Here is a 72,089-nt window from a genome sequence, read left to right as displayed (position 1 = left end):
ACCTCATTACAGTCACTGTCCATCAGGATATTAAGGTGCTATAGAGTCACTACTTGTCTTCTCTTTGCTATACTACCTTCCCCATGCCCCTCCTACATTATGTGTGCTAATGGTAATGCTCCTTATTCCCCTGCTTCCTCCCTTCCTACCCATTCCCCTCAGTCCCTTTCCCTTTGGCAACTGTTAGCCCATTCTTGGGTTTTGTGAGTCTGCTGCTGTTTTGTTCCTTCAGTTTTTGCTTTGTTCTTATGCTCCCCAGGTGGGTGATCATTTGGTACTTGTCTTTCTCTGCCTTGCTTATTTCACTGAGCATAATACCCTCTAGCTCCATCCATGTTGTTGCAAATGGTAGGATTTGTTTTCTTCTTATGGCTGAATAATATTCCATTGTGTATATGTACCACATCTTCTTTATCCATTCATCTACTGCTGGACACTTAGGTTGCTTCCATTTCTTGGCTATTATAAACAGAGCTGTGATAAACATAGGGGTACATATGTCTTTTTGACTTAGGTTGCTTCCATTTCTTGGCTATTATAAACAGAGCTGTGATAAACATAGGGGTACATATGTCTTTTTGAAACTTGGGTAGTACATTCTTAGGGAAAATTCCTAGAAGTAGAATTCCTGGGTCAAATGCTTTTTCTATTTTGAGTTTTTTTGGGAACCTCCATACTACTTTCCAAAATGGTTGAACTATTTTACATTCCACCAGCAGTGTAGGAGGGTTCCCCTTTCTATACATCCTCACCAGGATTTGTTGTTCCTATTCTTTTCTATGTTAGTCATCCTAACTGGTGTGAGGTGATATCTCGTTATGGTTTTTATTTGCATTTCCCTGATAATTAGTGATATGGAACATTTTTTCATTTGCCTGTTGGCCATCTGAATATCTTCTTTGGAGAACTATCTGTTCATATCCTCTGCCCATTTTTTTATAGGGTTATTTGCTTTTTGGGTGTTGAGGCATGTGAATTCTTTATATATTTTGTATGTTAACCCCTTGTTACATATGTCATTTACAAATACATCCTCCCATTCTGTAGCATGCCTTTTTGTTCTACTGATGGTGTCCTTTGCTGTACAGAAGCTTTTTAGCATGATGTGGTCCCATTTGTTCATTTTTGACTTTGTTTCCCTTGCCCAAGGAGATGTGTTCAGGAAAAAGTTACTCATTTTTATATTCAAGAGATTATTGTCTATGTTTTCTTCTAAGAGTTTTATGGCTTCATCACTTACATTCAGATCTTTGATCCATTTTGAGTTTACTTTTGTGTATGGGGTTAGATAATAATCCAGTTTCATTCTCTTGCATGTAGATGTCCAGTTTTGCCAACACCAGTTGTTGAAGAGGCTGTCATTTCCCCACTGTATGTCCGTGGTTCCTTTATTGTATATCAATTGACTATATATGCTTGGGTTTATATCTGGGCTCTCTAGTCTGTTCCACTGGTCTGTGGGTCTGTTCTTGTGCCAGTACCAAATTGTCTTGATTACTGTGGCTTTGTAGTAGAGTTTGAAGTCAGGGAGCATAATACCCCTGCTTTATTCTTCCTTCTCAGGATTGCTTTGGCTATTTAGGGTCTTTTGTTGTTCAGTATGAATTTTAGAACTATTTACTCTAGTTCATTGAAGAATGCTATTGGTATTTTGATAGGGATAGCATTGAATCTGTAGATTGCTTTAGGGAGGATGGCCATTTTGACAATATTAATTCTTCCTAGCCATGAGCATGGAATGTGTTTCCATTTACTGGTAACTTATTTATTTTCTCTCATGAGTGTCTTGTAGTTTTCAGAGTATAGGTCTTTTACTTCCTTGGTTAGGTTTATTCCTAGGTATTTTATTCTTTTTGATGCAATTTTGAATGGAATTGTTTTCCTAATTTCTCTTTCTGCTAGTTCATTGTTAGTGTATAAGAATGCAAGATTTCTGTGTATTTATTTTGTATCCTGCAACTTTGCTTAATTCAGATATTAAATCTAGTAGTTTTGGAGTGAATTCTTTAGGGTTTTTTATGTACAATATCATGTCATCTGCAAACAGGGACAGTTTAACTTCTTCCTTACCAATCTGGATTCCTTTTATTTCTTTGTGCTGTCTGATTGACGTGGCTAAGACCTCCAGAACTTTGTTGAATAAAAGTGGGGAGAGTGGGCATTCTTGTCTTGTTCCCAATCTTAATGGAAAAGCTTTCAGCTTCTCACTGGTAAGTATGATGCTGGCTGTGGGTTTATCATATATGGCCCTTATTGTGTTGAGTTATTTGTCCTCTGTACTCATTTTGTTGAGAGTTTTTATTATGAATGGATGTTGAATTTTGTCAAATGCTTTTTCAGCATCTATAGAGATGGTCGTGTGGTTTTCGTCCTTCTTTTTGTTAATGTGATGGATGATGTTGATGGATTTTCAAATGCTGTATCATCCTTGTATCCCTGTAATAAATCCTACTTGAGTGTCATGGATGATCTTTTTGATGTATTTTTGAATTTGGTTTGCTAGTATTTTGTTGAGTATTTTTGCATCTATGTTCATCAGGGATATTGGTCTGTAATTTTCTTTTTTTGTGGTGTCTTTGCCTGGTCTTGGTATTAGAGTGATGCTGGCCTTGTAGAATGAGTTTGGGAGTATTCTCTCCTCTTCTACTTTTTGGTAAACTTTAAGGAGGATGAGTATTAGCTCTTCACTAACAATTCTTGTTTTCTGATGCTCCTGTATGGCCTGGTCTTTCTGTGCAAAGGGCACTGAAAGAATGTTTGGATAACAGGTAGCTTTGGAAAGTGAGATAGTGTCACTAAGATATCTTCAAGATGATTACCCACAGACTGATTTGGAAATGCAAAATCCTGTCCTTCCCTTCCCTGGAAACATTTGCTTACATTCCAGGGTAATAAACCTAGCAATGTTTTCCCTTGGTCCATCACAGAATGTTTGCTTTATGAGGCATCTTTCACTTTGGAGGGGAGATTGGACACATGTCCTAGTCACCCTTATATGCTCTGTCGATATCATAATTTTGGGGATCTTCTCCTTTGGTGTAACTCATTGGTGAATATTTGGCTTTTACTGTGTTGTTCCTTGGGAAAAAGGGGAGTAGGGAACCTGGGCAAGCTGAGATAACATCTCAGATCCTTTGTAGTTTTGAAGTTAGTATTTAGGTCTCCTTCATTAGTCATAGATACTGTGTCTGCTGTGATTTCCTGCCATGTAATGACAATAGATGAGCACCCTCTTTCGATTACGTTGTTCCAAAGGGACTTTTTTATCCCTCAGAATTCCATATTTTTAACGGTGTATAGACATATATATGTAGAAAAACATGTTTTCAATGGTCATGAAGATAATAAAACAATCATAGTATAAGTTTCATGTAGTTGAAATAACTTCAGATGTTTTTTAACAGACCCTGAACTCCCAGAGTTTTCCATCTGTAACTAGAACTTTGTTTCTCAGAAAAGATTAAAAACCTCATGACATTTCTGGTTGATTGAAAAGCAGGTCAATCCGTTCTCTTCCTAGCCAGTTACTTAAAATTTGGAATAAATTTAAAGTGCCCCAGACATCATAAAATGTAAATATAAATTTTAAAAATTAATTTTCAGTGCACTTTGTGTGTGGGTGTGAATGTATATCTCTATTTCTCTATCTTCTTTTCTATAACTGAGTAGATCTTTTTAGCTCTCTTTCAAAATTACCACTAATTTTACTTGTTTTGATCATATTATGCATTTTGAAATGTCAAATAAAATTAGAGATTGATACTTTAATATTTTTAGAAGAGACGAGGTACAAAAAATTTTAATTTACTTTCATAACCACTTCTCACATTATCCCATTTCTCTACCTCTATTACTACTTTGTTTGTTCAAAACTCCATAGCATCTATCCTAATAAATGGCAACATTCTCCAGGTGGCATCCCTGCTTCTAGCCGTAACTCATGAAATTCATTACTCACCTAGATACCTGAATAATTTGTGAAGAAGCAAGTCTTACTATTTATTATCTTCACCAAAATAATTATAGATTCACAAGATAAAACCTGAGGTCTTTCCTTTGATACCCAAAAACTGTTGATATCTCAGTCTTAGCTGTTTCCCCTCACTGCTCTACTAACAGCAGCAAAATGGCTGCTTGAAAATTTTCTTTTATTGACTATGTTATCTCTCCTGTGCCCTTATTTGTGGTTTCCTGTGTAACTGGACCACATTCTCTTATTTTGTTTCTCAGAAGTGTATCCCAATCCAGTCACCATGTCTTCTCCACCACCACACGCATACATATATTACATCTCTGCCAATAGGTTCTAAACTCTTTGAAGGAGAGTTAATTATAACTTGTGTATTTATTATATACACACAAGTACATTTATGTTATATATATAATGCATATATATTTATATGCACAATATAAATACATACAATGGAAAAAGCAAGATCCATTATTCAGTCTATTGAAACTATACTTTTCCAAAATTTTTCCCATTTTCCTATGACAAAAACAATCATACTATGAGGATGAAATATTTTGTTAGTTATAAAGTATTATGTAATTTATACTGACTTAAACTTACTTTCTTTAAAACAGTGTCTATTTCTTGTCAGTTCTATGTAAAACCACAGGAAAATCAAATATGTAGTTGTTAAGTATTTTAAATATGCAAAATGAAGAAAAATTTTGAAACAGAAGATTTCAAACAATATAGTGGTATATTGTATAATTTAGTATAATGTACATCTGAATATCTACATTGATCATTTATTTAACAATTTAGTATTTTGTGTAAGCAAAGAATATATTTTTCTAGAAATATAAACCATTTATTTTGTTTTCAATTTGGTGTTGTATATGACTCTTAGACCTCCAAAATTAAAATAAATACGTTTGTTTTGTAATATGACTAATGCTTCCTGCCATTTACCTGCATCTGCCTTAAGTTCAATTGCTAACCTTAAGTTCAATTACAATGAGACCATAAAGTAACTGAAAATTACTGTGTTGTATATGATCCCCAAAGATCAGACTTACATATAGACAAATTTAAATCAGACTAATTGTAACATTTTTTTTTTAAAGAGAAATTGATTAACTCCTCTTTTTACATTGTCAGGTTTTCTTCCATCTGTGCAAAAAATGATTTGGTGTCATAAATCCAGATGCAGCCAAAAATACAAGCCCACATATAACATACTATTTATGCAAATAGTACATCTGCTGCTATATAAGCAGGCCAAAGACTAGTTCCAACTAGACTTACAAACCCACAATACTGTGAGGATTAAATCAATCAAAACCATATTCTACTAGAAATATTTAAAAAATCTTAATATAGTAATGCAATACAATTATGTACAATGGACTTATGAAGTGTTTTAATTACCTATTATATGTGAATGCCAGCTCATATTTTGACTACCAATAGCCAATTGTCCACAAAAAAAGAACTTTCCTTTTGCATTTCTAGTAGTATATATTTATAAAAATATAACATTTTTATATTTTTTGAAAATGGTTTAACATCAAATATATCTACATTTTTCCCTTCTAAGTATATTAAAATTCTTCTATATTTAACTAACAAATTTAGAAATTAAATCAAGATTAGCAAAATATGAGACTTTTCTTATATTTAAATATTTTATAGAACTAATTCATCCTCTTTGTACCAAAGAAAGTCTTGGTTATAGGTGTATTAAGATTTATTTTAATTTTTATGAATAATGGTATTGTTTAAGAACTAAGTGTAAATAATGCTACATTTTTTAATGTGTTTTTCATGTTATCAAAAGTGAATCTCATGCCCACTGTATGAAGAAAATATAGCAACATTTTTTTTTTTTACCAAATGGAAAATGGGAAATACACTTTTTTAGTAAATGATATAGTCTGAATTCAAAACGAGGTTTCTGAATTCAGAACCTATAACTTAAACTATGATGCATGAATTTTTTGTTTATTCTACATTCAGTGTTTGGAAATGTGCTTATGTTCTGACTTAACAATAAATCGTCTATTAGTTAATAATAAGGAATAATTAAATTATTCATAGTGTAAATCATTCATAGGAGAAACGGATTCTAGTGCTTACATTGGTCATGGACATTGTTCAGTAACAATACATGTTAATGATCACTAGATTATATAATTTATGGAAATCCCATTAATATTCACTTCTCTTTAGAAGCTGATTCTTATTTTATCTCTACAGATTTATCAGACTACCTACTACAACTGTTCTTTACCAAATATCATAATGCTTTTACATCAATACTGACAATAACTGATAAGAGACTCAGTAAAAGATAGTGCAATTTAAAATGTATCATCAACTATCCATCAATAAAAAGAACTAAACCAAATGGTATTTCTAATTTGAGTTTTTTGAGGAACTTTCATACTGCTTTCCACAATGGTTGAACTAGTTTACATTCACACCAGCAGTGTAGGAGGGTTCCCCTTTCTCCACAGCCTCGCCAACATTTGTTGTTGTTTGTCTTTTGCAAGGTGGCCATCCTAACTGGTGTGAGGTGATATCTCATTGTGGTTTTAATTTGCATTTCTCTGATGATTAGCAATGTGGAGCATCTTTTCATGTGCCTATTGGCCATATGAATTTCTTCTTTAGAGAAGTGTCTGTTCAGCTCCTCTGCCCATTTTTTAATTGGCTTGTTTGCTTTTTGTCAAGTTCCATGAGCTCTTTATATAATTTGGGTGTCAACCCATTTGATCCACGAATTCCACTCCTAGGAATTTGCCCTAAGAATGCAGCCGCCCAGTTTGAAAAAGACATATGCACCCCTATGTTTATCACGGCACTATTTACAATAGCCAAGAAATGGAAGCAACCTAAGTGTCCATCAGTAGATGAATGGATACAGAAGATGTGGTACATATACAGAATGAAGTATTATTTAGCCATAAGAAAAAAACAAATCCTACCATTTGCAACAACATGGATGGAGCTAGAGGGTATTATGCTCAGTGAAATAAGCCAGGTGGAGAAAGACAAGTACCAAATGATTTCACCCACCTGGGGAGCATAAGGACAAAGCAAAAACTGAAGGAACAAAACAGCAGCAGAATCACAGAACCCAAGAATGGACTAACAGTTACCAAAGAGAAAGGGACTGGGGAGGGTGGGTGGGAAGGGAGGGATAAGGGGGAAAAAGAGGTATTATGATTAGCTTACATAATGTAGTATGTGGGGGGGCACAGGGAAGGAAGTATATACAGAGAAGATAAGTAATGATTCTAGAGCATCTTACTACACTGATGGACAGTGACTGTAATGGAGTATGTGTGGGGGACTTGATAATAGGGGGAGTCTAGTAACCATAATGTTGTTCAAGTAATTGTACATTAATGATACCAAAATAAAAAACAATAAGTAAAACAACAAAAAAAACTAAGCCAAAAATTATATATATAACTTTATAATAAAAAATATGTTTTTTGAAAATATACAGAAAGAGGTGTGGTCTTCTCTTCCATCCTAACCTAAGATAAACAGCCATATATTGTCTCTACTGAAGTCACTTCTTTAAGCTACAACTAAATAGCAAGAACATGCCAACCACTTTAGTATTTTACTCAGGTTTATAATTTTTACATTTTAATTTTATGTGCTTATTTTTTTTTCATAGGTTAAACTTTTCAGGTTTTCAAAGTTCAAAAGTTGCACGATATTGTATCATATGTACTACAGAAAGTCTTACTCCTGAAAGAAAAAAAAGAGGATGTGAACTCCACAGTCCAAGCAGGTTTATTGCTGAGCCTGAGAGGGCCCCCTCTGTCCTGGCCAGCAGAACAAAGGAAAGGGGTGTCTAATAGGCCAAGAGGCTTTTCATGGCTAGGGCTTTGGCAGGTTCTTTGAGGGGGAGGGTCAGGGGAAAGGTGGCCTGTGGCTTGCTGACGTGCCCTTGGAGAGTGCTCGTAGCCTAGGGAAGATGACACCTAGGTCTCTCTGAATAGTGGGTGGGCCTATTCAAAAGGCAATACTCAGGCCCGGATTCTGTCAACTCCTACTTTTGTTGCCCAGACATCTCATTGTATATACATGCAAACAATTATATTAGGCTTTTTAAAAATAGAATTCTGCAAATACATTACACATATCCAAGCCACTTTTCATGCCTTTGGTCAGATGGGGAAAGATAGGAAATAACCTAAAAAGATATATATCAGGTGATAAAAAGTGCAAAAAATGAGAAGAAGGGATAAGGGGATAACACAGAGTGAGGAGCTGCAGTATTTCTTACAAGGTGGCAGGGAAAACTCAGGTCAGTGACTGGGGCCCAGCACTCTGGGCTGAGAAAAAAGCAGCAGCAAAGACTCTGAGGGGAGAGCGTGGATCATATCACAGAGATGTAAGGCCCATGAAGCTTGGAGAACAGACTGAACAGGCGTTGAGACAAGAAGGAAAGCAGGGACCACATTAGAAAACTACTATAGAAAAGAAATGAAGTTGATGGTGTCATGGTCAAGGATAAGCAATAAAGTGACTGAAAACTGGTTTAATTCAGAATACATTTCAAACTAGACGTATTAATGCATTGGATGTGAAAGGTGTTAGAATGAAGGGATCAATGATAACATGAATGTTTAGGCCTAAGCAAATATAAATTGTGGAAGTTGAAGCAATAGAGAAGTAGCAACGTTCCTGGTTTTATTTTTGGGAGGGAGGCTGAGTTCAACATTAGGCAGGTATTTGTCATTTAAATGGAGTCAAGCAGGAAGTTAGATGTGTGAGTATGAAAGTGATGTTGAGATCTGACTCCATGGTATTGGATGGATTGATGGTACTGACTGACTTGAAACTGAATGGGATTATCCAGCCAAACGCACGGATAAAGAGACAGCTAAAGACTAATTCCTGGGACTCTTACTTAGAAATCTAACAAATGGGACTGAGAAGACACAGCCAGTGAGGTTGTAGGATAGATTTAGGTAACCTGGAGGCCAAAAGAAGGCAATACTTTAAGAAGAAAATAATGTAGAGTTAGCATGGTTGATTGGCAAGAAAATGTAGGCAAAGAAATCACACTTTGATTAAGCTGTATGGAGGCCTATGATGCTGTTGAAAAGCATAGTTTGGGTGGAATGACAGGGATAGAAGCCTGAATAAATAGGTTCAGTAAAGAAATGGTGGGGAGGAACAAGTAGAAACAAAATATTCATAACTTATTCCAGGATTTTTCCCTGTAAAGTGAAAAATGGGGAAGTATTTTTGGAGAGAAAAGTGAGAATCTCCAAATCTGATTTCTATTTCCTTTTTTTAAAAATTAGTTTGTGCTTTATGAATCCCAAAGTGATTATATACCTTTACAAGGTATATAAATATTTATGACTTTATGTCTTCAGCTATTTATCCTTTTGAGACAGATCAGGGAAATGGGACAAGGGTCAGGCTATTGTAAAATCTACTTAGCCTTTGAAAAAGGCCCAGTTTATTCTTTAACTTAATCTATATGCTGTTCTTCCTCTTCTTTCAGCCCCTTAATTGATTAAGTTTGTTGCCAGGAGGAGAGATAGACCTACAGAGTGTAAATGGCCCTATGTGGGCAAAGAATGCTGAGCTTCAGATGAACACATCACCTAAATAGCCTGTTCTTAAAACAAAACATCAAAGGAATTGTTAAACACCTGTACACATCATGCTTTATGCCAACTTTACCTGTAAGGCCCAATAAAACCCCAAACCCTAAATCCGTAAGCATGCCTCCTCTCTGAGGTCACCTGCACTCACACCTGAGTGTGCACTGTCTTATATCAAATAAACTTTCTTGTTGCATAAGCTGAATTCAATTGTTTCTGAACTCTTTTCATGATAGACAAGAACTTTCCGACCTCCACCTCTGGGGGTAAATGTCTGTGTCACTTTGCTATTTCATTCAGCTTTCTAGTCTTAACAGAACCGTTTTCTCTCTTCCTGTTTAATTTCAGACCAGTGAGAAAGTGCAAGTTCTCAGAACATAAACTCACTCCATCCGATGCCCTGTGGTGTGGCTCCCACAAATCGTGATATGGAAGGGATATAATTCCCAAGTTGTGCAGATCAGATGGACTCTGGAAGCTAGGTGACCCTGGCTTTAGGAGTTGGCAAGCGATTTTCCCTGGGCCACCGAGCAGAAATTCAACAAATTTCTGTTTTCTCCCTCCATTCTTCCTTGCTCTCTACTGCCTGCAGAGCTGTTGACATTAGCTTCTACTCTTGCTTTGATGAATTCCTTTCTTGCTGGCACTTGTTTGACCTGATGGAGAATTCTTTCCCTTGTCAAGAGTCAAGAACCCTTCCCCGTTAGGGCTGAGGATTCACCTAGTGTGTAGTGAAAGACCTCCCCAGATGCAGCCACCTGGCAACACTTTTCTCATTCTAAAATGTGTTTTTTATATCTGTCTTGAAGTCTTCTGCATCTAATAAGGCCACCCTAAACCTTCTGATGCTTACTACTTGTGAGTATTTTAAGCAATGCTGAAAATATTTCCCTTTAGTTTAATTGTTTAATTCACTTATATTGAATGTTTATGTTTATGTATTATAAAGCTATTTATGACTACTTTCATACTACAATGGCAGAAGTGAAGAGTTACAATAAACACCATATGGTCCTGAAATATTTACTGTCTCTCCCTTTAAAGAATGAATTTGCTGACCTCTACTTTGAAGGATGCTGAATTTTGTTCTGTAGAGGAGTTAAATTATTAGTGGATCCTCTCAGTCTTGTCAAGCCTGGTTTTATTATACTTTATTAGAGGAGACAGATTAATTTCTTTTTTTGCACTTAATACTGGTGATGGCCCTTTTTCTTGGACATGTTTTGTCCTCTTAAAGTAAACATTTCCTGAAGCTTCAACTGAATAAGCTGAAGTCCTCAGTGAGGTTCCCTATCTCTGTCTGAGCTGGAACTTAAACATATCTGATACCGCATGACACCTGGTGTGTATGTTCATTTCTTGGCCCAACAGCAGCTACAGTATTGTGCTTTAGAAAGTCTTACCTGTGCACCTGCAGTTCTGGATGAGCAGTCCAGACCTCAGCTAAGGATTAAAGGGAAATGGGGTTATTGATGAAATAGGTGAAGGGAAATAAATAGTAAGAATGTTTGTCACCTTAATCTGGGCAATGGATACATGAATATATACACATGTCAAAATTCATCAAGCTGTAAACTAAGATTTGTGCATTTTATTGCATGTACCTCAGAATAATTATTTTTAATTTGCATAATAATGTTCTTTTTTTTTTTGGCTTAAAAATTTTACTTGATCGAAAAAATGTTCTATGGTGGTCTTTTGGGGAGTTGACAATTGTTAGCTCATGTGAAAACTCCTTCACCATGGTCAAGACTCTTGATAATGAAAACATTGACTTAGGATATTCTTTTTCCTCCAGCTTTATTGAGGCATATTGATAAATAAAAACTGTGTATTTATTTGTGAAACAATGTGATGTTTTGATATACTTACATATTGTAAAATGACTGCCATAGCCACGCTAATTAAATATCCATCATTTCACATATTAACCACATGTTTGTGTATGTGTTCTGTTTTGTGCTTAATACTGAGAACACTCAAGATGTACTCTTAGCAAATTTCAAGTACACAATACAGTATTATTAACCATAATCACCATGCTGTATATTAAGTTTCCAGAGCTTATTGATTCTAAAAGCCTGAAACTTTGTAACCTTTGGCCAACATTTCCCCATTTCCTCCACCTCACTGCCCCTAATGACTCTCTCTTACACTGTGCTTCTATGAGTTCAGCTTTTTTAGATTCCACATTTAAGTGAATCATGCAATGCTTGTTTTTCTGTGTCTGGCCTATTTCACTTAGTATAATGTGCTCCAGGTTCATCCATCTTGACACTAATGGCAGGATTTCATTCTTTTTAAAGACTGAATAATATTCCATTATATATTCCATTGTGTGTGTCTGTGTGTGTATAATATTGCAATTTCTTTATCCATTTATCCTCTGGCAGACACTTGTTTCCATATCTTGATTATTGTAAATAATGGAACAATGAACAGGGAAGTAAGGCTATCACTTCAAGATCCTGATTTCATTTTCTCTGGATATATACCCAGAAGTAAAATTGCTGGATCATATGAGTTCTATTTCTAATTTTTTGAGGGAACTTCATACTGTTTTACATAATGCCTATACCAGTTTACATTCCCATCTACAGTGTACAAGAATTCCTTTTTCACCACATGTTCATCAACACTTGTTTTATCTTATTTTTTGCTAATGTCCATCCTAAAGAGGTGTAGTGCCTCACTGTGGTTTTGATTTGCATTTCCCTGGTGGCTATTGATGTTGAGCATCTTTATTATGCCTGTGGGGCATTTGTATGTCTTCTTTAGAAATGTTTGTTTAGGTGGTTTGCCCATTTTTATTTTTTGCTATTGAGTGGTTTATATTCCTTATGTATTTTGAATATTAAATCCTTATCAAATGTATGGTTTGCAAGTATTTTCTCTCATTCCACAGGTTGTCTCTTCACTGTTATTTCCTTTGCTGTGCAGAAACTTTTCAGTTTTATGCAATCCAGCTTGTCTATTTTTGCTTTTGTTGCCTGTACTATTGGATTCATATCCAAAAAGTAATTGCCCAGACCAGTGCTAAGAAGCTTTTCCTTTATGTTTTATTCTAGTAATTTTACAGTTTCAAGTCTTGTGTTTAAGTCATTTTTTGAATTTATTTTAATATATGGTGTTAGAATAGAGTCCAAATTAATTATTCTGGTTGTGGATATCCGGTTTTCCCAACAGCATTTACTGGAGACTATCCTTTCCCCATTGTGTGTTCTTGGAAACTTTGTCAAATATTAGTTGACCAGAGATGTGTGGATTTATTTCTCAGCAGCCTAATCTGTTCTATTTGACTGTATGTCTGTTTCTAATGCCGATACCATATTGTTTTGATTACTATAGCTTTTAAATATATTCAGAATTCAAGAATTGTGATGCCTCCACATTTGTTCTTCTTGCACAAGTTTATTTTAGCTATCAGTGGTCTTTTGTGGTTTCATATGAATTTTAAGACTTTTTTTTAATTTCTGTGAAAAATGTCATTGGAATTTTGATAAGGATTTGCATTTAATCACTAAACTACTTTGAGAAGTATGGACATTTTAACACTATTAATTCTTTCAACTTCTTAGTCTCTTCTTAAACTTCTCAAACAGGTGTCTTCTTGACTTCAACAGTGAATAAGTCTTCTTTTGGGTCTGAGACATGATTTATTTTTGCGGAGCTCCCAAATGCTAAATTTACTTCACATACTTGCAAAAATGATCCTTTTTTATAAACATCCTTTTACTATTTGATTTAAAAACTCTCATTCTTGGTGGAATCTCATTCTTGGTACTGCAACACTACTCAGCTTCTGTCTTTCTTTCTTACAGTCTGTTAAGTTTGCCAAGGAAAATATACAAAGAGATAACTGACATGGGCCTTAAATGTCTGTATTTGACCTACCAAGAAGACTGATAGTTCTCACAAACCACATTCTGAAAACAGTTACCTTTATGTGCTCTTCTATTCACATTTACCTATGCAAATCCATTGCCTTTCAAACTTCTCCTGATCCACTACCTGTCTCATCTGTTTGTCCACAGTCCTCCAAAGCTCAATTGCTTTTTACAGTTAGATGTCTTTCAGAGTACAGTAACTCTTTTAGAATAGATTGTAAGCCTTGATCTTGGTTTGATCTGGAGCCATTCAGAAAATTTTTCCAAATCTTAGAAGTGAATCAGAAAATCACAGAAGCATTTGTAATAAATCCAAGGATTTTAGATCTATGTTATTTATTTATATGTTTACAGACTCTTCAGATAGAAAAAAAAAGGAAGGAAGAGAAAGGAAATCTGATGATAATGTAAGTGACTCCAAATATCATGGGGAACCAGAGGTGTTTAGAAAAGCTGAAGAACTTGGAGTTGGACAACATATAGAGGGTGTTAGGAAGGTCATCAAGATGTGATCTCCAGCTGACCTGTGTGCTGGACCTAGGTAACTGGAGAATCCTCACCTTCTCCCCTATCCTTGGAATGTGGATTCTGCCTGTCTTCCTCACTCCCAGCTTCTCCAGAGATACAGTCTTGAGATACTGATGTGGTTTTGAGACCATTAAGACAGTATTCATAAATGAATCCAGTTAAATCTTTCATATAAACTTTTAATATTTGGTAAGGAGATGCAGAGATATATTCATCTTGTAGCCATTCAAGTAAAGCCTTATATATAAATTCCCTTGCTTATTAAACCTGCCAACTACCAATCTGTAGTGGTCTACTTCTTTCTTTAGTTTCTCTGATGAAGTATGGGGGCTAGTTTCAGATTATACCCTGGAAGCCCCCCAAAAAGCTTGCAAACCAACTGAGGGCTTCCCACAAAGTCACTCCTATGAAAATAGCCAGATAATGTTGTCAGACTTCCAAGAGGATCTTAACCACTTTTACACAGAACATAGTAGACCCTAATGCAGACATGACCATAGCTCTTTCTTACATTTTGTGAAATCCTTAAACAAGGAATAGAGAATTTAAGCTTGCAAGAAAAATGGGAATGATAAATTGACCATTGTTAGATCTACAACCTCTTCTGAGCATTTGCAAGAGCCTCATAACAAAAGCAGAACAAACTGGTGGCTGTCAGATAAAACAATTAAATGTTCACATCCCAATATTTAAGCACCAGAAAGAAGTATCTGATTTCCCATTTTACCCACAGGTTTGAAAGAAGACATCTTTGAAAATGTTAAAGGAAGAAATTGTGAATTATGTAACTTTTACCTGCCAACTTTTACCCAAGGGAAATGTTTTCCTTCTTTGTGATAGAACAACTGCTATTTTAAAATAGAGATCACCTGGGAAGATGGAATTGCCAGATTAAATGGTATCCCTGAAATCCCTGAGGACTCCCTTAATCATAATCAGAAGAAAATAATTTAAGTATCAATTTACTGGTATCTTTTTGTTTAAGTAAAACCCAATTTAAAAATATCCCAGACATGCAGATTCATTATAAGCTGAATATTTTACTGATCTTTATAAAATTATTGAAGCTAAACCTTTCAAATTCATATAGATCCATTCAAACACCAATCAAGCTTTGCAATGCTCTATAAAACAAAAAGCTAAAAATGTACTAACATCATTACCTGATGAACTAAAAAGGGAAATGACTATTCACACCCTGTACTAGTTCTTATAACACTGTTATACTTTCAGTAAAGAAAACCAATGGAAAAGAGCATAAATTTTTTCAGAACATCAGAATCATAGATAAAATGGGAAATATTGACTTACCTGTGGTTACAATCCAAATGCTATTTTATCTTCAAGATCACTTGAAGCTATATATTTTGCAGTTGTTAATTATGTTTTCTGTTTACTTTAGTGACCTTTTATTTAGATCTAGTTGGTCAATACCTGTCCATTAATTACCAGAAAGTCATAACATATCTGGAATCTCAATCTCAGAAGTTGACTGAGACACAGTCCTAGTTTTGTACCAAACATTAATAAGGAATGCAATATTAATAGTCTATGGATGATCAATTACTATTTTTGAAAGGTAAGGCAAGCTCTAAGATGGATTACATTTACCCATTTACTGTTTCATTTCAGAGAGATGTAAAGTTTAAGCAAAAATAGTTATAATTTTGTCAAAGCAAAGTAAATTATTTAAGACATAATTCATTTGAAGAAGGTAAATTCCTCAATCTGGACAGATTACCTACCATTTGAAACTTTCCCAAACCAATTTATTATAATCAGTTAAGAGTATTTATGGGTTTTATTAGCTATGGCAAGCAATAGTTTCTCAACTTCTCTGATATTTCCCCAGTCCTGAAACTACTTGGTGCTCACTACATACGCAGGCATTTAAGTTTTAAAATAAGCTCTTGTATAGCTGTCCTCTCTGAGTCAATCTAATTTTTATAAATCTTCTCACCTATACACATGTGAACAATTGAGACAATTGATTTAAACTTACAGAAATCATCAGAGATCAGTAGGTTACTAAAACCTCTCTCTTGACTGAGTGTCTATAGCCAACTAATGGTGTCTAAGGACAAGTGCATGCTTATCTTTCCAGGGTAGAGTTTCAATGTCTGAAGAATACATTAATTCAAGTAAAGGATATTCTGATGTCAGGATATCCTTTTATCTTTTTCTTTAGGAACAGCTTAAGCTGACTTGAAAAGCATTTCAACTTGTAGGAGTTTGACTGTGCTTCCTCATATATAGTGATATATATGCATTCAAGATGCCTTCTGGATATGTATGCATTCAAGATGTTTTCTAGAACAGTGATTAAATTGATATTTAAAACTTTGTTTTGTAAACTGAGTCACACTTCCAAGGATTGCAAATATTTATTTGCATAACAGTCATCAAATGGGAGACTTAAGGCAGCCTAAGAGCAAATTTGTGACAGCTTATGGTAGAAGTATGTTTGTTCATTTTTCTAAAATTTCAAATAATGTCATTTCCTGTATTTCAAGAAGTATGTCAGGCAATGCAGAAGTGGTTGGGATTATTTTTTTAAGTTTCTGTGGATCTCAATAAATGGTCTTTTTTCCCCCCAATTTTGTTGCTTTTGTGTATATATAATAAACATTCATGCTACAAGCTCTGAATTACATCCACACCGAAGAAAACCCTGAGAAGTTGCTACATAACTACTGTTTACAGCAGCTTCAGGTTAGACCAAGAATATCATTTCCACATCATTGCTCTCAGCCCGCCCAAAATGGTGAAAATAAATCTCCATGCCTCACTTTAAAATCTCCTGCAATGTGCAAAGTGCTAAACAGTACCAATTTACCTTTACTGAAGCTAATTAAATTATTAAAATAATTACTTAGAATGAATTTGCAAATGACCATTAAGGATTCCCTAATTTACACTTAAGAACTTTTTGATAACTTTTCATACCTTCATGGTGTTCTTCTTATGAAAGTTTAAAGAGTAAAGGGCTTAAGTAAAGTGCTTTTACTTTATAATAATATTAAAGTATTAATTCTATTAATAATGCAAATAATATTAATAATGATAAAAGTTCAATAAAATTAAAAGAGCAATTTTTTAAAGGGCATGCAAGGTTTATATTATAGCAATAATCTAATCAAGCCATCAGGATTTAGTAATGTATTTAAAGAAAATGTTATTGCCTAAAACATGAATGTCAATTCCTTTTCACAAAAAATTTTTGCTATATTCTCTATTTCAGGAATCATAATAACCTTTTAGAGACAAATCTTAGGATATCTAAGTCCAGTGGAACAGTTTATTGAATTTTATTGCTATTATGCATACATGTAGTCATATAACATGTAGAATATTAAGAATATACCTTAACTAATATAGGTATCTCATTACAATTTTAAATTAAATTTAAAATAAGCAACAACAAAAAACACATAACCACTATAGATGATAAAACAATTTAAAAGCATTTATAAAGTTTTTTAACTTTTGAAAATCAGTATATTCTTTTTCAAAATCTAAAATGCTTAGTGGGATATCTGTTATATAATTTCAGCATGCTTTATATTTTTCTGGATTGATATGCATACATGCCAAAGTTATATATTAACATGGAACATTTTAATATTTGTTGACTATGAATAGGATGTTTAAGTGTTTAACCACAAAGTTCCCAGGCTTTTACAAACAATGGTATTAACAACCAAACTTCATTAAGTATAAACATGTGAAGTTAAGACCTTCATCTAGATATGAAATATCTAGTATTGTAACTGATCATATAAAAATTGTATTATTGCATAGTGATTATAATACAAAAAAGCAACTCAAGTAATGATGCAATTTAAAACAACTTTTATTTTGGGAAGGCTTTTGCTCTGTTTCTTAATTTGCTTTCTGCTTTGTTTAGTTTGGAGAATATTTTCTTATACTGGAAGTTCATTAAAAATTACACAGAAGTTCTCTTCTTTTCATTAAGTTACTAGTGTTTGTGCATACACTTTGAAATCTCAAGAATAATTTGTTCTACTTCTTATTACACCATCGCCTTTACAACTGCTGTGATAAGCAATCCTCTATATAATATGACACCAGAACATAGCATACTTTTATATATCAGAGCTGCCTATTTTGAAAAAGAAAGCACAAGCTTTTAATACTATAATGTATTTAAGTTCAAACTTTAATGATAACTCTCAGACCTATATATTTCAAGATAAAGTAATATCCTATTAGAGCAACTCATCTAGTTTACAGACTGAAAAATTCCCTTCCTGGGCCAGCCTTGACCCTATTAGAGTCCATTTCCTCAGTTGCTAGAAGTTGCTTCCCTGCCATGCCCCTGCCCCCCTCAAGATGCTACTGAGTTACTGTAAAGGAGGTGTTTCCCCGTTGCTTTGTAAGTGTGTGGTAAACTTTGTTATCTGCCTCCCTGTTAACTTTCAGAAGTTAAGAGAGAAGAAATAAAATGAAAGAACAACAATATTAGTAACAAAAACTTTCTCACACTATTATAGAAAGAGTTAGAGATGAAGTGGAAATATACTTTAAGGCAGTAAATTTTACATAGAAAATTTAAGTACATGACTTGGATATCCAGAGAATAACCTTAAAATCTTCATTTATGACCTGATTTCTGTCTTTTCTAAAAACAAAAGAAAAGGAAAGCATTATAATATACTTCTAACTCAGACTTTCCTTCCATGAAAACCTAAGAAATTTTTGCTTACAGCACATCTTGGACAATAAAAGGATGAAAAACAAAAGCTGAATTAATACAAACAGTTATATTATAATTGATTTAATCTAATTTAAACAAATTCAGAAATGCTAACCTCACAAGAAATTCAAAGTTGACGATAGTGTGGCAATTTTTCTAACTTACAGTCAAAGAAACAATGAAGTTACTAAATACACGGTAAGCTTAATTGTCTTATTTACTGAAAAATCTACATATTTAAACTTCAGAAAAAGAAAACGTATATTTGAGCCTACATTTAGAGGAGGAAGAAAAAACATTTAAGAACATTGGCATAAAACTGTGGTAGACAGGATCCTAAGACAACCCCCAAGATTTCTGCCTCCTGTATTTCCCTTGCATAGGCAGAACCTGTGGATGTAATGAGCTTTCAGTTTTGCAATTACGTTGTGCTATATGGCAAAAGTGATATTATTCTTGGTGAGCTGATAATCAAAATAGAGGATTTTCTTCAGCTAATGTCAGAGGAAGATGTAAGAAAAATGCCCTGCAGGCTTAAAAGAAAGCAAATAGCCAGGCTCTTAACTGCTGATGGGGAAGGATAGCTTCTAGTAGCTGAGAGTAGTTGCAGAATAACCAGGGACAGGAATGTGCTCTGGCAGAGGAGATCAGTGAGCTTGCAAGGGAATCCTGGACCCCACATGTGAACAGCAGCATTGCTGATGTGTTCACTTTGGCCTCCTGAGGCTCAGCAGAGGCTCCAACTAACTTATTACCAGACTGTTGGCCCAAGGAAACTGAGATAAAAATTTGCCATTTTGACTTCACCCATTTGTGGTCATTATTAATAAATAAATACAATGATAGAAAACTAATGCAAATACAAATAGAATAAAATGCAAGCTTGATTGGTCTTTCTTCTGACTTTCATATAAAGATTTTTGGCTCTGCGCCCCTGCTTCCTAACACATGAACCTTGAAAGAGTAATAGTACTCCAATACAATATTCATGAAATGAGTAATTTTAGTGTATTTACTCATTCTATGATATTTGGATATACACATTTAGTGTTTGAAAAAGAACTGTTGTGTTGTGCAAGCTTGCTCAGAAACACCAAGTTGTGTGAACTGATAAAAATGTTACAAAATGGCCCCCACACCAGTACTTCTTAACTGTATTCCCAAGAGGTCAGACATTTGCTACTGAGCTGATAAGACTAATACTAACTTATAACATATGAGAGTCATATATACACCCCAAATTATAAATTTCTAGAATATTCAATGTCTCTTCTAATAACAGGAATGCTTGAGTCTCTTATCCAGGTTGTGTGTCCCAGTCCCAAGGCATCTGACCAGCATCATTTGCAATTGCTTATGTAGTAAACATGGAATCAGAGAGAAGAGGTGCAGAAAGTCCTGAGCAATAGGTTATTTAGGCTTTGGGATTGCCTGATGTTATTTATGTGCCTTCGTTGAAAATGCCAACTCACCTGTCAAATCTACATCTTCTAAAAAATGTTTGCAACATGCATTCCATAGTTTTGTTTTATGAAACCTATTATTTTCTATGTTCCTGTTTTGATTATTTCTTCATTTGACTATTTGATCTCTCTTTAGGTATATTAATATTGTGTTAAATAGATCACTAGTCCAAGTAAAGCAGCCAATACTTAGAATTTAAAGATATTCCCTATGCTTTTATTGTGCAATGATGAAATGACTTTAACCCTCAAAGGTCAGCTACATATTTCATTTCAGGAAACAGAAGTCATACCAAATATTTTAATTAAGAAGAAATTTAATACAGAGGAATTCACACATACAATGTAATTGGAGGAGCTGAAGAAGCAGGTTTGGAGCTGAATGTTCAGCACACATGCCTGAAGCATGCACCAGCTGTTAATGCAATTGCCTCTAAGTACCCAAGAAATTGGTGAATATTCATCAGAAGCTTCTGTACAGGGCTCTAGATCATGATGTGTGAAGGAGAAATGAAACTCTTGTGTGAAGTCGCTGAAAATGAAGGCATTTGTTAATATAACTAGTTTAACAGGACTAATACAAACATAGGTCCTTTTAAGCATTGTTATCATTATAATTTTTAACTTGTGCTGTATTTGAAAATACAAAAGATGTTTTTTTTAAATATTAAGATGGTAAGTTTGATTCAGTATGTTTAAGTATAAAACCAAATAATGGTGTTTCATATATGTGACCTAAATCTACTATCTTACCATGTATACTAATGTGTTATACATGGTATTGGCAGTGTAATCATCCAGGGAAAAATAACTTCTTGCAATAGTTTTTTTGTAAATAAGGCAAATGTGAGGATATTATATGAGAAATAGTCATATGTGTCAGGGCCCACCATCACTGAATCCCCTCTTGCCTGGGCCATCATCAAGATCATACAATTGTCATTGCTTTTAATATTATAAAATTATAATTCATATGCCACAAAATATTAGCACACATGCTTTTATTTGTCTTTACATTTGCTTTGGATCAGCAGAAAGCCAAATCTAATTTAAGCATGATGATTGTTTTCTGTTTCAAAAGGTAAAAAATTAGTGGAAGAACTGAATCTTTACATGATATATGAATGTAGCAAGCTAACCTCAAAAGAAGCTATACTATATAATCTAGCACCCTGTTAATTTTGGAACAAGAGATGTTACAGTTTCTTATTGTACCAATTCATAATAGTGCATTATAAGAAACTGGAATATGATAAATAAGGTGAAAAAATTGATTTTATCTTCCAGCAATAGTTAAACTAGATATACACTTAATACAAATTTCAATTAGAATGAAATGCTAATTCATTCTGAAGTAAAATAGAGAGCTTTACAAAATTGTGAAATAATATATCATCAAAATAGGATTTGAGAATTGATTATTTAAAATGTATTTTGATTAGAAGTGATTTCTTATTTTACCTAAGTAGCAAATAAGCTTTGACTTCACTAACATTTAATACAGCATATTTATACACACAGACATTTTCTGCATTATTCCTACTTTATCACATACAGAAACAAACGAAATATGTAGTTACACCTGAGCCTACATAATTTTACCAGTATCACAAACATAAGTGATAATGTACAAATAATATCATCCATCACATTAAAATTAAATTAAAATATAGCTGACTATATAGTTTTACTTATTTTAATATATGCATGTGTATTCTTCTACTTGCAGTTAATTAAAAGCTAATAGCATAGGAATTGACCCATGATTTTATATTTTAATATATCTATGTAGTGACAATTTAAAAAAATTTTATGAACTTTGGGATTTTGGAAAGAAAACTTTACTTTTGTTCTAAAAACTACTTGCTGCCTTCCATCCCTAACTCTCCAAATCCATTCATTCTTTTGCAATAATAAAGTAATTTTTGGATGGGATCAAAGCTGCCCAATTATTAACACTATTTCCTAAGTCCCTTGTCGCTATGCATAGCTTGTATCTGGGTGTAGCCAAATCATTAACTGCTGGATAATGCAATGTGAATGGAGGGAATATTGCAACTTTTGCATCATGATTCTAAAGTAAAAGGATAAGCCTTTATTAACACTTTCCTCTTCTTTCTAGACTGTGTTGCAGAATATGTATTGGTCATAGGTCTCTTATACAGTGAGGACACAGGCAACAATTAATGTTAGAGAAGCAGAATAGAGATGATCTAAGAGTCCAACAAAGTAGGGCTTCCATTCAACTTTCTAATGCTTAACCATAAACTAGCACATTACAGACAACTAGGAGTTCTCTTTTATTTTACCCACACACTGGAGTCCCAAACACAGCAGCCAGAACTAAGTAATACAGATTGTGGTTCATAGTTGTAATACTGAATGGAATATAACCCCAAAGAGCTATAAGGTCATAGATAGTGAGGGTTAGAAACTAACACTTATTTTGCTGTGGAAAAACTACTGGTAAATTTTCTATAAACAAGTTTTACTCACTTTAGTATCTACAAACCTGGAGTGCCTCTAATATTTGATAGATTTTCACAATTGCTTTCAGCTAGAGGGGGATCTTGGCATGGTTGTTATTGTTTGAGCCACATCTGGACCACATAGAAATTTCTGTGTAACGTTCAAAGTCCTAATCGTAGATTTGAATTAACTGGCTTGTGGAGAAAGCGGAGATTTGATCTGTAGAAAGGGCTTATATGGTAGAAGACATATGCACTGTGAGAGTGGTGACAACTTCAGTAGTAGCACCTTGAAGGTTGGCCAAAGGGTGGAATGTGTCCGAGGCTGATAGCTGTCTCCCATTAGCCCTAGTACTTTTCATTTGTCATTGTAATATTTCTAGATGGCAGCATCTTTCAACTTATATGAGCAATACTCTAGGGAAGACAGGTGTGGGGTAAATGGCAGAATTTCCAGAATCTCCCACCTGGCCTTAGTACATTTACCTATCAATAGGTATTTACCGCTGCAGCCTTGCAGCCTCCCCGGCAAGGGGTGGAGAGAAAACCACCACTCCCTCCTTCCTTCCGTTCCTAGTAGGTAATTGTTCTGGCGTCTGCCAGTCACCAAGGACCGCCCCATGGAGTTCCTCTCAGAAGGGACTGGTGGGGAAGTAGAGAGCCCACCATGACTTCAGGAAAATGGAGCATGGAGTGGGCTTTACTAGCAGGGATCCAGGAGAAAGGTCTTGGGGAGTGTGCACGCCATGAGGAATGGACAGAGCCAGCCAGCAAATTCAAGCAAGCTGTGAGCAGTAAAAACAGTTCCTCCCTACCCCTTCCCCTTGCCTTACTTTGGTTTTATGGGGTTCATAGGGAAATTTGCTCTGGGAAGGGGCCCCTTTCCCCCTTTCCCCCTTTCCCCCTTTCCTCGTTTCCCTCTAGAGCTACAGCTGGTAGACGTGATAGAGGTCGTCTGGGTCTCCATTCTATGGACCTGCCAAGGCAGTGCTGGACTCCTTAGTCTGAAATTGTGAGTTGGGAGAGAGAAAAATTGTTGCTCTTAATTGATGTTTATTCAGAGTAACCAAGCTATAGCCCCAATAATATACCCTTTTAAAGGGGTTTGAACATTATTCCAAGATAGCAATCAAGGGAAACAAATTTGCTTAACATTTTTATAAATGTTTCAAAAAACATCAAGAATGCTAAAAATTAACACCAAAACAAATCTATATCTAAGAATTTTATTATTACTAGAATAAATTCTCCAATCACTAAATAAATTTATAAAGAAGTGATTAACCAGATATATTGTGATTCTGAGACTGCAATTTTCTATTTTAGGATCTGTTATTTCCATTGTAAATACCAGTTTTTAATAGGCTTATTTATCTTGTTGTTTTACACAGATTGGCTTTTTTTTATGATGAATGTGAGACTCTTTTGGTCCCACATTTAATTAGTGCCTTCTGAACTATTCTACATGTTGTCAAAAATCATAGACTAATAGTACCAGGAACAACTGGTAAAACACCCTTGTTTATTACTTTGACAGGAACAAACTATACTTAAGTCAATGCCTATGGTTACTAGAAATTTAATTATTTTCCCCTTCAAAACAGTGTATATGCATCATTTGAAAAATTGCTTTTGGGAAAAGTAACTCAAGCACATGTAAAAATATTGTTTCCTAGTTTGTTGTTATGAAAGAAATATATTGACTCAGAAATTGGGAATTGTGATACAAAAAAAGGATAATCTTAAATATTGATGTCATGACATTATTGTATGTCATGAAAAATATGACCTTGCAGGGTCACATTATTATTAATTATGGCATATTATTATTAATTATTAATTGCAGAGTCACTTATTAATTGGGGCAACAATTGCAGCAGATAAAAGATATGTCTCCTATGTTAATAGATCTATAGATGTTTCTGACGAATCTTGTTTGATAATTTGTGCCTACAATTGCAACCATCAAAATGACTTTACTGGTGAGGTTATGTTATCAAAGACTTGCAAATAATACAAACAGAAGAAGTTTTTTAAAAAACTGGACATATCTATTCAAGATGACATGGTTTTATCTGAAAGGGTACTACAGTGATTCGTCAGTAAAAGAATGGACTTAATTGTTTTCTCTATGCTTTAAACTTTCATTATATGCATAAACAAATACTAGTCAATAAAAAATTGAATTCTTATCTGAACAGTCACTAAAAACGTAAATGCAATTAATTCCAGGGTATTAAATTAACAATGAACTTTGTAAACATTGTGTGGGAAATGTAATTAGGTCATACCCTGCTGATGTTTCATTAAAAAATGTATGGTTCTTATGTGTGTGTATATATATATGTGTGTGTGTGCTTATGTTGTGTGTATTTAATTTGAAATCTGAAGTCGGGCTTTATGCAATAGAAAGTAAATCTGATAAGGTTGATTGATTTTATAATGTGAACACCTCCAATAAACTGAATAAACAAGAACTACTGGGCTACGATTTTGATAAAAATTAATGTAAGGAGAGTTATAAAATACAATTAATAATCCAAAAATGCTCTACTGACTTAACAATATTTAAAGGTTTATTGTTTTTGAGTTTTTACAATGTGGTTTCTATAAGGAAAGTGAAAAAGGTCCTTTTAAAAGAGCAGCAGTTTGGGATCAGCATTAGTAAAATTGTTTGGTATTCATCACAGAAACTGAGAGAGTGACATGAAATATTTGAAAATAAATATATTTACAAATCAGTTTCTTATTGTTTGTTTCAAAAAATTGGAAAAAGAAAACCCCAATTGATTTGTTAGTCAACAGTTCATTGTATTAGTTAAGATCTAGTAAATAGAATAAAAACTGTGCTGGGTGGTACAACAGAAGAAATTTACTATGGGTTCTACCTGTGAAGGACTTAGAAGGGCTGAAAAGCTAAAGAGAAAACAGTGAAACAGCTTGGGTATCAGCAGCATTTGGACAGTGTTAATGCCCAAAAAGCTGGAAGTACAAAGGGAGGAGTTGTGCCACCCGAGTACAGCTCCCACAGACTGCTTGCAGAAGCCACTTGTCAAGAGCTCAGGGAAATGCATTTCACAGGGAGGTGTGGAAAGTGAATCAGGAAGTCATGGGCAAATGACGAGGATAATTCACACCTTTGCTTCTTGGCATCCATTTTCTTCCTCCCACTCTTATTTAACTACCATTGAAAAACAACATCATATTTCTACTTAATGTCAGGTAACTACTTTTCATAGGCAAACTTTCTTTCATAGTTTTCTTAACAAGGTTTCTCCTTCCATTTTCCTTGCAGAGGACAGCCACAGCAGACCTTCCCAGGGTCGCTGATGCTTCCCAACCAGTTTATTTAAAGACTCATTATTGAAGAAACTAACCAGACATTATGGACACAAAATACATTTTGTGCCCGACTTGTCATAGTTTGATGTGCCTTAATACTTATAAATCATGTTTTTGTGGATGCAGGGCAATCATCAAAGTGAAGAACATCTGATGAACTGTAATCCTAATTTAGTTTAGGGTGGTTTGGTGGTCTCGTATACTTATCTCTAATAGTCCCAGTGCTCCCCAGGGGCCACTCAAGGAAGTGTTTTGGGGCACTCATGCTGAAATATACTTGGGGATTATTTATATTACTCATATGATATCATCCAGGTGAACTCAAAATTTTGAGGTTCAAAATACATACCCACATTGTACTCAAGCAAGAGTCATTTATTAGCAACATGTTGGATAAACCAACAGAGGCCAACATACCGTTAAAGAGCTTTGAATGAAATTGTCACAGGCCTATGAGTCCTGAGCAAACTGAATTTTCCTTCACTGAAGAAAGACGTACTGAGGAAAACAAGCTATTTTCATGTATTGGTCACTGAGGAAGGATGTTATCTTAGGAAGGAGGAAAAACAGCTTGGAAAATATCACAGCTTTAGAAGCTTGATGAAGCAAAGTCAACAGAAAACAGTATGAAAAGAAGAAGTTATAAGAAAAACAGGTTCAAGGATCTTCACAGCAGAAATGCAAAGAGTAAACTTACGGGAGGCTACCAAATATATTATCCTTCTAGTCTACCAAATATATTAACGTAAAATCCAAATCCAAACCATATCGAACAGCTGAGTGAAGACCTTGGAGTCTGCACCTGGAAGTTTTCAGACCTCTCTCAGAATGCCTTCACTTTCTTTCTCCTGTTTTGCCTTGACCTTCATTCAAGCTTTATGTAAATATACCCTGTGGAGCTGTGGGAATTGTTTTAAATATCTGACCTGTGTAACAGGAGCAGTGCTGATCGTGTAGCTCTTCAGAGTAAATTCACAGGTCTTGGCAGGCAATGTGTTCTTTAAATCAAGGATGCAAAATACACAATTGGATAATCAGGGTTATAACTGTTAACATTCTCCATTTATCTTTAAGTCACATGCCCAGGAAACAGTATGGCAAGGTGAAAATTTAAAGAATTCTCCCTATGTGCTTATGGGTCTGTGGAAAATGGTCTAAGCCTGTTGCCACTAGAGGTGTCTAAAAAAAGAATTGAGGGGAGGACATCCTAAGATAAATACTAGATTATTATTTCCCAAAGTTGAAAACATTTTTCAGTTGAGGTATCTACGAGATGTTGAGATGGATAAAAATCAAATAAGCCTAAAACCTTCACATAAAATGGTGAAATTTTAAAATAACCAGAATAAAGAAAAAGATCCTAAAAAGCTTGTTAGGAAGTTTCTAAAATAGGGCAGTGTGAATACATTATTAAAGCAGTTTACCATAAACAATTGCTTTTGCATGTATTTCTGTGGCCTCTTCAGCATTTTCTGAAAAGTTGAATACAACCTAATTTTCCATATCTAAATGAGTAGTTAAGTAAATTTTAGAGTAGACAAAGAATTATCTCAAAGATGATAAAATATAGCACCAACTTTCAAGCACACGCTACATGTGGCACACTGGGCATTTTTATAATCTTTATCTACTGTAGTTCTCACAAAGAAGAGTATTATGTCATCATTCTATAGATGAGGCAACAGAAATATAGGATTGAATAAGTAACCTAAACTCACACAATTCTTACAACTCAGATTTGAAATAAAATATTTTTTAAATCATTATTATTGATGCTAGTTTTTGCTAATACAAACTATTCACACTTTGAAGCACATTCACTGCTTCTCACAGGTATATCTGCATGTGAGTGTGTGTGTGTGTACACACACACATGACAGCTCCCTTGAAGATATTACCTAGGAATTACTAAATATTTCTTAGAAATTCTATACCAATAAATGAAAAGGCAACATTACCTTAAAATTTTTTCTTGAGTGATTTATTGCATACTGTACTTAGTCACTACCAACTGGCCTTTACTTGGAAAAGGTGACTCTTGTAAGAAAAAAGTATTCTCAGTGTCAGTAAGCAACACACAACATGCTTAGTATTCACTCTGTGCAAATTTTAATTTAGAAGTGAAAACTTATTTCCCAAAGGAAATGGCTCACTTTCTGCACAAAGTATTACATTTTCATGATTTACTGAGATATTAACATGGAAATGGTGATGTTAAACAATACTTTTGATAGCTCTCAAAGTGTAGTGGGAATCATGATTCCATAAGAAGGAAATTAGTTATGTAGGTAACATTATTGTTTAATTTCCCACAGGATCTCTACATCAGGGTAGGTTTTATTATATACTAAAACAAGTTGCCTACGTTCACTTTAGATATAAAGTAATGCTGAATTCAACAATATCATAAGGCAGCTCACAGTGTGAGCAAAGACATCTGTTAATGGTACCATGAATAGTTATGAACTGAGGTGCTCAAATGTTTTTGCCAGCAAAGCATTGCCTCCTAATTTATTTTTATAGCAAATGGAAGCCTCATTTTTCATGGTTGGGTAGTTTGCATTCAAATGTACCAATAACTTCAAATGCAATCACTTCTACACAGCATGTTTTATTGTAGAGCATAAGATGGAATTGCTAATCGCCGATTGATGGGTAGACATCTACTTCATCAGCAGTTTTGTCTCATTCCTTATTTTTCTGTGTTTAAAATAATTTTTCAATAATATGTTCTTTATAGTAATATCTTAAAAGACTGATTTTTACATGGAGAATTTTTTGTAATTCCAAATTATATAAATCTGTAATAAGAGTAAACATTTTTCTCTTTGAACCCAGGAATTGTTCAATACATATTCCATCATGCCATACCTGAAACTTAGCTGTGAAATGATTTTTACATAGGAAAACATATCTATTTGCGATGGACTGAATTGTCTTCTCCACCCCCAATTCAAAAGTTGAAGCCCTTACCCCCAAAGTGGCTGTATTTTGATATAGAACCTATTTAAGTAATTAAGGCTAAAGAGGTGGTATGGTTGGTGCCCTAGTCCTATAAGATTAGTGTCCTTAAAAGAAGAGCTGTCAGTGATATCTTCTCCACACACCACACACTAAAAAAGTGGCCAAGTGAGTCTCCAGACAATGAGAAATAAATTTCTGTTGTTTAGGCTAAGTCTGTGGTTATATCTGTGGTTAAGTCTGCGTTAAGTCAGACTAATACACTATTAAAATATATTTGAGTTCAAAATTTTGTTGGAGGGAATTTGCTTATAAGTAAGCAAGATGACAAGTTCATTTGCAGAATAGAATCATAGATTTTTGGTCAACTACTACAGTACCTAAGGTAGAAATTTTAAAAGTTTCACCACTTTTTCCACCACTTTTGAATCACTACATATGTTTTTATTCCTGAATCATAAACAGAAAAATAAAGAAAAACAGCACAAGATGGCGGTGTGAGAAGAGCAGCGGAAATCTCCTCCCAAAACCACATATATCTATGAAAATATAACAAAGACAACTCCTCCTAGAATAAAGACCAGAGAACACAGGACAATATCAAGACCACATTCACACCTGAGAGAACCCAGAGCCTCACAAAGGGGGTAAGATACAAGACCGGCCTGGCGGGAGACGAGCGCCCATCCCCCAACTCCTGGCGGGAGAAGAATAGGCAGAGTGGGAGGGAGACGGAGCCCAGGACTGCCGAACACCCAGCCCCAGCCATCCGGGCCAGAGTGCAGACACAGTGCGTAAGCGGGGGGTGGGCCCTGGATACTAGGGAAACAGGGCAGCAAGAAGAGTGAGCGGTCACCAGAGGCCTGGTGCCAGAGGACACCAGAAAAGCGAGCGACCATTTTTTTTTTCTTTAGCTGTTTTGTTTTGGCGAGCGCTTTTTGGAAGTCTTAAAGGGATAGGGACCCCAATACTAGAGAAACAGGGCAGCAAGAACAGTGAGTGGGCACCGAAGGCCTGGAGCCGGAAGACACCAGAAAAGCGAGCGACCATTTTTTTTTTTTTGCTGTTTTGTTTTGGTGAGCGCTTTTGGGGAGTCTTAAAGGGATAGGGACCCCAATACTAGGGAAACAGGGCAGCAAGACCGGTGAGCAGATGCATGAGGCTGGCGCCGGAGAATAAAGAAAAACGAGCGGCCACCTTTTCTTTTCAATTAAAAAAATTTTTTGTGTGTGTGGTCGTTGTTTTGTTTTGGTGGTGCTTTTTGGAAGTCTTAAAGGGGGAGGGCGGGACACTTAATCCAGAGGTAGGGAATCCGGGATCTCTGGGCACCCTAACCCCTGGGCTGCAGGGAGCAGGGAGGCCCCTAAGGAGATAAATAGCCTCCCAGCCACTCCCCCTCCGATGCGACTCAACCACATTGGAGCAGCGGCCAGAACCAGGCCACACCCACAGCAACAGTGGAGATAAACTCCATAGCAGCTGGGAAGGAAGCACGCAGTTGCCCAGCACAAGCCACTAGAGGTCGCTGTTCTCCCATGAGAGGAGGGCCACAAACCAACAAGAAGGGAAGTTCTTCCAGCCGTCACTCGTCCCAGTTCTGCAGACTATTCCTATCACCATGAAAAGGCAAAGCTACAGGCAGACAAAGATCACAGAGACAACACCAGAGAAGGAGACAGACCTAACCAGTCTTCCTGAAAAAGAATTCAAAATAAGAATCATAAACATGCTGACAGAGATGCAGAGAAATACGCAAGAGAAATGGGATGAAGTCCAGAGGGAGATCACAGATGGAAGAAAGAAGATTACAGAAATGAAACAAACTCTGGAAGGGTTTATAAGCAGAATGGATAGGATGCAAGAGGTCATTAATGGAATTGAAACCAGAGTAAAGGAAAGCATAGAAGCTGACATAGAGAGAGATAAAAGGATCTCCAGGAATGAAACAATATTAAGAGAACTGTGTGACCAATCCAAAAGGAACAATATCCATACTATAGGGGTCCCAGAAGAAGAAGAGAGAGTAAAAGAGATGGAAAGTATCTTAGAAGAAATAATTGCTGAAAACTTCCCCAAACTAGGGGAAGAAGTAATCGACCAGACCAAGGAAATACACAGAACCCCCAACAGAAAGGATCCAAGGAGGACAACACCAAGACACATAATACTTAAAATGGCAAAGATCAAGGACAAGGAAAGAGTTTTAAAGGCAGCTAGAGAGAAAAAGGTCACCTATAAAGGAAAACCCATCAGGCTAACATCAGATTTCTTGAAAGAAACCCTACAGGCCAGAAGAGAATGGCATGGTACATTTAATACAATGAAACAGAAGGGCCTTGAACCAAAGATACTGTATCCAGCACGACAATCATTCAAATATGATGGTGGGATTAAACAATTCCCAGACAAACAAAACCTGAGAGAATTTGCTTCCCACAAACCACCTCTACAGAACATCTTACAGGGACTGCTCTAGATGGGAGCACTCCCAAAAAGAGCACAGCACAAAACACCCAATATATGAAGAATTGAGGAGGAGGAATAAGAAGGTAGAGAAGAAAAGAATCTCCAGACAGTGTATATAACAGCTCAATAAGAAAGCTAAGTTAGGCAGTAAGATAATAAAGAGGCTAACCTTGAACCTTTGGTAACCACGAATTTAAAGCCTGAAAGGGCAATAAGTACATATCTTTCAATAGTCCCCTAAATGTTAATGGGCTGAATGCACCAATCAAAAGACACAGAGTAACAGAATGGATAAAAAAGTAAGACCCATCAATATGCTGCTTACAAGAAACTCACCTCAAACCCGAAGACATGTACAGACTAAAAGTCAAGGGATGGAAAAACATATTTCAAGCAAACAACAGCGAGAAGAAAGAAGGGGTTGCAGTACTAATATCAGACAAAATAGACTTCAAAACAAATAAAGTAATAAGAGATAAAGAAAGACACTACATAATGATAAAGGGCTCAGTCCAACAAGAGGATATAACCATTCTAAATATATATGCACCCAACACAGGAGCCCCAGCATATGTGAAAAAAATACTAACAGAACTAAAGGGGGAATAGACTGCAATGCATTCATTCTAGGAGACTTCAACACACCACTCACTCCAAAGGATAGATCCACTGGGCAGAAAATAAGAAAGGACACGGAAGCACTGAACAACACAGTAGAGCAAATGGACATAATAGACATCTATAGAACTCTACATCCAAAAGCAACAGGATATACATTCTTCTCAAGTGCACATGGAACATTCTCCAGAATAGACCACATACTAGGCCACAAAAAGAGCCTCAGAAAATTCCAAAAGATTGAAATCCTACCAACCAACTTTTCAGACCACAAAGTCATGAAACTAGAAATAAACTGTTCAAAGAAAGCAAAGAGGCTCACAAACATATGGAGGCTTAACAACACGCTCCTAAATAATCAATGGATCAATGACCAAATCAAAATGGAGATCCAGCAATATATGGAAACAAATGACAACAACAACACTAAGCACCAACTTCTGTGGGACCAAGCAAAAGCAATCCTAAGAGGAAAGTATGTAGCAATCCAAGCACATTTAAAAAAGGAAGAACAATCCCAAATGAATGGTTTAATGTCACAATTATCGAAATTGGAAAAAGAAGAACAGATGAGGACTAAGGTCAGCAGGAGGAGGGACATAATAAAGATCAGAGAAGAAATAAATAAAATTGAGAAGAATAAAACAATAGCAAAAATCAACGAAACCAAGAGCTGGTTCTTCAAGAAAATAAACAAAATAGATAAACCTCTAGCCAGACATATTAAGAGGAAAAGAGAGTCAACACAAATCAACAGTATCAGAAACGAGAAAGGAAAAATCACGACGGACCCCACAGAAATACAAAGAATTATTAGAGAATACTATGAAAACCTATATGCTAACAAGCTGGTAAACATACGAGAAATGGACAACTTCCTAGAAAAATACAACCTTCCAAGACTGACCCAGAAAGAAACAAAAATCTAAACAGATGAATTACCAGCAACAAAATTGAACCAGTAATAAAGAAACTACCAAAGAAAAAAACCCCCGGGCCAGATGGATTTACCTTGGAATTTTATCAGACATACAGGGAAGACATAATACCCTTTCTCCTTAAAGTTTTCCAAAAAATAGAGGAGGAGGGGATACTCCCAAACTCATTCTATGAAGCTAACATCACACTAATACCAAAACCGGGCAAAGACACCACCAAAAAAGAAAACTACGGATCAATATCCCTGATGAACGTAGATGCAAATATATTTAACAAAATATTAGCAAACTGAATTCAAAAATACAATACAAGGATGATACACCATGACCAAGTGGGATTCATCCCAGGGATGCAAGAATGGTACAACATTCGAAAGTCCATCAACATCATTCACCACATCAACAAAAAGAAAGACAAAAACCACATGATCATCTCCATAGATGCTGAAGAAGCATTTGACAAAGTTCAACATCCATTCATGATAAAAACTCTCAGCAAAATGGGAATAGAGGGCAAGTACCTCAACATAATAAAGGCCATCTATGATAAACCCACAGCCAACATATATTGAACAGCGAGAAGCTAAAAGCATTTCCTCTGAGATCGGGGACTAGACAGGGATGGCCACTCTCCCCACTGTTATTTAACATAGTACTGGAGGTCCTAGCCATGGCAATCAGACAAAACAAAAAAATACAAGGAATCCAGATTGGTAAAGAAGAAGTTAAACTGTCACTATTTGCAGATGACATGATACTGTACATAAAAAATCCTAAAGACTCCACCCCAAAACTACTAGAAGTGATATCAGAATACAGCAAAGTTGCACGATACAAAATCAATACATAGAAATCTGTGGCTTTCCTATACACTAACAATGAACTAACAGAAAGAGAAATCAGGAAAACAACTTCATTCACAATGGCCTCAAAAAAAATAAAATACCTAGGAATAAATCTAACCAAAGAAGTGAAAGACCTATACTCTGAAAACTACAAGTCACTCTTAAGAGAAATTAAAGGGGACACTAACAGATGGAAACTCTTCCCATGCTCGTGGCTAGGAAGAATTAATATCGTCAAAATGGCCATCCTGCCCAAAGCAATATACAGATTTAATGCAATCCCTATGAAACTACCAGCAACATTCTTCAATGAACTGGAACAAATAATTGAAAAATTCATATGGAAACACCAAAGAACCCAAATAGCAAAAGCAATCCTGAGAAAGAAGAATAAAGTAGGGGGAATCTCACTCCCCAACTTCAAGCTCTACTACAAAGCCATAGTAATCAAGACAATTTGGTACTGGCACAAGAACAGAGACACAGACCAATGGAACAGACTAGAGAATCCAGACATTAACCCAGACATATAGGGTCAATTAATATTTGGTAAAGGAGCCATGGACATACAATGGTGAAATGACAGTCTCTTCAACAGATGGTGCTGGCAAAACTGGACAGCTACATGTAGGAGAATGAAACTGGACCATTGTCTAACCTCATATACAAAACTAAAATCAAAATGGATCAAAGACCTGAATGTAAGTCATGAAACCATTAAACTCTTGGAAGAAAACATAGGCAAAAACCTCTTACACATAAACATGAGTGACCTCTTCTTGAACATATCTCCCCGGGCAAGGAAAACAACAGCAAAAATGAATAAGTGGGACTATATTAAGCTGAAAAGCTTATATACAGTAAAAGACACCATCAATAGAACAAAAAGGAACCCTACAGTATGGGAGAATATATTTGAAAATGACACATCCGATAAAGGCTTGACGTCCAGAATATATAAAGAGCTCACACAACTCAACAAATGAAAAACAAATAACCCAATTGAAAAATGGGCAGAGGAACTGAATAGTTCTCCAAAACAGAAATACAGATGGCCTACAGACACATGAGAAGATGCTCCACATCGCTAATTATCAGAGAAATGCAAATTAAAACTACAATGAGGTATCACCTCACACCAGTAAGGATGGCAGCCATCTGAAAGACAAACAAAACCAAATGTTGGCGAGGGCGTGGAGAAAGGGGAACCTTCCTACACAGCTAGTGGGAATGTAAGTTAGTTCAACCATTGTGGAAAGCAGTATGGAAGTACATCAAAATGCTCAAAACAGACTTACCATTTGACCCAGGAATTGCACTCCTAGGAATTTACCCTAAGAATGCAGCAATCATGTATGAGAAAGATCAGTGCACCACAATGTTTATCGCAGCACTATTTACAATAGCCAAGAATTGGAAAAACCTAAATGTCCATTGATAGATGAATGGATAAAGAAGATGTGGTGCATATACACAATGGAATATTACTCAACCATAAGAAAAAGACAAATCCTACCATTTGCAGCAACATGGATGGAGCTGGAGGATATTATGCTCAGTGAAACAAGCCAAACAGAGAAAGAGAAATACCAAATGATTTCACTTATCTGTGGAATATAAGAACAAAGGAAAAACTGAAGGAACAAAACAGCAGCAGAATCACAGAACTCAAGAATGGACTAGCATGTACCAAAGGGAAAGGGACTGGGGAGGATGGGTGGGTAGGGAGGGACAAGGGGGGGAGAAAAGTAGCGGGGTATTAAGATTAGCATGCGTGGGGGGGTGGGAGAAAAGGGAGGGCTGTACAACACAGAGAAGGCCAGTAGTGATTCTACAACATTTTGCTATGCTGATGGGCAGTGACTTTAAAGGGGTTTATAGGGGGGACCTGGTATAGGGGAGAGCCTAGTAAACATAATATTCATCATGTAAGTGTAGATTAGTGATACCAAAAAACAACAACAACAACAACAGAAAAGGCAGTTCCTGTGTGGTAACCTCCATGAGTTCTACACAAGGGTATAAGGGCATATAAAAGTGTAGGCAAAGGTTCTGTTTGTGTTTATAGAGAGAATCAAAGCCTAATTGGGCTACCCCAAAAATGAACTAAGATACGATATGAAAGAGAACTTCCAACATCAGCACTCTCTGGAAGACTCATGCCAGAAGATGATCATCAAAAAACCCCAACAACGATCCACGCACTGCTACAGCTGTAGATGCACTCATCCCACCAGCTCCTGGACTTGCCATGGGAATGGGGAAATAGATATCTAAGCTGGCCTGTGCAAACAGTAAAACAACAAATTTGACTGGATCTATACTGTTGGAACTCAATCAAGAATTAGGAGAAGTGCAAATTGTAGCGCTCCGAAATCTTACAACTACAGACTATTTACTGTTAAAAGAACATAAGGGATGTGAACATTCCCCAGGAATGGGTTGTTTTAATTTGTCTGATTTCTCTCAGACTGTTTAAGTTCAGTCGGACAATATCCACCATATCATAGATAAGTTTTCACAAATGCCTAAGGTGCCGAACTGGTTTTCTTGGTTTCACTGGAGATGGCTGGTTATTACAGGTATGCTTTGGTTATGTAACTATACTCCTATTATGTTAATGTGTGTGCACAATTTAATTAGTAGTTTCAAACCTATACATGCTGAAGTTACTCTACAAGAAGATATGTCAAAGAAATAATCAATCTTCCCATGTTTTCTTCCGCCTGCTACTTCTATAGCTTTTCTTCTTCCTACCTAATTACAACCCTTAAATAGAATTTGTGCCTCATATCAAATTTACCGAGTATCATAATTCTTCCAAGTGGTAAAGATACCTCAAGACAAATGCTGGGCATAGAAACTACAGGGCATAAATATGCAAAGAAATAAAAAGCTAACCATTTCAAACAATAAGACTTCTCTCTCACTTACCAACTTTACATTTCCCTGTATGGCCCCAGAAGATGACTGGTTAGCCAGAGACGGGTAAGATTCCTCAAGGGAGGAACAACCTAAGACAGGCAGAGTTGCAGAGGGGTCATCAGGTGAGAAACTGGGGATCAACAGAGGTGAGGCTTAGAACCTCACGCCCCCTGTTTTGAGAGAAATCTTCTGCATACGTTGATGTTTTATTGCCCTTGTCTAGCTTGGATTAACACATAGTCTACAGGCACACACCTGATCATCTACATTTGCTCTCTTGCAACACTAAACTATGTTTTCTACCTTTATCTCATATCTACCTACCACTTCAGCATTTTATTAAAAATAATAATAATAAAGAGAGAAATGTGGTATCCACATATAAATCAAGTATGAAAATCAAATGAATATTCATATTTGAACTGACTGTTTATAGTTCATAATGCATGAGCAAAACCAAAATTTTCTGTGATGACTGCCCTTGTATTATTCACCATGTAATTAATTCACTGTGTAAGAATTTGTTCTCCATGTAAGAACTTGTTTGTTATGCCTCAGAAGATTGGAGACTGACGAAAATTAGGCTTGGGTTGGATTAATGATTGTGCTTTGAGCTTTGAATCCCCTATACAGAATATTATCATTGTTAACAACCATTTGATCAATAAATATGATAGATGCCCTCACAAAAAATATATATATACACACTTCCATTTGTAAAATAAATAAGTAACCGGGATATAATGTATAGCATAAGGAATATAGTCAAAATATTGTAACAACTTGGTATGGTGATAGCTGGTACCTAGAATTATCATGTATATAAATGTTGAATCAATATGTTGTACACCTGAAACTAATGTAATGTAATACTGTGTGTCAACTACCCTTCAATAAAAAAAAAAGAGAAAGAAAGAAAAAGAAAGTACTTTCAATCCTAAACATACAACTCATTACTTTCCAGTTGAATGTTATTTGTTACCCTAAAGAATTCTTAACAGAATTAGATTTTTGGAGAACTAATCATTGAGTTTTTTTGTCTATAGAGTTACAACAATAAAACATTATAGGGTATATATTTAAGTACATTTAATATGAGCTATTCAATTTTAAAATCTTCATAAATATAAACGTAGGTGGTTTAATTTAAACTAAATAGAACATAATTATCACACAAGAATTTGTAACACTAATGAAGTAGTGATAAAAATAGAGTATGTGTTTGTCAATAAGAAACATCACTGTAGTTTAGTAAACAAAGGAGGTAACTTGAATCTGCAACTACAGCAGATGATGGAATTGAGCAAAAAAAAAAGAACTATAATTGTTTTAATTAAACGTTTTAGCACTTACAATTTTCCAGAGTTGTAAATATCACTGATTTACATATAGTCAAATACTTAATTTCTCAAAAATATACATAACAAAAATGCCATTTTTATTCACACTGAATCTTTTAATTGTCATCTTGAATATTTTAAAATTATAAGTATTGGGCATAGATACAGATTTGAAGTACTTAAATTAAGTGAGTTAAAGAACTACAAAGAAATCTAGAATGCGACTCTTTAAATCAAAGTTGGTTTTTAACTCATTTTTTCACAGAACATCTATAATTCACACACAACTGAACTTAAAGATATGTTGTTTTTATTTTCAAAGAAAAGTAAAATAAGTAGAAAGAAAAGGTAAAGAGTACACACATCAAAAGATAGAAGACCGAGTTCTTACTGACAGAGGTAGAAAGAAATGGAGAGACCAGTCAGACCTCACATAACTAAGTCTTAAAAAAATGCCTTGTAACTCAGACCACTGGCTCTGTCAGATTCCAGTGTCTTGGTTTCATGTCAACCTATTGTTTTCTTTTTTGACATCATTAATGTACAATTACTTGAACAATATTATGGTTACTAGACACCGCCCATTATCAAGACCCCCAACATTCCCCATTACAGTCACTGTCCATCAGTGTAGTAAGATGCTATAAAATCATTGCTTGTCTTCTCTGTGTATACTGCCTTTTCTGTGCCCCACCCCTCTACATTATGTCTGCTAATCGTATTGTCTCATTATCCTCCTTATGCCTCTCTTCCCACACACCTCCCCAGTCCCTTTCTCCTTGGTAACTGTTAGTCCATTCTTGGGTTCTGTGAGTCTGCTGCTGTTTTGTTCCTTTAGTTTTTTCTTTGTTCTTATACTCCACAGATGAGTGAAATCTGTGTGTATATATATATTTTGTGAGGGCATCTCTCATATTTATTGATCAAATGGTTGTTAACAACAATAAAATTCTGTATAGGGGGGTCAATGCTCAATGCACAATCATTAATCCACCCCAAGCCTAATTTTCGTCAGTCTCCAATCTTCTGAAGCATAACGAACAAGTTCTTACATGGAGAACAAATTCTTACATAGTGAATAAGTTACATGGTGAACATTACAAGGGCAGTCATCACAGAAGCTTTTGGTTTTGCTCATGCATTATGAACTATAAACAGTCAGTTCAAATATGAATATTCATTTGATTTTTATATTTGATTTATATGTGGATACCACATTTCTCTCTTTATTATTATTATTTTTAATAAAATGCTGAAGTGGTAGGTAGATACAAGATAAAGGTAGAAAACATAGTTTAGTGTTGTAAGAGAGCAAATGTAGATGATCAGGTGTGTGCTTGTAGACTATGTGTTAATCCAAGCTAGACACGGGCAATAAAACATCCACGTATGCAGAAGATTTCTCTCAGAACGGGGGGTGGGGGAGGTTCTAAACCTCACCTCTGTATTTTGAACTCTCTTTCAGGCAGATTAGTGAGTTCAGTTTCATTTGACTCTTTTTCTGGGGTTTGTGAGATTTTGGTCTGAACAATGTTCTTTTGATGTTTTATATTTCTGTGTGGTGCCCACTAGTGCCCAGAAGCTCCAGTCTCTGGAGCTTCTCAGCCCCTAGAGTGAGGTTTGGAGTCATAGGGGAGCAGAGCTTGTGCCTGGGGTGAGGAAAGTTCTGGTTCTTGAATCCTGTCTGTGGTGCCTGCCTCTGGTGTCAGAGCCAGTGGGACAAGGAAACAGGTATAAGCTTTTGTGCTTTGTGTCTCCAGCTGTTGTAGGCGGGGCCTCCCTCTGGCTGCCCTGATGCCAGCACATTGACTGCAGGTTTGAGAATCAGTACCAGAAGGCTAGGAGGAAGGCACAGCAGGCTGTGTGTCACAGTGGGGGGCCTCAGAGCTGAGTAGGCAGCCAGGGGGATGGGGAACCTGAAGCTCCTCAAAGTTCCCAACCAGCTGGGCAGAGCATGCCCAGACAACCTTGTCCAGCTCTCCCCTCCCCTGAGTGCAAACCCCGTTCCTTCAGCAGCACTCTTGCTGCTAGGAAGCCTCTCAGACCGCCTGCCTTTCTCTTCTTCCAGAGTGGCCAGGTGTGGATCCCCCCTCCACAAATGGCTGGAATCTGTCTCTCAAGCACTCCACCTGTCTTAGCTCCCTAATGTCCAGAGCACCACACAGTGTAGGTTTCTGCTCCCAAAGCAGACCTCCAAGGATGGGTGTTCAGCAGTCCCAGGCTTCCATCCCTTACCCCGCTCCATTTCTTTTCCTCCCACAGGTGAGCTGGGGTGGGGTAAGGCTTGGGTCCCTACTGATTAAGGCTTTCATACAATGTTACCCTGTTTCGTGAGGTCTGCTCTGCTCGTGAGGTCTGTGTGCAGTCTGGTTCAGCCTTCTTTCTTATTGTTGTTTTAGGTTTAGTCATATCAATTAACTACATTTTCATACTATCTGTGGTTTTTGGAGGAATTCTCCATCTCATCTCTCTTGCCACCATCTTGAATCCTCTATCTATTGTTTTAATGAATTTTATAGCCACAGTGTCCTAGGATTAGAGACTACTTGGTTCATGAGATAATCAATGGACCAATACATAATCTGTGACATGTGCATAAGGTAAATTTGGTATCTGATAGTTGCCTTTTCCTCATTACAATAGTAAATTTTCCACCCCTGGGTGGAGATTTTGTATGCTAATGGTACATGAGATGACATTGCAACATTTCTGTATGAATGTAACCCAATTGTATATATGCTAATTGAAACCCTTCCTATTCATGCTATCTAACCTAATGAATAACCTTTTTTTCTCCCCATAATAGGAAATACCCTGATTCTTCTCAGTCCTGACTCTCTCTTGAGCAGTCCACCTTGGTCTATCAAAGTATTTATGTTGCTTCCCTTCTCTAGTAGAGTGTACTGCTTGCTTGCATACTCCTAAGTCTCAGTGTTAAATTCTTTTAAGACATGAAGAAAAGGATTAAGGACCATTTCTAGTGTCTGCTGGTAACTTTACTGCTCTGCAATTTGCTCCATTTTCCATGCCGTATCTCCCATGTTTTCAGTGCTTGCCTCTGACAGTAATATTGGTGCCAGTTTGAGTACTTGAAATGTCAAATCACTCACATTCTATCACAGTGGTTATAGATCATGTCATATCTATGTAATCATATAAAAACTGACTGGCCCAATGACAGTGTACTTGGTGGCTTCTGAACTGAGCTTACAATCTATCACAAAATTTTATGCTTTGCCCAGAGATTTCTTACTTTGATGAAAATTGAATTATATACTTTCCAAAGGCCAGTAAATATAGTGTTGAAAATGTGAACAAGTAGTAAAACATAAGTATCTTACAAATGATAAGAGTTGATATTTAATTCATATTGTTATGACAGGCTTTTCTAGCAAAGGACCCACAGCAAAGAAAACATTAGCAATATGAAAAGTCAACCTATGGGATATGAAAAAATATTGCAAACCACATATCTTCTAAGGGGTAAACATCTGAAATACTCAAGGAACCCATACATCCCAGTAGCAAAACAATAAATAATCCAATTTTTAAAATGGGCAAAGGATCTGATCAAACACTCTTCCAAGAAGACATACATATGGCAAACAGGTATATGAAAAGGTACTCAGTATTACTAATCATCAGGGGAGTGTGAATTAAAACAGTAATGAGATGTTACCTCATACTTGTTGGAATGACTGTTATAAAAATATAAGTTTTGGGGATGATGTGGAGAAAAAGGAACACTTGTACACTGTTAGCAGGAATGTAGACTGACATAGCATTTATGGAAAACAGTATGAAAACACTCAAAAATTTAAAAATAGAACTACTATATGATCCAGAAATGCCACTTTTGGGTGTATATCCAAATGAATGAAATCAGGATCTCAAATGCACTTCCATGTTCCTGTCATATGATTTCACTTACATGTGGAATCTAAAATAGTCAAACTCCCAGAAGCAGGGGGTACAATGGTGGTTTCCAGGAGCTGGGGGTGGGAGTGGAGGAAATTATGATGTGATGGTTAAAGGGTACAGAGTTTTGGTTACACAAAATAAGTAAGTTCTGGAGATCTGCTATTCAGTATAGTGCCTATAGCTAATAATACTGTATCATATACTTAAAATTTGCTAAGCTGGCAGATATTACATTGTGTTCTATTACCATATAATAAATATAAATAAGTATATATAAAAATAAAAGGAGGAAACTTTGAGAAGTGATGAATATGTTTCTGGCCTTGGGGGCGATGACAGTTTCATGGATATATACTTAACCCCAAACTCATCAAGTTTTATACATTAAATATTTACAGCTTTTTGCATGTCAACCATACATCAATAAGTCCTTTAAAAAAAAAGAATGAGGATGAAGTGGTGAATCACAGTTTTAGGTAAAGTTGGAAGAAAGTAGAATCACAAGCCAGTCTATATACTGTTTGCAAACAGGGCTAGTTGTCTGTATAAGGTTTAAGTGTAAATATAGTGAAAATAAGGAAAAATAAGCAGAAAATATGGTTGACCTATAGGCTAAATGTTAAGATTTTAAAGCTTAAGTGATTTAAAGTTAAGGCATAGGAAGGATAGCTGAAGTAGAATTGAAGTGAGATCCTTTAAGGCTCAAGGAATGTTTAGTGTTAGAAAATTAATCCAAATTTTCAGAATTAAGCATAAGAAATTATTGGCCAGTGCATTTCTGAGCATGACATATTATTAAATAGGAGATTTAAAACTGGGGCAGAAATTAAACTCATAGAATTTTTCTGGTAGAGATTTGGATGGCAGTGGGACAAATAGCCCCAGATATTGTGGTTTATAACCCTGTTGGACATGAACCAGTTTTGTTACTCCAACTCAGTAAATCTTTTTCTAAAATTTATTTATTACATTGTCTACATATACTAAAATTCTCCAAAGTTTTCTGAGTTAACACCTGCTAGTTTCCTCACTATGAATGAGTTAGTGACAATAGTTACTGCCAAATTCTCCTTTATAGAGATTGTGCTAATTTTTATTCTCATCGTGAGAATTCCCTGTAGCCTTGCCAAATAAGAACATTGTCAATGTTTTTAAAAAGTGTTGTCAATCTGATGGGCAAGAAATATTATTTTAATTTTAATTGCCTTTTCTCTCATTATAAGAGAGGTTGAGCATCTTTTAATTTGGTTAAAAATCCATTCACTTTGTCCATATTTCTAGTCCATATTTCTTCAGGATTAGTACCCTTTCATCTACCATTTTGAGATGTCTTTTATATACCAGGATCATTAAATTTTTATCTCTAATATACATTGCTTCACCTACTTTCTTATTTTGCCTATGTTGATATTTGCAACATAATTATGAATTATGAACATTTATTAATATTCTCCATTGATTCTAAATTCATCATGCCGTTTTAAAACGTTATTTACTTTTATATGAATTTACATTTCTTTTGATATAATGTTTTCAAAAAGATGGTATCCTAAGCTGAATTATAACTCTTCCCATTGTTGTTTCCTTTGTGATGGTCGCTGTGCTGATTGCTCTACGTAGGGTATCACACATGTTCACAGAGGCCTCTGCAAGGTAGATTCTAGTATTATTTCCATAGACAGGTGAAGAAAGCAAAATTCAGAAATTTTAAATACATTGATCAAAATAAATTAGAGAGAAATATCAAAATCGGAATTTGAAATAACATTTATGATTTTAGAACCCACTCACAAAACCTTCAATATCATGTGTAGAAACAGAATACCCACCTTTCCTCTTTTAAAGTATAATAATCAAAATATTCTTCATGTAACCTTATTTTAGTTAAATGTTTTCTGAGTTGGTTTATACATTAGTCTTTGAGAACTAAGATTGTTAATTTAAGTTAGATTCAGAAAATACTATTACATGTGAAAAAATGAAAATACTTTGCTTATTTTGTTAGTTCAGCTAATAAAGGCAAAGCCTAAAAGAATCTGAGTGAGAATACTTCAAAGCTAGGTATAAACTAGTGCTATTAATTTTCTGTATTAAAAGCCATCATTACCTGAGTTAATTAAATTCTAAAGAGTAATATATGGTTTCCTTTTGTAAACAAATTTCCTCAAAAGATTTATTTTCCCAATTTAAAGAGTCAAGTTTTAATTTGGTTTTATAACATGAAACATATTCTTCTGTTTGAGTTTTAGTATCAGTGATGTTAGAGTTTCTATAAATTTTGGAGCATTTAAACAAGTCTTTTTGTTTTCTCCAGGATTGTAAATAATTGATTAGTAGCTCATAAATGTGTTCCTAAAAGCTAACACTGCCTTACTTAACATTACTACCCTGCCAGTGATAACGATTCTGGAATTAGACTCACAATGAAAAGACAGTGGTGATATACTGCTGTGTGATGTGCAAGCAAATTTGCATTTTTACTTAACTTTTAATACTATTATGCATCACTTGCACCTCAAAAACATAACCAAAAATATTACATTTTTCATATGCTACTTTTTTGATCTAACATATGTAAATGAGTTTTATGAACATAGTTTAGATATGATCAATGATAATTTTCCCCATTTAAAAAGCATCAATGATAATTGGATAAGGTAGAACACCATTTTGTGCTAGAATATTTGTCTACAATGAGATGTATTTTTGTATCTCATAAATAAAGCATTTCAGTTGTAAGCACTTTTGGAATTTTTCTAAAGATTCTAAAGAAATTTGGACAGCAAATAATAATCAACAGTAACAGATAAACGAGTGAAAACTTTTGCTATTCTTGCCAATACCCTGAATTTAGATGCAGAGAATAAGCCTTGTGATTGATTAGAAATATTGGCTGACCCATCTAAAAGCTACATGGAACCTTAACACAATTAAGGCATAGTTCAATTGCCTTACAAACACACTGGGCTCTCAAGATATAATTCCAATCACCCTTTATTTTTTCACCACCTATCAAAGGCATACAGCCCTTACACTGAGCAGTTGGGATTCAATTACAGGCATTTTTGCTCCAGAGTCCATGCTCATAACCATCCTATAAATTTAAATATCCCCCAGAAGCAATAAGGCTCGATCTTCTATTTTTAAGGTGAATCTCATATGCTTTGAAAGCCATATGGGTAGAGGATAGAGTCACAGTGCCTCCCTAAAAATGTCCACATTTAAAAAGGATGCATGTGTTAATGTTAATAGAGGGCAACTCTGCTGTCAGAGAAAGTGGGTAAAGCTATTGTATAGTTTCTAGATTGTGATCTTTAATAGTATATATGAATACTTAGTTTTAAAACAATTTACTACATTAGATTGTACTATACTTCACAAGAGAATTATGAATATTTCAAATATTGATATCCTATTAACCACTTCATTTTTAAAAAGTCAAAACTAAAGTATTGCCCAATGTAAAAGAGAAGATGTATCATGAAATTAATTTATGATTGCTTTGTAGATTTTTTAAAACAATACAATGAGTCGTAAATATAAAATTCTACTATGAAATGTTTATAATAGAAGATGACTGAATTCTTATTTTATCACTCTGACTCTAGAATCTTTCCACATTTTTAAATGAACTTATGTGGTAAAAAGTCAGTCTATCCTCAATTTAAGAAACGTACAACTGATAAGATTATTAGCAATTATGTTTTCATGACATTTACCCCCAACAACAAAAAACACATTATTCAGATATTTTCTTCCTTCATTTGGCCCTCTAGTTCATTAACTCTGCCTTCTGCTTCTCCGATGAAGGTACTGCCTATGGATTAAAACGTCCTCTTCAGTTCAAGTGCATTTTTGCTGTTTTCTATCATTTTTTTTTTCTGTTTGCATCATCAACTTTCAGAATAGTGTTGCTAGAGCCTTTACTCTATCTAGCCTTTTACTACAGACTTTCATTAGGTATTATAAGTAGTATTTCGCCATGTCATGAGTGAGTATTCACCTTATAAATTTAAATTATTTTTGAGTAAATAATCACAAGAAGACAACCAATGTACAATACCTCAGAGTGAATCAAACTTGAGAATAAATTTGTAAGTTTCAAAATGTCGCATTCAACAATATGCCTACTAGTAATCTACCATTAAGAAAATGTTAAATCACCAGTTTTGCCAGTTGTTAGCGCCAATTCTCCTCAGAGTTCTCAATAGTTCCATTATATCCATTCTCTGGGCACCATTTCTTTCCTTTACCTTTATTCTGGAAGAAAAGAAGACAAATATATTGTCACTTATGGATAAAGTTACACAAAGCCATTATTGTTGCCAAGAATTAGTTGCTGCTGTTTCAACTCTTCTCAAAATTCTACATGTCCGATACAGAATATCAGAAAAGCAAATGTGTTCTTTCCTCATTCAAAACTCAGTTAATCAGAGAAGTTAATGTCCAGTAAGTGCAAATAAAACAAATTCTTCTACATAAACTGTCTTAAAGTTATTCCATGTTTAATAATTATTTCCTATAGCCCATGAGGTTCACATCAACCAGCAGACTGGTTTAAAGTTTAATTTGTGTTATTATGTCTAAGCATTAGAAATCACAAAATGTATGACACAGTTTATTTACACATTGTGTAACAGATAAGACTTAGTTATATTTTCCCAAAAGATTTGACTTTTCTTTCTAAAGGCAAAGGATGAGTTGTGTACACTTCATTGGATCTAATATTAAAAATCATTTTACTTATGATTTAAATTCTTATGACAGAGCCCTATCCCTCTATTACGGATACCCTGTATCCTCTATCTTCAGCTTATGCTCATGTCATATTTTTTAAATATTCTAATATAATTTCAACCAAATACTTAGAAATCTTTATGGGAAGCATTTCCTCAATATGAACTCCTTCAAGAATTTTAATTATGTGAATTTAAGTCTTCATATATCAAAATAATGGAATATAGATAATAACTTAATGAGTTCTGTCATAAATGTAAATATTTTTCTTAAAATTTATATGTAATATATGAAAGATAATGAAATTCAAAAACAGCATTATTTAATTATTAAATGTATAATTGTATTGCTATATTATAATGAATTAATATAAAATAAAAAATGACAGACTTAAAATTACATTCATAAAATAGATATGACATCTTTTCACATGAATAAATTGCTTATAAATTGTTTTTGTTAACTTTTATTTTTAATATAAAAATTTTAATATATTTATATTAAATTATTTTATAAATTATATTTCACATTTTAAAATTTATATTTTATATATTAAATATGTGTATTTATATATAAATATATAAGAAATATACATATCATTATATGCAAGAGAAAATTAGTTAAATTTTTATGATCACACTTATTTTAATTTTATTTGAAAAATTTTATATACACATATTTTGCATTCTAGTGTTCAAGCCTACTGTGATCTGGCAAACAAGAAAAAAACAAGGGCAAAGGGAACATAATTTTCTGAGTTCAGAGAGAGCAGACTAAAATTGGCTGAGGTTCTTCTGGTCTTAAGTAAGTCTTTATGATATTGGTTTAAGATTTATTTTTCAGAGATGATGGTAATGTATAAGATTTTAGCTTTGTTCAGAGTTTTAAGAACAATATCTAAATACTAAGAAAGAAAAAGAGGGAATTAAAGATGGTGGCGTGAGAGGAGAGACAGACGCTTTCTCCTAAAACTGGATACAATTAGAAAATTTAATTGGCACAACTAATACTGAGACAGCAACAGGAAAGAGGATGGCATCAGACTGCACACACCTGGAGAAAAGAGCAGACCTCACTGAACGGTTAAAATACCAGAGCTGTGGCTCCCTGGGACCCGAGTCCCTCCCCCACCACAGCGCATCCAGGAGGAAGAGAAATGGATCAGGGAGGGAGTGGAAGGCTTGGGACTGCTGAATAGCTAGCTCCGGAGATCTGTGCTGGGAGCACAAACCTACATTTCATGGTGCTTTCATGAGACTCGCATGACTACTGGGTTGGAAAGTTAATACAGGCAGAGTTCCTGGGGAGACTGGGATTCTGGCTGCTTGTGGAAAGCAGGGATCCATATCTGGCTGCTCTGGGACAAAAACATACCTGTGTGATGGGCCCACTGGCTCAGGCAGTGGAGACAGGTACAGCAGGCGGGACACGGGGAAGAGCTCTTTCTTCCCCCCAGGCACCAATACTGCTTCCGTGCAACCCCTGACATTGCTTCAGGGGCTGAGCAGCTCCAGAATAGAACACCTGGACACTAGAGGGCACCATATACATACAGGAAACGCCAAAGGAACCTTGTCCAGAGTAAAATTATTAATATAACTCCCGAGAAAGATTTAAATGATATGGACCTCGTGACTCTTCCTGAAAGGGAGTTCAAAATAAAAATCATCAACATTCTAATGGAGGTACGGAAAGACATCCAAGAACTCAGGAATGAATTCACGTCGGAGACCCAATCTTTGAAGAGCACGATGGAGGGTATTAAAAGCAGGTTGGATATGGTGGAGGAGACAATAAATGAAATAGAAACTAGAGAAGAGAAATACAAAGAAGCTGAGGCACAGAGAGAAAATGGATCTCTAAAAATGAAAGAATATTGAAAGAACTGTGTGACCAATCCAAGCGGAACAATATTTGCATTATAGGGATACCAGAAGAAGAAGAGAGAAAGAAAGGGATAGAAAATGTCTTTGAGGAGGTAGTTGCTCAAAACTTCCCCAATCTGGGGAAGGAGATAGTCTCTCAGGCCATGGAGATCCACAGATCCCCCTACACAAGGGACCCAAGGAAGACAACACCAAGACACATAGTAATAAAAATGGGAAAGATGAAGGATAATGACAGACTGTTAAAAGCAGCCAGAGACAGAAATAAGATCACATACAAAGGAAAGCAAATCAGGCTAACATCAGACTTCTCATCACAAACCTTACAGGCCAGAAGGGAGTGGCATGACATATTTAATGCCATGAAGCAAAAGGGCCTGGAACCAAGATTATTTTATCCGGCAAGATTATCATTTAAATTTAATGGAGGGATTAAACAATTTCCAGATAAGCAAAAGCTGAGAGAGTTTACCTCCCACAAGCCATCTCTGTAGTCTATTTTTGGAGGGATGGCTACAGATGGAAGTGTTCCTAGGGTTCAATAGCTGTCACCAGAGGTAGTAAAACCACAGTAGGGAGGGGGTAGCAGCTGATTGTGAGGCAAATACAAAATTAAATTGACTATCCCCAAAGTCAATCAAGGGATAGACAAAAGTACAGAATTTGAAACCTAATATATAAAGAATGAAGGAGGAAGAAAATGGAGGAGAAATAGAAAAGAACTTTTAGATTGTGTTTGTAACAGATTACTAAGTGAGTTAAGTTAGACTATTAGATAGTAAGGAAAATAACCTGTAACCTTTGGTAAATATGAATCTAAATCCTGAAATGGCAATAAGTACATACCTATAGATAATCACCCTAAATGTAAATGGACTGAATGTACCAGTCAAAAGACATAGAGTCACTGAATGGATAAAAAAACAAGACGCATCTATATGCTGCCTACAAGAGACTCACCTCAAACTCAAAGACATGGACAGACTAAAAGTCAAGGGATGGAAAAAGATATTTCATGCAAACAGTAGGGAGAAAAAAACAGGTGTTGCAGAACTAGTATCAGACAAAATAGACTTTAAAACAAAGAATATAACACGAGATAAAGAAGGACATTACATAATGAGAAAGGGCTCAGTCTAACAAGAGGATATAACCATTATAAATATAAATGCACCCAACACAGGAGCACCAGCATATGTGAAACAAATACTAACAGAACTAAAGGAGGAAATAGAATGCAATGCATTTATTTTAGGAGACTCCAATGCACCATTCACTCCAAAGGACAGATCCACCAGACAGAAAATAAGTAAGGACACAGAGGCACTGAACAACACACTAGAACAGCTGGAACTAATAGACATCTATAGAACTCTACACCCAAAAGCAACAGGATACACATTGCTTTTGTAATCTTTGTTCCAGGCACTTCTGCTTTACGGCATTAGATACATCATGCAACTCCCTTCCCACCTGTAAGGTTTGTGCTGAGAGGTCTGATGTTAGCCTGATGGGCTTTGCTTTGTATGTGATCTTATTTCTGCCTATGGCTGATTTTAACAGTCTGTCCTCAGTAAAAAAGAGCCTCAGTAAATTCAAAAAGATTGAAAATCTAACAATCAACTTTTCAGACCACAAAACTAGAAATAAATTGTACAAAGAAAGCAAAAAGGCTCAAAAAGATATGAAGGCTTAACAACATGCTTCTAAATAGTCAATGGATCAATGACCAAACTAAAATGGAGATCCAGCAATATATGGAAATAAATGGCAACAGCAACACAAAGCCCCAACTTCTGTGGGAAACAGCAAAAGCAGTCTTAAGAGGAAAGTATATAGCAATACAGGCTTATTTAAAGAAAGAAGAACAAACCCAGATGAATAGTCTAATGTCACAATTATCAAAATTGGAAAAAGAAGAACAAATAAGGCCTAAAGTCAGCAGAAGGAGGGACATAACAAAGATCAGAGAAGAAATAAACAGAATTGAGAAGAATAGAAAAAATCAATGAAACCAAGACATGGTTCTTTGAGAAAATGAATAAAATAGACAAGCCTCTAGCCAGACTTATTAAGAGAAAAAGAGAATCAACACACATCAACAGAATCAGAAATGAGAAAGGAAATATCATGATGGACCCAACAGAAATACAAAGAATTATTAGAGACTACTATGAAAATCTATATGCTAAGAAGCTGGAAAACCTAGAAGAAATGGACAACTTCCTAGAAAAATAAAATATTCCAAGACTGATCAAGGAAGAAACACAAAATCTATACAAACCAAATACTAGCAAAGAAATTGAAGCGGTAGTCAAAAACTACCCAAGAACAAAATCCCCAGGCCAGATGGATTTACTTCGGAATTTTATCAGACATACAGAGAAGATATAATACCTATTCTGCTTAAAGTTTTCCAAAAAAATAGAAGAAGAGGGAATACTCCCAGACTCATTCTATGAAGCCAACATCACCCTAACACCAAAACCAGGCAAAGACTCCATCAAAAAAGAAAATTACAGACCAATATCCATGATGAACGTAGATGCAAAATTACTCAATAGAATATTAGCAAACCGAATTTAAAAATATATCAAAAAGATCATACACCACGACCAAGTGGGATTCATCCCAGGGATGCAAGGATGGTACAACATTCGAAAATCCATCAACATCATCCACCACATAAACAAAAAGAGAGACATAAACCACATGATAATCTCCATAAGTGCTAAAAAAACATTTGACAAAATTCAACATCCACTCATGATAAAAATCTCAGCAAAATGTGAATAGAGGGCAAGTACCTCAACATAATAAAGGCCATATATCATAAACCCACAGCCAACATCATACTGAACAGTGAGAAGCTGAAAGCTTTTCCTCTAAGATCGGAAAAGACAGGGATGCCCACTCTCCCTACTGTTATTTAACATAGTACTGGAGGTCCTAGCCACAGCAATTAGACAAAACAAAGAAATACAAGGAATTCAGATTGGTAAAGAAGAAGTTAAACTGTCACTATTTGCAGATGACATGATATTGTACATAAAAAACTGCAAAGACTCCACTCAAAAACTACTAGAACTGATATCGGAATACAGCAAAGTTGCGGGATACGAAATTAACACACAGAAATCTGTGGCTTTCCTATACACTAACAATGAACCAATAGAAAGAGAAATCAAGGAAACAATTCCATGCACAATTGAATCAAAAAGAATAAAATACCTAGGAATAAACCTAACCAAAGAAGTGAAAGACCTATACCCTGAAAACTATAAGACACTCTTAAGAGAAATAAAAGAGGACACTAAGAAATGGAAACTCATCCTATGCTCTTGTCTAAGAAGAATTAATATAGTCAAAATGGCCATCCTGCCCAAAGCAATATATAGATTTGATGCAAACCATATCAAATTACCAACAACATTCTTCAACAAACTGGAACAAATAGTTCAAAAATTCATATGGAAACACCAAAGAACCCAAATAGCCAAAGCAATCCTGAGAAAGAAGAATAAATTGGGGGGGATCTCACTCCCGAACTTCAAGCTCTTCTACAAAGCCACAGTAATCAAGACAATTTGGTACTGGCACAAGAACAGAGCCACAGACCAGTGGAACAGATTAGAGACTCCAGACATTAACCCAAACATATATGGTCAATTAATATTTGATAAAGGTGCCATGGACATACAATGAGGAAATGACAGTCTCTTCAACAGATGGTGCTGGCAAAACTGGACAGCTACATGTAAGAGAATGAAACTGGATCACTGTCTAGCCCCATACACAAAAGTAAACTCCAAATGGATTAAAGACCTGAGTGGAAGTCATGAAACCATAAAACTCTTAGAAAAAAACATAGGCAAAAATCTCTTGGACATAAACATTAGTGACTTCTTCATGAACATATCTCCCCAGGCAAGGAAAAGAAAAGCAAAAATGAACAAGTGGGACTATATCAAGCTGAAAAGCTTCTGTACAGTAAGGACACCAATAGAACAATAGAACAAAAAGGTACCCTAAAGTATGGGAGAATATATTCATAAGTGACAGATCCGATAAACGTTTGACATCCAAAATATATAAAGAGCTTATGCACCTCAACAAATGAAAAGCAAATAATCCAATTAAAAAATAGGCAGAGGACCTGAACAGCCAGTTCTCCAAGGAAGAAATTAAGATGGCCAACAGACACATGAAAAGATGCTCCACATCACCAGTTATAAGAGAATTGCAAATTATAACCACAATGAGATATCACCTCACACCAGTAAGGATGGCTACCATCCAAAAGACAAACAACAACAAATGTTGGCGAGGTTGTCGAGAAAGGGAACTCTCCTACAGTGCTGGTGAGAATGTAAATTAGTTCAACCATTGTGGAGAGCAGTGTGGAGGTTCCTCAAAATGCTCAAAATAGACTTACCATTTGACCCAGGAATTCCACTTCTAGGAATTTACCCTAAGAATGCAGCACTTCAGTTTGACAAAGACAGATGCATCCCTGTTTATCGCAGCACTATTTACAATAGCCAAGAATTGGAAGCAACCTAAGTGTCCACCAGTAGACGAATGGATAAAGAAGATGTGGTACATATACACAATGGAATATTATTCAGCCCTAAGAAGAAAACAAATCCTACAATTTGCAACAACATGGATGGAGCTAGAGGGTATTATGCTCAGTGAAATAAGCCAAGCAGAGAAAGAGAAATACCAAATTATTTCACTCATCTGTGGAGTATAAGAACAAAGGAAAGACTGAAGGAACAAAACAGCAGCAGAATCACAGAACCCAAGAATGGACTAACAGTTACCAAAGGGAAAGAGACTGGGGAGAATGGGAGGGTAGGGAGGTATAAGGGCAGGAAAGAAGAAAAGGGGGTTTATGAGTAGCGTGTAAAATGTGAGGGAAAGGAATGGGTAGGGTTGTGCAGCACAGAGAAGACAAGTAGTGATTCTACAACATCTTACCATGCTGATGGACAGTGACTTTAATTGGGTTTGTGGGGGGTACTTGGGGTAGGTGAGAGCCTAGTAAACATAATGTTCTTCATGTAATTGTAGATTAATGATAATAAATTAAAAAATAAAAAAGTAAAAAAAATATATAAATAGAAAGGAAAAGGTATCCATGAATGATCAATAAAATCTTGGCAATATAACTCTGAGAGAAATCTTTATTAATTCATTACCTGGCTATCCAATGGTATAATGCCCTGACCAAATGGAAATATAAAGAAGTAAAACTGTTCTTAATAACCAAATAGAAAAAAAAATAACTAAAAGTCAGTTAATTCCCTACATTTGGTATCAGATGTAATCAGACAATATTATTTGCATAAAGGAATTAAATATGGAAATAAAAATGGAAACACTGTTCTGTTCTTATTCATATGGATATTAGTGAAGCATAATACTTCTGGGTATTCAAATTGACAAGATAAATATAACTGTAGAAGTTAAGTTTCAGTCTTTCCTATTATTCAGATTTCAGTTTAATTTAACAGCCTAAGTAAGGTTTTCCACTAATATGCAACGAAATTGGTCTATCACGCTATTTATGATGTAATTGTGTCAGTTTGGTTTGCTTTGGTTATTAATCTGAGCTTTCCTCTGTAGCCCTTTTCACCACCAGATTTTTGTTCATTTACTTGCTTGACTGCTTGTTTAATGCCTGTTTCCAGACACTAAGCTCTTTGAGGATTTCTCTTAATTTCCAGAGTATTCTGGATCTGAGTAGAGAAGCACATAGTAGGTGCTCCATGAATACTTGTTGAATGTATAAATAACTAAATACAGTCTCAAACCCTTTCTTTACAGAAGTGTTTCTTCTAAAAGCCTACTTTTCTCCATGGCATTCTGTTTCCCCACCTTTTACTGTCCTTATAAATTGTTCTCATATTCAAACACTCAGTCAGACATGGTGTGTACTTATCCCATATGTAATGAATTTGTATTAATGACAACCCTGGTAATTGTAGTGTCAATAAGTTTCTTTATTAAAAAAATACAGAAAATATATAATGAGTAAATTAAATTAGTAATGCCCCACAAGCAAACAATTACCGCTATTAATGTTTGGTGTACTTCCTTCCATTTTATATAATCTCAAATAAATAGAATATAATTTTGAGATGATTTGCTCTCTTCCCTCTCCATTAATCTTTTATAATAATTAAATAATCATGCTAATATGAATTTTTTAACATGGAATTATAACAAAATTTATCAGATATTTTCTTCAGATACTTAAGTGGTTTTTATTTTCTACTATTATAGTATTGATATATTTGTGGACATAACTATTTGTCTTCATCTCCACACATTTTCAAGGCTGTTCCCCACTGACACCCCCTCCTTACCTGAGGACAGTCAGCTCCCTGTGTCTTTCCAACACTCACAACAGCACCACATTCTACCTTGGAGACTGTGGTAAGTTTTGTCTTGCCCTCTTCCCCAAATTACTTCAGTAATGACAAGAATCCTAAGAAATATAGGTGACCTCTCATCCCTTACAAATACATCTCTGTTTTTGCATATTTCTTAATCTCATCGCATATCCTACCCATCCCAAACCCCAGTAGGGTGTCTCCTGGCGCTAAGATCTGCTATCACCAACGGTTCCACCTTGGAACAGATTCAGAATGAGGTCACATGTTTATCACTTCAGTGCCTCCACTTTGGTTTGCCCCACAATATTTCTCCCTTACATTACTGCAATTGCTTTTAACAGTTCTTACCATTTTTGCCTTTAACAAATCTCATGGGTTATGCTCAACCAGTAGCCAATGTGATCCTTCTGAAAACTAAGCCCAGTTATATTATGCTCATTTTTAAACCTGAAGTAAGAATCCAACATAATCTGGCACACCCACTACCCGAATGACTTCATCATCTATTTTATTCAGTCGAGTTCACTGTCCTACATCCTGCTGGTCTAACGGATGCTCTCAGACAGAATATGCAGGATCCTCACTAAGGGACTCGAATTTGTTGCTTATAGGGTCTGGAATGTTCTTCCCCCAAATCTATATGATTGGTTTTCTTACTTCATTCAGATCCTGGCATGAATAAGGTGAGAACTTCCATGACCACCATAGATATGATAGTATAGGACCACCTTCCCCAAGTTCCTAATGTCCTTTATTCTCTTTTATTTTTTCAATATAATTATTATCTGAAACATTAAATACTTTCTTATAGGTTATTTATTTTGTTTCTTTTTAACTCCAACTAGAATATGAACTCCATGAAAAAGAAACTCTCTTTTCTTCTACTTCTGTATCTCTAGCACCTAGAGAATAGTCATTATTTAACAAATATTTGATGGACATGAATAAATTTCTAGATAATAAATATATAGGTTAAAACACATGATGCATATTTCAAATTAAATTCATTCATGACTTCAAATATTGATGGCATGAGTCAAGTCAGTGGAAAAGTGATTTTAATCAACTTTTTAAGGGAAAAACAGTGATAGGAACAAAAAATTATGGCTACCACTAAGTCTACATTTATCTCTACTATATGAGGAGAATATGGAAAAGAGTAAATAACATAATTATCATTAGAGAAAAATTAAAATTTTCTCACAACCTAAAATGCATTGAATATTTGCCTGTTGTTAACTTTTGAAAATATTAAGTAATGTAATGACAGACAACATATTATGTATCTTCTAGTTAAAACTGAAAAATTCTGATGTTTTAAATGAAAACTTTAATTTATATTTATTGTGGAATATATTGTAAATATCTTGATATCTTGTCAAGTAATTTAATTTTTTGAATACAAGGGGGATAGAACTTGCTTTCCCTCTCTTGCCAAAACTAATCATTTTCCTTTGCAAAGCACTGTGACCAATGCAGACGAAACTAGCTAAATGTGAAAACCTCAGGCAATCTGCAGACAATAATGTATCTTATTATTTCATACATGAAAAACTTTATGAATTACTCAAATTACACAGAAAAGGTTGATTATTTTAATGCATGCATACATGCTGATATCAAACATGATTTTATAGAAAAATAATGCCAATTAATACAATTTCTATATCACTTTGTAATGTTTGCTTCACTCAGATTCAGTATAAAAAACATAAAGTAGAGAAGTTTTCAAGAATATTAATACTTAAATGCAGTAACTAGGAAAAATTTTGGGACAGAGATATAAATGCCTTAGTTAATGTTATGGGTCATAATAAGCAAAGTGTCATATTTGTTGCCATTAACAGAGTGGAAATGCATTGTTATTTATAAGTTGTGTCTTGTAAACACCTGTCGGTTGTCTCTTTAACATTTCCTTCAAGGTAGTAACTTTTAAAAATAAAATCTCTGTACTTCGTATATCTCATCACATAGAATTATATGCTTAGAATAGTCAGAAGATATGAAGCATTACTGTACCTACTTTGTTTCAGTTTTTCAGTACCTGGTTGTAAATTCAAACTAAAATACTTTATCTAGATTTCTACAGTTTCCTTATTCTTCTTAATGAGGCCTACATGGATATTTCTGGTGTTACTGTGATTTGTGAGAACTTGGGAAAACCCACACAGTTAAAGTAAATGAAGAAAAATATTAATTGCTCTACTTAAAAGTGCTGTTTAGTGGTTTACAAAACTTGAACAAGTCGGTATATGAGATACTCAATCTCTTAACTATATCAAATGATTAATTTAATATGAAGTTGCTCTAAACCCATATTTCTTTCCTCAGCATGCCAGGTGCATTCTGAAAACCAAATAGTGTTGGTACCTCACCTGTGATACCCACTTTTTTTATCATTCTAATTTTCAGAGATGCATTCTGTTGACAGTAAAGGTGTTCTCTGTCCACTGTTGAACATGTGCCTGTCTCGGAGGCAACATATTTAGTTTTCTGCAAATAGATGAAGGAATTCTGTGTGTTGTTCCGTTAAGTAAATAGATGCTGAAAAGATAAAAAAGACAAATAGTTTACCATAACAAGTAAGTTGGAATACAAATGAACTTATTTATATTTTCTGAAACAAAAAGAATACAAGTAGAAATGATATCTCTACATATATATATATTTTTAATGCAAAAAAATTGGTCAGGAAAGGCATATAGAAAACACTTAACTGTGGTTTTGAATAAGATAGTGGTATTGCATGTGTAGGGAGAATAAGTCACAAAATGTTAAAGGATGCTTTTGCATTTATTCATTTCACATGTTATACATATTTGAATAAGGGTTTCCACTTTATTAAATTAACATTTGTTAAGTGGAGCAGAGGGTACCTGATGCTAAGCTGCAGTTCAACAAGAAACAAGAAAACATTAAAATAGAGAAATTTATTGCAGGTCCTGGAAGAAGTCCATGGAACAAAATGGAAGCCAAGGCAACAATACCATGGAGTAGCTTAGCTAAACTCTAAATAGTAGACAAGTATGTATACTTATATATGTACATGTATAAACAGGAATACATTTTAGCTTATATTGATTCATACATATGTGACCAAAAGAATATTACAGCCAAGCAAGATAAAATGTTAGCAAAAAAGTAGGAAAATAACAATAGCCAGCAATTCTTCTTCTGACAACGTTTGTTTTATTTTGAATATTTCCTTTCTTGGTTCTCACCTCTTATAGCCTATAATGTAGCAGATAAAAACATATTTGCTAATTTTAACCAATGTTTAACAAAAAATTTTTTTTGCAACTTTTCCTTTAAAAAAAGTATTTGACAGAGAGGATGACATGCCCTATAAATTATAAATGTTATTTCTATATTGTTCATTTTCAAGATTCCCAACAAAATGGAAATACTGCTCAATGGCATCTTAAATTGGTACACATGTGGTTTTTGAAAGTTGTGAATAGACCTAAACATAGAGACCTTGGAACTCTTTGTATCTAATCTTCCCAGTATAGATTAATTACTTGCTTCTAACTGGATCTTACTGAAAAGCTAATCTTTTTTCTAACATTTCTTAACCACTATAGTTTCAGAAATGGTGAAGAGCATTAACTTCCACAAATAGAGGAGGTTGAAGTTAGTTAATTAACAGAACTCATTATCAAATGATGACTGAAGCATAAATGAAAGTCAAATGACTCTGCCCCAACACCCCCTTTACAAGTGTAAATATAATAGTAATAATAGGCGACATTTATTGAGTATTTATTCACTGCTTTAACTATTTAAGCCATTTCCTTTAATGCTCAAAATACTATTATAATGCAAATAAAATTATTTTCATTTTGGAGACAAAAGGCATAAAGTCTTGTTGGGAAATCCAATACAGGGAGGTCTTCCTGCACGAGAGACCTCAACCCAGGAGACAGTTTTTGACTCTGATCAAGAAAGAGTTCATGATGCGGTAGAGCAGGTGCAAGCAAAGAGTAATTTAATAACTCAAATGTACACACGTAAGGAGGGAGTGTGGGCATGCTCAAGAGGTGAGCAGCACCGTGTGTGAGGTTCTGTTTGGATATCTTACAGCTGGAGTTTAAGCAAGGAAAGGCATTTTCATCAGAATAGGTGTGATTTTTCTCAGAACAGGGAGGGAATTTTGGGGGAAAGGGGCTATGCCTTCTTTGCGTCCTGATATGGTCAGCCCTAGAGCGACTCATGGCGTCAAGATGTGTGATTTTTAATATTTTAATGAACATATAACGAGTCTTGGAGTAACTGTAGGTTATTTTTGTTCCCCATCTAGTTGGTTTATACTGTTTAAAAAACAATTCTTTTTTGCCATCAGTTATTTTCCTAGAATCTAACTGGTTTGTTTTTGCCTAACCTGTCCTGCCAGCTGGCCACACAAACTGGCCTCAAGCTTTTCTTAACTCGCCCAGGGCCTGGCTCTTTTCCTGAACTACACTTCCTATGTCATAAGTACCCAATTGCTAAATCGATTTTTTTAAATCTGTTTATCTGATTCCCACATGTCCAATGATTTGGTTTTTATAAGTGATTTGGGTTTAAAATAATTTTGAATTTTTAAGTGATTTGGGTTTTAAAGATCCAAGATACGACCCACTGTTTTAAACATTTCTAAAACTAAAAGGAAAACATGTCTTTCCTTCAAGATTTGTTTCCATGAAGAAATTATCCATAATCTGGTATCCCTGGAATCATGGTTAGTGATGTAGTACCATATAATGTTCCTTTACAAGATAATTTCCATTTAAGTTTGAATGTTCTGGTTAATCTAATAGTGTGTTTATTTTTATTGCCTTCATGAACAAATTTCCAAATTAGTGCTACACCAAAATCCTGGAGTACAGAGGGTTCAACATTATCTCTAGCCCAGGTTTTCTCCACCTTTTTAACAAATGATAAATCTGCTTCATCTCTCACCCCCAACACATCTACATCCAGGAAATAATGTCCGAGGTATGATTTTTCAGATAGGATGCATTCCTTATGGGCTGTTTTTTGAATGGATTTTAGTTGAGGCTAGTTATAAGGTGTGAGAACCCAAAGTAGCATCTTTGACTCTGTGTGTAGATTGGGGTTTACCACCACCACCATCATCACAACTACCACCACTACTAATGCTAGTGACTTTTATTGATTCTTAATAAATTAATCTCTTTGGAATCATATTTGAAAGACAACGTATTCTATCTGCAGGAACTGTATATTAATGAAAGGGCACTGGATGAAAAGTTCAGGCCAATGGGATCCTTTCCCTAGCTTCACTACCTATTAGTTATGTGAGTATGGTAATAAATTTGTCGTATATTGGTTAATGCGTGTTCACGGTTTACAAAGTGATTTAACGCACATAATTTTTTTTTATTGTCGTACTGTCAGTTATTTGTCCTTCTTATTTTTGTGTCTACAGATTTGAAGCCCGAGGTTTAAAGAGCTTATACAATTTCACCCAAAGAAAAGAAGTTTAAACTCAGGCATAACTCTAGGACTTTTAGTCCCAGATACAGTGCTTCCCCAGCTCTACCACATTTTTGTTTATTATATAGGGTTGTTGTAGTTGATAATCAAGTGAAATAGTGTATTTAGAAGTAGTAAGAAAACTCTGAAATAATATATATACAGAATAAAATATTATTTCCTAATAAGTCAATTAAGAAAATATTACAGTATTTACTTTATATGTGCACTATTTTAAAAAATTAATTAATATATGTTTCTTATAAAAATAAAAATCAAACAAGTACAGAACAGTTAAAAATAAATGAAGTCTCCTATCCATCCTCACTATTCACTCTAGAGAATTTACTATTAACCTACAATCGTGCACACACACACACACACACCAGTGTATCTGCTATGTGGTTAGTAATTGAAATATTAATAGCTGAAAGTTATGTAGTTTGAATTACATATTAATATTTATGTTAAGGTATCTATTTTGATAGATTGCCCTCCATAATGTAGGTGGGTCTCCTCAAATCAGCTGAAGGACTGAATGGAACAAAAGACTGAACTCCTAGAGCAGAAGAGAATTCTCAGTCAGATTGCTTTCAGACAACTGCACCATCAACTTTTCTGGGGCTCTGTTTACCAGCCTTTGGTCTGGAAATGCAGTATTGGCTTTATTGGGTCTCCAGCCTGACCCACACTGTGGATTTTGGATGCACCAGCCTCCATAATCACATGAACAGTTCATTACAATAAATCTCCATACACACACACACACACACACACACACACACACACATGATATTGGTTCTGTTTCTTTGGAGAACCCTGGCTAATACAAAGGATAGTGTTTTGTAAATAGCCTGCAACACTTCACAGGCATTAAACATTTATTTCTGAAATAATTTTCTACCACTGTTAGTTATACAACTTGAAATATAATTTAAGTTAAAAATTCTGAAAATTGTTTATATGTGTCTATGCTATTTCAGAGCCCAAGTCTTAATTAAAAATTTCAACATCACAAAGGCATTTTGCTTTCAGTGAAGTTTCCCCTTTTCAAAATAGATGAAAAAATGAACTAGAATGATTTATGGAGCATGTCACATGATTTTTAGAGACTGTTGTTTTCTTAAGATTGCTTGTTTATGAAAACATTTTTCTTCCATTCCCTCCAAAAGGTATGTCTTGCTTTTCCTTTTCTATAAGTAAAGTTTCTACTTTTTTTCAATTTTTGCATACTTATCATTTTTTTTTAACCTTTAAGTAGTTTCATAAAGAATGTCACTGGATCACCATATATAAAATGTTTTTTTTAATGTGTTCAAGCATAAACTTCACCTAGATTTATAGCCCATTAAAATTTTTGAACACAGTCTTTTACAGATGGGCATCACTGAAAGGAAAACAAAAAAACAGAAATCTTTGAGTCAATGACCCTAAGAATAATTTTTAAATTATTGAAGTTAGTTTTGGTTCATGAAAGTAATTATACTGTTTGTGCTGGAATTTTCTGAAAACTGAAATATGTTGCTGAAAAGTTTTAATATAACCCAACTTATTTCTTTGTCAAATATAATATAATTAGTATTATAAAAGTGACAGTGATAAAATAATTTAACATGATGTTAGAAACAAAGTACATATCTATATCATTTTTTAAATTTGATAAGCATACAGCTAGACCCATTCATTGCCATAGTGAGAATAGGCCTGGATCTGCTGTGTTACCACTGAATAAAAAAAACATTTTGCTGACTTTTTTCCCTGCTTCCTGGAAGGGAAACTCTAAACCCTTGTAACTTCCTAATTGATAGGAATGTGTCTGTTGCTTATGGTGGGGCCCTCAGATCACTTCTGAGTTTATGTTAATGAGGTGATTCATGATGAGTCCCTAGGAAATTTACACAAACAAGACAACCCAGGATGTGGACTGGCCCTGCCAAAAAGACCAACCAGGTGATATAAGTCTGACCTCTGAGGATGGGATGGCGGCTAGAGATTAAGTTCAAATTATGTGGCCAATGATCCAATCATGGTTATGTAATGATAATGAAGCTGGGGTCAGTTTCCTTGGTTAACAATATTTTGTGCATATTTTTAGGCATTAACATGCTGGGAGGGTTACATGCCCTGACTCCAAAGAGACAGAACATGGGAGTACTGAGATTGGGCCCTCCTAGACCTCACCACCTAGACCTCTCTTCTTTTTGTCAGCCCTGGTTTGTGTCCTGTTTGCCATAATAAAATTGTAATCACAAATATATCATGTTCCTGAGTTTTGTGAGTCCTAGAAAATTATCATGCATGAATGGTTAGTAAGAAGCCCTAGATTTGTAGCCAATTTGTAACAAGTTCAAATGGCCTGGAATGGCTGAGTTAGCAGCTGGTTTCTGAAGTGAGGGTAGTCTTGGAGACTGTGCCCTTGAGCTGTGGATTTTGCACTAATTCCTGCTAGTTTACATCAGAAGTTCCTGCAACTACCATGAGTTTCCATTTTCCCACCTTATATAATGCAAATCTGTGATCAAGCATAAGCCTTTGAGCATAATAATAATGTTATTATTATTATTATTATTATTGGAACTTATTATTCCCATTGTCAAATCAGAGGCACTTAATTCAATACTATATAACCTTATATTTGATGACTTTGGCTACTACTTGGGAAAACATGTCCTTAATAGGTAATAGAATCCATCAGGGAAAATTTCATTTCCAAACAGCATTAAGATTCCTGTCTTTTCCAGTTTAGTAAACTGCCCAGTATCTTGCAATTACTAAATACAGCCTAGTTGACTCAAATTTTAGAGTCTGAGTCAGTTAGATGTTTTTGAAGCTGGATTTGCATTGCTGCAACATGAAAGTATAATTTAATTCTCTTGACCAGGAGAGCTGAAAGACTGAGTGAAACAAAGAACTTAAAATATGTTTGTAGTACTACTTTTAATTGAAAATTTTCAGTAAAATGGAGCAATACATTACATGTTGGATAATGGGAATTTCAGCAAATAGAATTAACCTTAGTTTGTGAACAAAAGGAAAACTTGATTATGAATTGCATTATCCCTTGAATTTGAGTAAACTTCAATATATAATAATTGTTATAATAATTTTAATAATAATTGTTAATGCATATATTAAAAGGAGTTTCTTGACTCATTTTCATTTTTCTAATATTCATTCTGCTTTCTTAATATGTAATTGAAACCATTTACTTTGTTTTTACTCTAATACATCTACTATCTCCACTTTTTGAACCCTCTTTCCACATTCTTGGCATGTTTCTTAATTATCAATTCAGGGACAAGATCCCCTAGAGGGAGGAGAGAAATGTCATTGACTTTGATGTTTGCCCTAGTTTGACTGACAGGAGTACAGTGGATATCTTATAGTGTTGTCACTCTGATCACTGGGAGATAAGACCACATATGTAAGAACACTGGCATATGTAAGACATAAAATTTGAAAAGCAGTGCTTAGACTATCTTCTGAAGTGACAAAGAGCCATTCTCTCACAGACACCCAAAAGAAACACACAGGATGGTAGTTCACAAAGCATTTGTTTCAGCCAACCCAAGTTTAATATAGTACATTAATGATAGAAATTCAATGCAATTTAATCAATCATCCAACTAGGACCCAACGACAAAGGAAGTCATCTTTAACTCTGAAACATTTAATTCAGCATTAAGAATAGCCAGCCATACTATCATAGACAAAACACCCTAACATTTCATAGTAACTAATAAAACTGTGGGAACAATCTCACCTAGGAAAATTGATTTCTTATTTCATCCTTTAACAGAGAGAAGATGCTTTCAGCTCGAAGTATATTTCACTGAATTAACTATGTGAAAATGTACACTTTCATATGTATGGATTTAAAAAATATAAAACACCATTTAAACGTAAGAACAAGCAGCAAATGAATGTCCCACACTGCCTATTGCAAGACAGTGGACCTTTCTGTAGGATTTGGAACTGAACTAATGAAACATAGGTAAATGTAATTTGACATGTACATCTTAGGTTATCCCAATGTTCCATTTGTTTAATTTGTGTTATCATTAAAATGGTAAAAGGAGGGCAGAGCCAAGATGGCGGGGTGAGTAGGACAGTGGGAATCTCCTCCCCAAAACATCTATATTTTTGAAAATACAACAAATACAACTAATCCTAAAAGAGAGACCAGAAGACACAGGACAACAGCCAGACTACATCCACATCTGCGAGAGCCCAGTGCCTGGTGAAAGGGGTAAGATACAAACCCCGGCCCAGCGGAACCCGAGCACCCCTCACCCCAACTCCCGGCGGGAGGAGAGGAGTCGGAGTGGGGAGGGAGAGGGAGCCCAGGACTGCTGAACACCCAGCCCCACCCATCTGCAACAGAGCGCAGACACAGTGCATGTGTGGAGGGCTGGAAACTAGGGAAACAGGGCAGCAAGACTTCTGAGCAGGTACCGAAGCTGATGCCCCTGTGACAAAGAAAAGAGAGTGCTTTTTGAAAGTCTTAAAGGGACAGGGATGTCACAGGTGGACGGAAACAACCCAGGTCACAGTCCAGCAGCTGGAAATTCCAGGGAAAACCAAGCGCACTAACCCCCTGGGCAACAGCTCTGAGACCCCTCACGGATGTAAACAGCAAAACAGCCCCCTTTCCATTACCGTTCTGGGGCCCCGCCATAGCAGAGAAGCAGCCTGAGGCTGGCCACGCCCACAGCAAAGGAGCTTCCTTCATACGAGACCGGCAAGATACAGACCCAGTCTACACGCAATTGCCCAACACAAGCCACAAGGGGTCGCAATTGTCACAGGAAAGAAATGCCAGGAGCCAAGTGGAAAGCTGATAGACACGTCAAAAGCACTCAACTGCACCTACCAACATGAAAAGGCAAAAAAATTTGATCCAGACATGACTAAGCCAGACAGCTTCGGCATCTGCTATGTCTACCCCTGAGAAGGAACCTGGGGAGATAGATTTAACCAGTCTTCCTGAAAAAGAATTCAAAACAAAATTCATAACCATGCTGATGGACTTGCAGAGAAATATGCAAGAACCAAGGAAGGAGAATACAGAAATAAAACAAGTTCTGGAAGGACTTCAAAACAGAATGGACGAGATGTAAGAGACCATAAATGGACTAGAAAACAGAGAACAGGAACACAGAGAAGCAGATGCAGAGAGAGATAAAAGGATCTCCAGGAATGAAAGAATTCTAAGAGAGCTGAGTGACCAATCGAAACAGAACAATATCTGCATTATAGGGGTACCAGAAGAAGAAGAGAGAGAAAAAGGGATAGAAAGTGTCTTTGAAGAAATAATTGCTGAAAACTTCCCCAAACTATGGGAGGAAATGGCCTATCAGACCACAGAGGTACACAGAACTCCCATGACAAGGGATCCAAGGAGGGCAACACCAAGACACATAATAATTAAAATGGCAAAGATCAAAGACAAAGACAAAGTATGAAAGGCAGCCAGAGAGAAAAAAAAGGTCACCTATAAAGGAAAACCCATCAGGCTATCATCAGACTTCTAAACAGAAACCTTACAGGCCAGAAGAGAATGGCATGATATACTTCATGCAATGAAACAGAAGGGTCTCGAACCAAGATTACTGCATCCAGCACGATTATCATTTAAATATGAAGGAGGGATTAAACAATTCCCAGACAAACAAAAGTTGAGGGAATTTGCTTCCAACAAACCACCTGTACAGGGCATCTTACAGGGACTGCTCTAGGTGGGAGCACTCCTAAAAAGAACACAGAACAAAACACCCAACATATGAAAAAGGGAGGAAGAGGAATAATAAGGGAGAGATATAAAGAATCATCAGACCATGTTTATAATAGCTCAATAAGCGAGTTAAGTTAGACAGTAAGATAGCAAAGAAGCTAACCCTGCACCTTTAGTAACCACAAACTTGAAGCCTGCAATGGCAATAAGTACATACCTTTCAATAATCACCCTAAATGTAAATGGACTGAATGGACCAATTAAAAGACACAGAGTAATAGAATGGATAAAAAAGCAAGACCCATCCATATGCTGCTTACAAGAGCCTCACTTCAAACCCAAAGACATGCACAGACTTAAAGTCAAGGGACGGAAAAAGATATTTCCTGCAAACAACACAGAGAAAAAAGCAGGTGTTGCAATACTAGTATCACACAAAGGAGACTTCAAAATAAAGAAAGTAACAAAAGATGAAGAAGGACATTACATAATGATAAAGGGCTCAGTTCAACAACAGGATATAACCATTATAAATATATATGCACCCAATACAGGAGCGCCAACATATGTGAAACAAATACTAACAGAACTAAAGGAGGAAATAGAATGCAATGCATTCATTCTAGGAGACTTCAACACACCACTCACTCCAAAGGACAGATCCACCAGACAGAAAATAAGTAAGGACACAGATGCACTGAACAACACACTAGAACAGATGGACCTAATAGACATCTACAGAACTCTACATCCAAAAGCAACTGGATACACATTCTTCTCAAGTGCACATGAAACATTCTCCAGAATAGACCACATACTAGGCCACAAAAAGAGACTCAGTAAATTCCAAAAGATTGAAATCCTATCAACCAACTTTTCAGACCACCTAGGCATAAAACTAGAAATAAAATGTACAAAGAAAGCAAAGAGGCTCACAAACACATGGAGGCTTAACAACACGCTCCTAAATAATCAATGGATCAATGACCAAATGAAAATGGAGATCCAGCAATATATGGAAACAAATGACAACAACAACACAAAACCCCAACAACTATGGGATACAGCAAAAGCAGTCTTAAGAGGAAAGTATATAGCAATCCAGGCATATTTAAAGAAGGAAGAGCAATCCCAACTGAATGGTCTATGTCACAATTATCAAAATTGGAAAAAAAAGAACACATGAGGCCTAAGGTCAGCAGAAGGAGGGACATAATAAAGATCAGAGAAGAAATAAATAAAATTGAGAAAAATAAAACAACAGCAAAAATCAATGAAACCAAGAGCTGGTTCTTTGAGAAAATAAACAAAATAGATAAGCCTCTAGCCAGATTTATTAAGAGGAAAAGAGAGTCAACACACATCAACAGAATCAGAAACGAGAAAGGAAATATCATGATGGACCCAACAGAAATACAAAGAATTATTAGAGAGTACTATGAAAACCTATATGCTAACAAGCTGGGAAACCTAGGAGAAATGGACAACTTCCTAGAAAAATACAACCTTCCAAGACTGACCCAGAAAGAAACAGAAATCTAAACACACCAATTACTAGCAACGAAATTGAAGCGGTCATCAAAAAACTACCAAAGAACAAAACCCCCAGGCCAGATGGATTTACCTCGGAATTTTATCAGACTTACAGGGAGGACATAATACTCATTCTCCTTAAAGTTTTCCAAAAAATAGAAGAGGAGGGAATACTCCCAAACTCATTCTATGAAGCCAGCATCATCCTAATACCAAAACCAGGCAAAGACCCCACCAAAAAAGAAAACTACAGACCAATATCCCTGATGAATGTAGATGCAAAAATACTCAATAAAATATAAACAAACCGAATTCAAAAATATATCAAAAGGATCATACACCACGACCAAGTGGGATTCATCCCGGGGATGTAAGGATGGTAAAACATTCGAAAATCCATCAACATCATCCACAACATCAACAAAAAGAAAGACAAAAACCACATGATCATCTCCATAGATGCTGAAAAAGCATTCCATAAAATTCAACATCCATTCATGATAAAAACTCTTTGCAAAATGGGTATAGAGGGCAAGTACCTCAACATAATAAAGGCCATATATGATAAACCCACAGCCAACATCATACTGAACAGCAAAAAGCTGAAAGCTTTTCCTCTGTGATCAGGAACAAAACAGTGATGCCCACTCTCCCCACTGTTATTCAACATAGTACTGGAGGTCCTAGCCACGGCAATTAGACAAAACAAAGAAATACAAGGAATCCAGATTGGTAAAGAAGAAGTTAAACTGTCACTGTTTGCAGATGACATGATATTGTACATAAAAAACCCTAAAGACTCCACTCCAAAACTACTAGAGCTAATATCGGAATTCAGCAAAGTTGCAGGATACAAAATTAACACCCAGAAATCTGTGGCTTTCCTATACACTAACAATAAACTAATAGGAAGAGAAATCAGGAAGACAATTCCATTCACAATAGCATCAAATAGAATAAAATACCTAGGAATAAACCGAACCAGGGAAGTGAAAGATCCATACCCTGAAAACTATAAGACACTCTTAAGAGAAATTTAAGAGGTCACTAACAAATGGAAACTCATCCCATGCTCTTGGCTAGGAAGAATTAATATCTTCAAAATGGCCATCCTGCCCAAAACAACATACAGATTCGATGCAATCCCTTTTAAATTAACAACGGCTTTCTTCAATGAACTGGAACAAATAGTTAAAAAATTCATATGGAAACACCAAAACCCCGAATAGCTAAAGCAATCCTGAGAAGGAAGAATAAAGTGAGGGGGATCTCACTCCCCAACTTCAAGCTCTACTACAAAGCCAAAGTAATCAAGACAATTTGGTACTGGCACAAGAACAGAGCCACAGACCAGTGGAACAGACTAGAGACTCCAGACATTAACTCAAACATATATGGTCAACTAATATTCGATAAAGGGGCCATGGACATACAATGGGGAAATGACAGTCTCTTCAACAGATGGTGCTGGCAAAACTGGACAGCTACATGTAAGAGAATGAAACTGGATCACTGTCTAACCCCATACACAAAAGTAATTTCAAAATGGATCAAAGACTTGAATGTAAGTCATGAAACCATAAAACTCTTAGAAAAATACATAGGCAAAAATCTCTTAGACATAAACATGAGTGACCTCTTCTTTAATATATCTTCCCAGGCAAGGGAAACAAATGCTAAAATGAACAATGGGACTATATCAAGCTTAAAAGCTTCTGTACAGCAAAGGACATCATCAATAGAACAAAAAGGTATCCTACAGTATGGGAGAATATATTTGAAAATGACAGATCCGATAAAGGGTTGACATCCAAAATATATAAAGAGCTCACACACCTCAACAAACAAAAAGCAAATAATCCAATTAAAAAATGGGCAGAGGAGCTGAATAGACAGTTCTCTAAAGAAGAAATTCAGATGGCCAACAGACACATGAAAAGATGCTCCACATCGCTTGTTATCAGAGAAATGCAAATTAAAACCACAATGAGATATCATCTCACACCAGTAAGGATGGCTACCATCCAAAAGACAAACAACAACAAATGTTGGTGAGGTTGTGGAGAAAGGGGAACCCTCCTACACTGCTGCTGGAAATGTAAATTAGTTCAACCATTATGGAAAGCAGTATGGAGGTTCCTCAAAATGCTCAAAATAGAAATACCATTTGACCCAGGAATTCCACTTCTAGGGATTTACCCTAAGAATGCAGCACTCCAGTTTGAAAAAGACAGATGCACTCCTATGTTTATTGCTGCACTATTTACAATAGCCAAGATATGGAAGCAACCTATATGTCCACCAGTAGATGATTGGATAAAGAAGATGTGGTACATATACACAATGGAATATTAGGCAGCCCTAAGAAAAAAACAAATCCTACCATTTGCAACAACATGGATGGAGCTAGAGGGTATTATGCTCAGTGAAATAAGCCAGGTGGGGAAAGAAAAGTACCAAATGATCTCACTCATATGTGGAGTATAAGAACAAAAGAGAACTGAAGGAACAAAACAGCAGCAGATGCACAGAACCCAAGAATGGACTAACAGTTACCAAAGGGAAAGGGACTGGGGAGAACGGGTGGGAGGAGAGTACGGGTGGGAAGTGAGGGATAAGGGTGGGAAGAAAAAACAGGGGGCATTACAATTAGCATGTCTAGTGTTGGGGGGGTACGGGGTTGACTGTGCAACACAGAGAAGACAAGTAGTGATTCTATAGCATCTTACTATGTTGAAGGACAGTGACTGTGAACTTGGTGACAAGTAGTGATTTTACAGCATCTTACTATGTTGATGGACAGTGACTCTGAACAGGGATGTGGGGGGACTTGGTGAAGGGGGGAACCTAGTAAACATAATGTCCTTCATGTAATTGTAGATTAATGATACCAAAACAAATAAAAATAAAAATAAAATAATAATTAAAAAAAAATAAATTGATAAAAGAAGCTAATATTCAAATTTTTTGCCCAGTCCTAATAAAACCAAGAAAACAAATTTAAAAAAACACTTTTTATTATCTTGTTTAACGTACACACTTATGTATGCATTGCCTTACTAAATGACAAATACATTTTTAATTGGGAAACATGTATTTATCACTTTCCTCTAATGGAATAAACACCTTGATACAATTGAGACTGTAAACCAATTATATAATTTAAAATGAAAGCAGAAGTTAACAAAGAAGAGTTAATTATTTTTGGTAAAAATAAATCTTGTTTGTAAAAAAATATTTTTGTAAATACAAATTTTTTTGGAAAAAATAAAATTGCTTAAAAATTTGAGGGAGCAGTGTATGACAAATTTGACTGTGGACACATTCTTACTCTTTCACTATGTATTATCTAGTTAGAGGAGAGATATTTTAATTAATGAGGTAATAGAGAAACATTTCACATTAGTTCACTAAAAGTTATCACATCTAAATCACATGTTTGACTCAGTGGTAAGTATCTGTGGTGGCAATACAGGAACTCACTGAGTAAGTTAAGCATTCATACTTGAAGGGGTAATAATGTTCAGACAACGAAGGCATGATATATGATACTTCCTTGGGTCTGGAAAGAAAAAAAAAAGTTATGTTTGGAATGAAAGATAACATCCATTATCTTTAAACTGAACTTAAAAATTGGTAAACATTTTTAGAATATGTGTGTTATAAAAAAAGAAAAAGAAAACAAAGTCAAATCAGAGCCTAGGAGAGTGTTATTACCAAAGGCTATGTGATGCTGTTAACAGTAGTATAAAATAATGATTCTTGCTGTAAATCTATTCTTTGTTCCTAATGTTTTATATGTAAGATAACTCTATTTTTATTCTTGTATGGTTTTGTTTTGCTACTTTATTTTTTTCAAAAAAATGTCTATGTGGTTATGGATAAATCTATTTAAAGACAGCATTAATAAAATACAAATGATGAACTTATACATAGGTTGTTAAATAAATGAAGCATTTCCTTTGAACAATAAGTTGATGTTAGTTTAGCTTATATAATATTACACATTTTTATTGCTTATGGGTGTTTAAAGTAAAATTGTTTTGCATAACATACATTTAGTGAATCTAAATATATTCTGAACACATGACAGCAGATTACATTGAATTTGAAGAGCAGTGCTATTGCTAATACAAACATTTATAATGTAGTTTAAAAAATTTGTTGTCCACATACATTTTAAACTCTAACTTACTTTATAATTCTTCATAAATAGAAAGAGAACTATGACGCTTCTGAGCACTACCATGAATAATTACATGAAAATTATTCTTCTGAAATACATTATGGTTCATATATATCAC

This window comes from Manis pentadactyla, chromosome 5 (assembly GCF_030020395.1).
Source record: "Manis pentadactyla isolate mManPen7 chromosome 5, mManPen7.hap1, whole genome shotgun sequence".
In the NCBI taxonomy this organism is placed as follows: Eukaryota; Metazoa; Chordata; class Mammalia; order Pholidota; family Manidae; genus Manis; species Manis pentadactyla.
This window is presented reverse-complemented; position numbering follows the sequence as displayed.